General features: G+C 35.2%; 1 protein-coding gene across 1 annotated transcript; it reads right to left on the bottom strand.

Annotated features, from left to right (window-relative positions):
- Positions 1 to 7,344: 7,344 nt before the first annotated feature.
- On the bottom strand, positions 7,345 to 56,997 carry LOC134853191 (tubulin polyglutamylase ttll-11-like; the record flags this gene model as incomplete). Its single annotated transcript, XM_063869150.1, is given in 7 exon segments — positions 7,345 to 7,473; positions 8,030 to 8,222; positions 14,889 to 15,088; positions 15,674 to 15,801; positions 16,256 to 16,442; positions 56,398 to 56,518; positions 56,808 to 56,997. Coding segments are annotated over 7 exon segments (1,146 nt in total), but the record flags the coding sequence as incomplete, so codon positions are not given.
- Positions 56,998 to 67,732: the final 10,735 nt, after the last annotated feature.

The raw sequence follows: 67,732 nt of genomic DNA, 5'->3' as shown, positions 1-67,732 counted from the left end.
CTGTGGTTTGGGGGATGAGGATGCGAACTAGTAGTGGTAGTGTATTAGTATGTCAGTATTGTACCTAATATGTGGAAGCACTGTGGTTTGGGGGACGAGGATGCGAACTCGTAGTGGTAGTGGATTAGTCAGTCAGTATTGTACCTAATATGTGGAAGCACTGTGGTTTGGGGGACGAGGATGCGAAATCGTAGTGGTAGTGGATTAGTCAGTCAGTATTGTACCTAATATGTAGAAGCACTGTGGTTTGGGAGATGAGGACGCGAACTCGTAGTGGTAGTGGATTAGTCAGTCAGTATTGTACCTAATATGTGGAAGCACTCTGGTTTGGGGGACGAGGATGCGAACTCGTAGTGGTATTGTATTAGTCAGTCAGTATTGTACCTAATATGGGGAAACACTGTGGTTTGGGGGACGAGGATGCGAACTCGTAGTGGTAGTGGATTAGTCAGTCAGTATCGTACCTAATACGTGGAAGCACTGTGGTTTGGGGGACGAGGATGCGAAATCGTAGTGGTAGTGGATTAGTCAGTCAGTATTGTACCTAATATGTAGAAACACTGTGGTTTGGGAGATGAGGACGCGAACTCGTAGTGGTAGTGGATTAGTCAGTCAGTATTGTACCTAATATGTGGAAGCACTCTGGTTTGGGGGACGAGGATGCGAACTCGTAGTTGTAGTGGATTAGTCATTCAGTATTGTACCTAATATGTGGAAGCACTGTGGTTCGGGGGACGAGGATGCGAACTCGTAGTGGTAGTGGAATAGTCAGTCAGTATTGTACCTAATATGTGGAAGCACTGTGGTTCGGGGGACGAGGATGCGAACTCGTAGTGGTAGTGGATTAGTCAGTCAGTATTGTACCTAATATATGAAAGCACTGTGGTTTGGGGGACGAGGATGCGAATTCGTAGTGGTAGTGGATTAGTCAGTCAGTATTGTACCTAATATGTGGAAGCACTGTGGTTCGGGGGACGAGGATGCGAACTCGTAGCGGTAGTGGATTAGTCAGTCAGTATTGTACCTAATATGTGGAAGCACTGTGGTTTGGGGGACGAGGATGCCAACTCGTAGTGGTAGTGGTTTAGTCAGTCAGTATTGTACCTAATATGTGGAGGCACTGTGGTTTGGGGGATGAGGACACGAACTCGTAGTGGTAGTGTATTGGTCAGTCAGTATTGTACCTAATATGTGGAAGCACTGTGGTTTGGGGATTGAGGATGCGAACTCGTCTTGGTAGTGGATTACTCAGTCAGTATTGTACCTAATATGTGGAAGCACTGTGGTTTGGGAAACGAGGATGCCAACTCGTAGTTGTAGTGGATTAGTCAGTCAGTATTGTTCCTAATATGTGGAAGCACTGTTGTTTGGGGGACGAGGATGCGAACTCGTAGTGGCACTGGATTAGTCAGTCAGTATTGTACCTAATATGTGGAAGCACTGTGGTTTGGGGGACGAGGATGCCAACTCGTAGTGGTAGTGGATTATTCAGTCAGTATTGTACCTAATATGTGGAAGCACTGTGGTTTGGGGGACGAGGATGCGAACTCGTAGTGGTAGTGGATTAGTCAGTCAGTATTGTACCTAATATATGGAAGAATTGTGATTTGGGGGACGAGGATGCGAATTCGTAGTGGTAGTGGATTAGTCAGTCAGTATTGTACCTAATATGTGGAAGCACTGTGGTTTTGGGACGAGGATGCGAGCTCGTAGTGGTAGTGGATTAGTCAGTCAGTATTGCACCTAATATATGGAAGCACTGTGATTTGGGGGACGAGGATGCGAATTCGTAGTGGTAGTGGATTAGTCATTCAGTATTGTACCTAATATGTGGAAGCACTGTGGTTTGGGGGACGAGGATGCGAACTCGTAGTGGTAGTGGATTAGTCAGTCAGTATTGTACTTAATATGTAGAAGCACTGTGGTTTGGGGGACGAGGATGCCAACTCGTAGTGGTAGTGGATTAGTCAATCAGTATTGTACACAATATGTGGAAGCACTGTTGTTTGGGGGACGAGGATGCGAACTCGTAGTGGTAGTGGATTAGTCAGTCAGTATTGTACCTAATATATGGAAGCATTGTGATTTGGGGGACGATGATGCGATTTCGTAGTGGTAGTGGATTAATCAGTCAGTATTGTACCTAATATGTGGAAGCACTGTGGTTTGGGGGACGAGGATGCGAACTAGTAGTGGTAGTGTATTAGTCAGTCAGTATTGTACCTAATATGTGGAAGCACTGTGGTTTGGGGGACGAGGATGCGAAATCGTAGTGGTAGTGTATTAGTCAGTCAGTATTGTACCTAATATGTGGAAGCACTGTGGTTTGGGGGACGAGGATGCGAACTCGTAGTGGTAGTGGATTAGTCAGTCAGTATTGTACCTAATATATGGAAGCACTTTGATTTGGGGGACGAGGATGCGAATTCGTAGTGGTAGTGGATTAGTCAGTCAGTATTGTACCTAATATGTGGAAGCACTGTGGTTTGGGGTACGAGGATGCGAACTCGTAGTGGTAGTGGATTAGTCAGTCAGTATTGTACCTAATATGTAGAAGCACTGTGGTTGGGGGACGAGGATGCCAACTCGTAGTGGTAGTGGATTAGTCAGTCAGTATTGTACCTAATATGTGGAAGCACTGTGGTTTGGGGGACAAGGATGCGAACTCGTAGTGGTAGTGGATTAGTCAGTCAGTATTGTACCTAATATGTGGAAGCACTGTGGTTTGGGGTACGAGGATGCGAACTCGTAGTGGTAGTGGATTAGTCAGTCAGTATTGTACCTAATATGTAGAAGCACTGTGGTTGGGGGACGAGGATGCCAACTCGTAGTGGTAGTGGATTAGTCAGTCAGTATTGTACCTAATATGTAGAAGCACTGTGTTTTGGGGGACGAGGATGCGAACTCGTAGTGGTAGTGTATTAGTCAGTCAGAATTGTACCTAATATGTAGAAGCACTGTGGTTGGGGGACGAGGATGCCAACTCGTAGTGGTAGTGGATTAGTCAGTCAGTATTGTACCTAATATGTGGAAGCACTGTGGTTTGGGGGACGAGGATGCGAACTAGTAGTGGTAGTGTATTAGTCAGTCAGTATTGTACCTAATATGTGGAAGCACTGTGGTTTGGGGGACGAGGATGCGAACTCGTAGTGGTAGTGTATTAGTCAGTCAGTATTGTACCTAATATGTGGAAGCACTGTGGTTTGGGGGACGAGGATGCGAACTCGTAGTGGTAGTGGATTAGTCAGTCAGTATTGTACCTAATATATGGAAGCACTGTGATTTGGGGGACGAGGATGCGAATTCGTAGTGGTAGTGTATTAGTCAGTCAGTACTGTACCTAATATGTGGAAGCACTGTGGTTTGGGGGACGAGGATGCGAACTAGTAGTGGTAGTGTATTAGTCAGTCAGTATTGTACCTAATATGTGGAAGCACTGTGGTTTGGGGGACGAGGATGCGAACTCGTAGTGGTAGTGTATTAGTCAGTCAGTATTGTACCTAATATGTGGAAGCACTGTGGTTTGGGGGACGAGGATGCGAACTCGTAGTGGTAGTGGATTAGTCAGTCAGTATTGTACCTATTATATGGAAGCACTGTGATTTGGGGGACGAGGATGCGAATTCGTAGTGGTAGTGTATTAGTCAGTCAGTACTGTACCTAATATGTGGAAGCACTGTGGTTTGGGGGACGAGGATGCGAACTCGTAGTGGTAGTGGATTAGTCAGTCAGTATTGTACCTAATATATGGAAGCACTGTGATTTGGGGGACGAGGATGCGAATTCGTAGTGGTAGTGGATTAGTCAGTCAGTATTGTACCTAATATGTGGAAGCACTGTGGTTGGGGGACGAGGATGCCAACTCGTAGTGGTAGTGGATTAGTCAGTCAGTATTGTACCTAATATGTGGAAGCACTGTGGTTTGGGGGACGAGTATGCGAACTAGTAGTGGTAGTGTATTAGTCGGTCAGTATTGTACTTAATATGTGGAAGCACTGTGGTTTGGGGGACGAGGATGCGAACTCGTAGTGGTAGTGTATTAGTCAGTCAGTATTGTACCTAATATGTGGAAGCACTGTGGTTTGGGGGACGAGGATGCGAACTCGTAGTGGTAGTGGATTAGTCAGTCAGTATTGTACCTAATATATGGAAGCACTGTGATTTGGGGGACGAGGATGCGTACTCGTAGTGGTAGTGTATTAGTCAGTCAGTATTGTACCTAATTTGTGGAAGCACTGTGGTTTGGGGGACGAGGATGCGAACTCGTAGTGGTAGTGGATTAGTCAGTCAGTATTGTACCTAATATATGGAAGCACTGTGATTTGGGGGACGAGGATGCGAATTCGTAGTGGTATTGGATTAGTCAGTCAGTATTGTACCTAATATGTGGAAGCACTGTGGTTTGGGGTACGAGGATGCGAACTCGTAGTGGTAGTGGATTAGTCAGTCAGTATTGTACCTAATATGTAGAAGCACTGTGATTTGGGGGACGAGGATGGGAATTCGTAGTGGTAGTGGATTAATCAGTCAGTATTGTACCTAATATGTGGAAGCACTGTGGTTTGGGATACGAGGATGTGAACTCGTAGTGTTATTGGATTAGTCAGTCAGTATTGTACCTAATATGTGGAAGCACTGTGGTTTGGGGTACGAGGATGCGAACTCGTAGTGGTAGTGGATTAGTCAGTCAGTATTGTACCTAATATTTAGAAGCACTGTGGTTTGGGGGACGAGGTGCCAACTCGTAGTGGTAGTGGATTAGTCAGTCAGTATTGTACCTAATATGTGGAAGCACTGTGGTTTGGGGGAGAAGGATGCGAACTCGTAGTGGTAGTGGATTAGTCAGTCAGTATTGTACCTAATATATGAAAGCACTGTGATTTGGGGGACGAGGATGCGAATTCGTAGTGGTAGTGGATTAATCAGTCAGTATTGTACCTAATATGTGGAAGCACTGTGGTTTGGCGGGACGAGGATGCGAACTCGTAGTGGTAGTGGATTAGTCAGTCAGTATTGTACCTAATATGTGGAAGCACTGTGGTTTGGGGGACGAGGATGCGAACTCATAGTGTTATTGGATTAGTCAGTGAATATTGTACCTAATATATGGAAGCACTGTGATTTGGGGGACGAGGATGCGAATTCGTAGTGGTAGTGTATTAATCAGTCAGTTTTGTACCTAATATGTGGAAACACTGTGGTTTGGGATACGAGGATGTGAACTCGTAGTGTTATTGGATTAGTCAGTCAGTATTGTACCTATTATATGGAAGCACTGTGATTTGGGGGACGAGGATGCGAATTCGTAGTGGTAGTGGATTAGTCAGTCAGTATTGTACCTAATATGTGGAAGCACTGTGGTTTGGGGTACGAGGATGCGAACTCGTAGTGGTAGTGGATTAGTCAGTCAGTATTGTACCTAATATTTAGAAGCACTGTGGTTTGGGGGACGAGGATGCCAACTCGTAGTGGTAGTGGATTAGTCAGTCAGTATTGTACCTAATATGTGGAAGCACTGTGGTTTGGGGGAGGAGGATGCGAACTCGTAGTGGTAGTGGATTAGTCAGTCAGTATTGTACCTAATATATGAAAGCACTGTGATTTGGGGGACGAGAACGCGAATTCGTAGTGGTAGTGGATTAGTCAGTCAGTATTGTTTCTAATATATGAAAGCACTGTGATTTGGGGGACGAGAATGCGAATTCGTAGTGGTAGTGGATTAGTCAGTCAGTATTGTACCTAATATGTGGAAGCACTGTGGTTTGGCGGGACGAGGATGCGAACTCGTAGTGGTAGAGTATTAGTCAGTCTGTATTGTACCTAATATGTGGAAGCACTGTGGTTTGGGGGACGAGGATGCGAACTCGTAGTGTTATTGGATTAGTCAGTCAATATTGTACCTAATATATGGAAGCACTGTGATTTGGGGGACGAGGATGCGAATTCGTAGTGGTAGTGGATTAATCAGTCAGTATTGTACCTAATATGTGGAAGCACTGTGGTTTGGGGGACGAGGATGCGAACTAGTAGTGGTAGTGTATTAGTCAGTCAGTATTGTACCTAATATGTGGAAGCACTGTGGTTTGGGGGACGAGGATGCGAACTCGTAGTGGTAGTGTATTAGTCAGTCAGTATTGTACCTAATATGTGGAAGCACGGTGGTTTGGGGGACGATGATGCGAACTCGTAGTGGTAGTGGATTAGTCAGTCAGTATTGTACCTAATATATGGAAGCACTGTGATTTGGGGGACGAGGATGCGAATTCGTAGTGGTAGTGGATTAGTCAGTCAGTATTGTAACTAATATGTGGAAGCACTGTGGTTTGGGGTACGAGGATGCGAACTCGTAGTGGTAGTGGATTAGTCAGTCAGTATTGTACCTAATATGTAGAAGCACTGTGGTTTGGGGGACGAGGATGCCAACTCGTAGTGGTAGTGGATTAGTCAGTCAGTATTGTACCTAATAAGTGGAAGCACTGTGGTTTGGGGGACGAGGATGCGAACTCGTAGTGGTAGTGGATTAGTCAGTCAGTATTGTACCTAATATATGGAAGCACTGTGATTTGGGGGACGAGGATGCGAATTCGTGGTGGCAGTGGATTAATCAGTCAGTATTGTACCTAATAAGTGGAAGCACTGTGGTTTGGGGGACGAGGATGCGAACTCGTAGTGGTAGTGGATTAGTCAGTCAGTATTGTACCTAATATATGGAAGCACTGTGATTTGGGGGACGAGGATGCGAATTCGTGGTGGCAGTGGATTAATCAGTCAGTATTGTACCTAATATGTGGAAGCACTGTGGTTTGGGGGACGAGGATGCGAACTAGTAGTGGTAGTGTATTAGTCAGTCAGTATTGTACCTAATAAGTGGAAGCACTGTGGTTTGGGGGACGAGTATGCGAACTCGTAGTGGTAGTGGATTAGTCAGTCAGTATTGTACCTAATATATGGAAGCACTGTGATTTGGGGGACGAGGATGCGAATTCGTAGTGGTAGTGGATTAGTCAGTCAGTATTGTACCTAATAAGTGGAAGCACTGTGGTTTGGGGTACGAGGATGCGAATTCGTAGTGGTAGTGTATTAGTCAGTCAGTATTGTACCTAATAAGTGGAAGCACTGTGGTTTGGGGGACGAGTATGCGAACTCGTAGTGGTAGTGGATTAGTCAGTCAGTATTGTACCTAATATATGGAAGCACTGTGATTTGGGGGACGAGGATGCGAATTCGTAGTGGTAGTGGATTAGTCAGTCAGTATTGTACCTAATAAGTGGAAGCACTGTGGTTTGGGGTACGAGGATGCGAATTCGTAGTGGTAGTGGATTAGTCAGTCAGTATTGTACCTAATATGTGGAAGCACTGTGGTTTGGGGGACGAGGATGCGAACTCGTAGTGGTAGTGTATTAGTAAGTCGGGCATCATAGCCAGCACTATCTTCACGCTGATCTCCTCAATCTTCCTTCTTGCTCTCTTCGCCTGAAAAACCGATTCAAACGGTTAAATTTCAAACAAAGTGAAATGATTTTGATTCTAGTACAGGGTCCTTTTTTGTAAAACATATGCATACTACGGCACGTCCAAATCAATAAAGATGAAGTATCTCGCTTATTTTTTCAGCGACGTTAAGAATAAGAATATAACATCGAGTTCAAATCAAAATAAAACAGGTTTGCAATCTCTGCTTGGAGTCCCACTAGTATCCAAAAATCAGTAAAATCAATTCTGAGTTTGTTGGAAGCGATTTGCCAAAAAGTGGGTTTAATTGACCGTTTTTGACTGAAATCCAGTTTCCTAAGCAATTTATGTTCTAAGCTATTTGAGTCGGGCGTGTATTCGCTGGGCATTGTCGCTTTTATTGACTTTTGAAGTTAAAGTTTTATGTTTCGGATGAGTTAAAGTTTTATGTTTGACTTTGTTTTAACACAATTCAAATCAGTACCACTCAGCTTGAGTTTCAGAACGATTTTTGAGATTATGGAGATTTTTCGATTTATTGCATCTATAGTTCGACCCCCCCAACACTTTTACATGCCTGGAATGCGCCAGTGCCATACATCTCTTCCAGCTGACTCAACACACTACTCATGACTCTCTTGCTTCCACTGGTGGGGGAGGGGGTCTCTACATAGTGGGGACTGTTCTTGTTCAGACTGTAGTTGGTCAGGTGCATGAATGTCTTCCTCATGTTCTCCTTAGTGGGCACTGTGTACTCCATTGTGCAGAATCTAGGCAAACAAAAAAGATTTGGAAAAATTAATTATTTTCTACATAGCTAAAAATTTGCTAAAAAATGGATGGAAAAGGAAAATTGAAAATAAAGATAGATTTTTTTAATAAACATTTTTCACTTATCGAATATTGGAGACAAAAACAAATCAAGTTGAAACTATTCGAACTTCAAGATTCTTTTACGATATGGCCCGCGTTGACGTCCATAAAAGTAAAATGCTTATCATACAATTTCATATTAGGGGACTATGGAAAAATACTTATCATACAACTTTCATTCAAAATTTAAAAACTGTATTAAACATTTGTAGAGAAATACTTCTGTTCTATTTCCATCTTTTGAATCTTTCAGCTCAATAAAAACAAAACATGATTTTTTTGGTCAAAAAATTGCTTATCATAATTTTTTCATATATGAAAATTTTATGATAAGCATTTTGATATAGAAAAAATAAAATCTTCAAAATTAATTTAACGATGTTTCTGGATGAATTTACATGAGTTTTGAAAAAATTTTATTGAAAGAATGCATTTTGACTCGCAAAAACATGATTTAAATTTTGGTCAAAAAATGCTTATCATATAATTTTCATAAAGGAAAATTGTATGATATGCTTTTTTCATAAGCAAAAACAAAAATTTGAGGTAAAAAGTTTTTAATCCCTTTTTTGGTTGCAGTTTTGCTTTTGTGCTCAAATATAATTTTAGCAAAAAAAAATTTGCCTGCAAAACTTGATTTTTCGTGTTTATAACGCAGTCCAGGATGAGTTTTTACCCAAAGAACCCAAAAATCACGAAAAAAGGTTTTTTTTTGTGGAAACGATTATTATTTTTTTATTTCATTTGCTAAGATAAAAATTAATTTGTAAAAAACAGGCCTTTCTTTCTCAACCACCAAAATATTCAAGTCAAAGATTATCTAGCCATATACAAAAAGTTACATTTTTGGTATATAATTTCATGTGAAAAGGTAAAAATTAAATAAGGTTGCAAAAATCACCATATGCAGTTTATCTGCGTGGTAACTGCCAGTTACACTCTAGGTTTTCTTATGACAAAAAATCCAGGGTTAGTGTTTCGGATGAAACTCAAAATTTCAAAACAAAAATTTTTTGCATTTTTTTTTATGGAAAAATTGCTTATCATACAATTTCATAGCATGGAAAAAATGCCTATCATAAAAATTCATTGTATGGAAAAATGCTTATCTTGCTATTTTCATAGTATTTTTATTTTGGTCTATGAAATAGTATGATAAGCAATTTTTTCATAATAAGAAATAGTATGACAAGCATTTTTTGTGAACCCGAGGGTTTCGTTCATAAAATTTTTCTTTCTCTGAAGGAGAAACACGGCCTAAGCAATGTCTTCACTTCCTTCATTAAGTTAAAAACTCAATTTTTAATACTTAAACTCATTCTTTTTTTCTGCGTCTTTTCGTGTTTTGCTTTGGCAGATCGATATTGGCATTCTAAATGAAATTCAATTGAACTCAAAGGGGGCATACATACATGATTGCCTTCATATGTGCATACATTTGTTTACATTCATTCTGTACTTACAACTTTATATGTCAATTTAAAACGTTTTTCTGATCAAAAAAGCCAAAAAAAACACAACCTATAGCGAAACTCAATTTTTCAACAAGCAGTTATTAAAAGAAGAAATTACACAAAACTTCCCCACTTTTCACTGCATGTTTGAGACAATTTCAAAAAGGCAATTGCCGTAACGTATACCAGTTTGAAAAGGGCAATTTGTTGGTGTTTACTACGTTCATTAACACACATCATATTTTCAACCATTAGCAAAAAAGAAACAGCAATCGTTTATAGCTTACTTATTACTTTTAATGGAAGTTAGTAATAAGGATTAACTTTGCACCGGATTTGTGGTTCAATTGTATGTTAAGCTACTATCAATTTTGCTCTTGTACATGAAGTGCACCACTACCAGGGATGATCTCATAGAAAAAAATGCTTATCATACAATTCCATACAAAAAAAAGCTTATCATACAATTCCATGCATGGGTTCTATGGAAAAAATGTTTGTCGCAGGATTTCCATTTATGAAAATTGTATAATAAGAACTTTTTTCATAGAATTTTTTTTTTCAGGAAAACCTTCAAAAAGAGTTTTTTTTGTAAGATCTACGCAAACATTTCTACGCAAACAAACATGTTCCGAAAAAAATTTGTTTGCATGAAATTTCTACGCAAACAAACATGTTCCGAAAAAAAATTTGTTTGCATGCAAAATTTAATTTTTTGTGTGCATAACGTAGTCCTGGATACGATAATATTGGCTTTTTTTTTCACTTCAATTTTTTTTCAAAAACGCTGAAAAATCCTATTTCTTTTGTATGGCGTGTTAATGTATGCCCTGATTAATGTCTGATAATTTGAAAATTCAAAAAGTTAAAGTAATCATCATTGAAAAATTTGCCAAAAATTAAAAGTTTGTTACTTTTGTTATATCATTTGTTAAAGACAGCTCGATGACAAATCAGATCGTTTTCTATGCATTGTAAAAGCAAGACCGTTCAACCTTTGTTGCTTTGAGTAACCAAGGTTTTTGTCACTTAGGTTCGATTGCAAACAGAACCCAAAATCTTTCAAAAAATTAAATTAGAAACAAAAAACAACTTTTTGGTTCAAGGCAAAAACACCTATCATACAATTCCATTCAATGGAAAAAATGGCTATCATACAATTCCATTTAATGGAAAAAATGGCTATCATACAATTCTTTTGTATGGAAAAAATGGTTATCGTGTGATTTTCATGCGAGTTTTTTATTCTATGGAATTGAATGGAATCGTATGATAAGCATGTTTTACATAGTATTGAATTGTATGATAAGGATTTTTGTCAACCCGGGTATACCACTTTTTTCTTGTGTCTTGTATTCAAATCTGATTAGTTTTTATAATTTCTGTTTACAAAATTGATTTTTTTTTATTCGCTAGCCATAGAATTTAAAATTGTATGAACAGCAGTTAAGCTTACACTCATAAAGGCCATTGGATGAGAAAAAACTTACTGGGTTTAAATAAGTACCAAAATGGTTGTCAACAATAAGAAATTTTCACGCTAATAAGTACAAGTTTAGTGTTAGTTAACAACCTTTATAATAGGGTTGAACTCGAACAGCGAAACTTCTTTGGTTGCGCAAAGTCTCAAAATACCAATAATCAGTCGGAATGGACGCATCAAAATTCCCCGACTTCAGCTCGGGTAGAGTACAACCCCGACTTCGGCTCGAGTAGAGCAGAACCAAAAATTAGGCTGATTTTTTATCGATTTTAATTTTGCTGGCTGAATTAGCCATTTTTAGCTAAAATGATAAAGGAAAGACAAGAATCAACTTTTGTTTGGCGCTAATTTCTATCAGTTTTTTTCCAATGAAATTAGCCGTCGAGTTAAAATGAAATTTTCCAGTTGTCTTCTTTGTTTTTGATCCTTTTTTCAATTGCAAAATCGATTTTAACTTTTTTTAGCAGAAAAGTTTCACGCTTCAAATTAAATGCGATTGGTCATTCAAAATATCGATTCAACATTACTGAGTCACCGCGAATTGAGCGCTGATAATAAGTATACTTTTCATCGCAGGATCATTAAAGAGTCACGCTGGTTTATCGCTGAAAAGTTAAACTAAAGAAAAACAATGACTTAGTGATGATAAACGATGTAAGTTCAGCCCGGTCATTGTTGACCAAAATACTGTTTCATCGAAATGAACCCTTGACATTTTGTATAAACTTTATCACTAGAATGATTTAACAGTTGAAAATGAGGAGTTTAGCATAATTTAGATTGGTAGCGCTTAGCATATTTCGTTAGAGTGGTCCCAAGTTGTATTGAATGAAACTTTTATGGCAAACATTTTGTATACGAAAACCGATTATAATCGATGATTATCAAAAGGGAACCTTGCTTAAGGGCAAAATTTTGATCACATTTTCTTTATGGTCTCGCAGCGAGTTATGTTGATAGACCAATTGAAACAAAAAAATAAACTTTGACAGCGTTTTGCATGCATAGGGAGCAGACAAGACGATCTTCATTATTGAATTGCGTCTTATAAGATTTTTTCTATAAACACAATTGCTCTTCAAGAAAATTGATGTGTCTTAGTTTTTTAAAATTAAATTCAAGTCTAGCCGATTGTGGTCAGTTGAACACGGTTCAGACAAGCAAGAGAGTAGAATGCTTTTATGTGGTGTTCAATCGTCAGTCAAATCCAAAAATTGGAACCGTTTGTTCAGGTGGTATTCATGCACACTTACACTCAATACTTATTTAACGTCAGAAATTAGTAACAATATGACGCTCAAAATAGAAACATCGTGTCTTTTTCTGTTTGGTAGTTTTTATGAGGACATAGCTAATTGCTTAAGGTTTTAAAATAGTCATAGTTTTAAGACAAGCTCGGAATTTGAACTCAACCTTCACACATCATAAAAAATTGTACCGCTGCAACCACCACGAAGTAATGGGCGAAAAGTTTCAGTTATTCTACTTTTGAAAAAAATAAAACAAATTATCAATGCTTTTTTCTTCATGTATATATGAGTGTGTATTTTTTTAAGTTTAAGCAATTCCAGCCATGAAACATTGAAATATTTCAAGCTATTTGATAGCGCGAATCAGTGTTCTAAGAATTTGAGCTTTTCTAAGCAAGAAAATTAAGTTTTCCTATGGAGCATAATCAAAATTTGACACTTTGAAATAGTTTCTTGTTGTTTTCAGAGCGAATCATTTGGCGAAAATTTACAAAGTTTCTTAGTAAGCTACTCAAGCGATTAAGCAACAAAAAAAAGTATTTTATAAGAGCGAATTGGTTTAACTATCCAAGCTATTCAAAATTTTTGAAACAGTTTAATATTTTTTTAAGAACGAATATGTTCGTAAAAAAAAACAAATTTTTCTTTGGCAAGCTTTTAAAATGTCAAAGGAAAGTCGCAAAACTAAAGTTCAAAAGTTTAGGAAGCTATTCAAGCTATGAAACTTTAAAAGATTTCACGTTATTTCATAGCGCAAATTAGTTTGGTAAAAATATGTTTTCCTGAGCATAGTGGTTGCTGTTTTAAAGTAATACGGCTCAGACTGAATTGAATCTGCAACCGAAAAAAAATTGGATAAAAAGTGGGCAGGTACTGTCTAGCCTTAAAGTTGAATCGAGTTCACTTTTCTTAAACGTTCTTATCTTAGCATTCTTAAACTTTGTGCTCGACAGAAAAGTTAAAACTCACACACACACACACACACATATATATATATATATATATATATATATATATATATATATATATATATATATAAATTAATAATTACATACGAATAAAACTATAAATATTCATATGTTTGTGGTGTTCATGGTATTGAATACTGCCGCTATATGTCCATTTATCCATAGTAGAGTGTATATGGTCTTCAGAAGCCGCCAATAAATATGGTTAAACATTTTGAAAAAAGACTGATTAGTCAACCTAAAAAAGGTTTTTTAAGGCCAAGGTGGGTAACCGAACCACGATGGTTAACCGAACCGATAGTTAACCGTAAATTAATCCTTGTAGCAAAATATTTGAAGTGAAACACTAAAAACGCTCAACTTATAGATGCATCTAATTGATTTCCTGTTAGCTCCAAATTAAATTAACTGAAAATTCTCATGTGAAAACGAACGTGAAGATACGATCGTGGGAATTTCTGCCAAAGTTATATATGGCACAAACCCCTTTTCAATTTTTCTATACGAATACATGATTGAAGATTTTTGGATCAAACTTGGTTCAATTTGAGAAAACTGGATTAACAGATAAAATGTTTATTCCGCTGAGAAATCTAGAAAATAGATTCCACTTTGGAATCCAAAAATACTTCTTTTGTAGAAAATTTCACGTTCCTATTTTCACGTTTGGTTTCACAACAAAAATCTTTATATGATTTAAGTTAGAGCTAACATCAAACCAAGTAGATGCGTCTAGAAGTTGAGTTTTTTAATGTTTCACTTAAAATTGATTTTTTTTCTGTTAAAAAAACAAAAAAGATTTTGTTACAAGATTTACATTATATTGTTTTCATTTTTAGGTTGGCTAATTATCCTATTATTAAAATGTATGCCAATATACAGTTGCGGCTTACGAAGACCATATATAGGGTTTTTTAGCGGGAGCATTCGGCACCATGATCACCAAGAGTGTCCTGCATTGCTAATAGTTTACGATAGAAATTTTGTTTGACGGATACGAAGTTTTATCCAAGGACACCAATCTCAACCAAAACTTTAACGGCAACCGCGCGCCTTAAAACGCAATTTTTGGTCAAAACCTTCTAAAAATTGCCCATAAACTTTGTTTCCAAGCGGCACTAAATAATGTTTGCGTAGTGTTTTGGTACAGATCAGAAAATCATTCTGACGAATTTGAAAAAAAAAAATTGTTGACAGAATTTTCGTTTCAAAAAAATCCGTTGGCCATATGTGTCCTTTTCGCAATATAATGCTAATTAAAACTATTTGTTTTTCTTTTTTTTTACCATGAAAGTCCATTTTAAGTTTGTTTCACTGCAGTATCAAATCAATGCGTGTCCAGCTTTCAAAATTAACAACTTACCAGTTGTACGCTCAGAAAACCATTCGCGTTTTTGTATTGTCTCACCTGGCCATACCCTCACTTGCAAACAGAATCTCAAGTGGCTGCAGTTTCCTAATCAACACATACGTCCTCAGGTCAAACTTCAGTCCATCAATGAGCACTGGATCCTCAATGTACTTCTGCACCACATACTTCTTGTTACTCCCCCCTCCCTCCTCTGCTTCTAGTTTCAGAGGGTGGTCTGCTATTCGGATGCCAGTGCCCTGAAACACGTCACTGTTCGAAAGTTTACAGAATTTTTCCAAGTTCCATAGATGGATATTATTATAGTGGGTGAATTGTGTAAGTATAAAAATATGTTTTGATCAAAAGACAAAATGCCGATTTTCAACAACTTTTATATAAAACTTGCGTATATAACCTTGTGGATGACCTTGAACCGCACACCAAAATTCAGAAGAAGCGAGGAATTCCGGCAAAATCAAACATGTCAAGTTGATTAAATTTTGTTCAGAGTTCCGATAAAAATGGTATATGTAAAAATGGTATAAGGAGTTTCTATCTAGTGTTAGAAATTACAATTGGTCTCACAAAAATTCCATTTTATCATAATATAATGTATGCAATTCTTACAAATAGTAATATAATATAATCATGATTTTCACGCATAAGTGAACGAATCAGTTCGCCTTGGGATTTTTGCCGTCAATTTTAATTTTGACATCAAATTATCCATAATAACATATAGCACAACTTTGAAGATAGTAATCTGAAATGTGGGTAGGGTTTGAAAAAGAATCAATGTGTTGTATGTAAATGAAACCCCCCCCCCCCACCGCCATCCCTACCTGTGAGCCCCCATCTGGTTTTAGAATGTACCACTGTCTCTTGCCCTCCCTCCTGGCTTCCTCGTGGTGTTGCAGCAGGATCTTGGTCTCTTGGGGGAGGAGCCAACACTCGGGGTAGAAGTCGTACTCTGAATGAAATCAGTATACTCCTACTTGCTTCACGCGCAAACTTGAACTTACACTTCTATACTTGTAAAATGTATTACTAAATTTAAGTTCAGCCAACCGAAAATGGAGATTTCTTAAAAAAGTACCAAAGGGGGGTCCCTTTAGGTAGTCGGTGGATCGATCTCCTGAGGAAAAAAGCATCCAGCCCGCCACTCCCCCCTTAATTCGCTACTGATCCTGTCCCGTCACTTTTTCAAAACGATTCTTCAAATTAATTAGTGTCGAAATGGATCTTGGAAGATTTTCTGCAAACATACTAAAAAATCCTCAAAAATGAACATTAGTAATATGCGATTTTGCTCTCTTGAAAATTCTGATAAAATTCCAGATAAGCTACGTTTTTTTACAATGGGGGCGTAGAAAAATTGATCAAATTAACAAAAAACAAAAAAACAGTTCAAGAGATGGTTTTACCAGCAGGAAACAATGCCTGCATCCTCCGCATCAGAATGGTGAAGTCCTGTTTTCTGGCCAACTCCACCATGCCCGGCAGTTTGTTCACACTCGTCTCCCTCACACTGGACAGTTGCATGGGGAACACGTCTGTGATGTTGCATGCACTCCAGTAGATGTGGGGAATCTTCTTTCCCCTGCCATTCGCCTGGAAAAACATATTTGCATTAGATTTTCTGAAATTTTTCACTGATTGGATTTTCACTGATGTGAAAACAATTTACAAGTTTTTTAAAAAAAAATTTCGAAATTTTTCTGTAACTTTATGAAACTAACCGAAATTTTTTTTTTCATTTTGTTGGCAAACAATTTTACTACGCATGCAACAGCGCTAAAAACTTTTCATTTCTTTTTTTTTTCATTTGGCGTCCACATTAAGCTTGAATTGAAAGTTGAGAAAAATTCTCGTATCAGTTCGAAGCTTCTCATCGGACGCCATACCAAGTTTTAAAGGCTGTTTTTAGCGTCTAGTGATGCAATAACTCAAAAAGTCTTGCCTCATTCAAACTTCGAACGAAAATGAGGGGTTCAAAAAACTCACACGCGTTAAAAGCACAAATTATTTCGCACGTTAGCCTAATTGTCAGTTTTCAAACACCAACAGATTTTTGAAAAAAAGTCACAGGTATTTTTTTTTTAAAAATTCAGCTCAATTTTTTTAATAGACTTCATATAATATAGTTTCGCTCAATGTTAAAATATCGTTCAAAAAACCTATAACATCACAATTTTTGATGTTATAGTTTGCTATCGGCTAGGCCACATGACTTGATACTGATGGAAAGTTTTCGCAATCTAATGCAAAGAAACACTAGGTCGCACCAGATGAGTTAGGACCGAAGTGTATAACTCATAGAGTAATTTCGGATAGGGTACACCGTCTGCTCGTCACGCTATCTTATTTTCGGCCGGATAGATTCGTGCAACTTCTTAGTCTAATACCAATCCTAATCTTACTCTTATACTATCTAGTCTCAGGTTGTTTAACTAGTCTCTGCTAGGCTCAATAGATCTAGGGTATACTGGTTTATTGCGGCTGCTGAAGTCTTCTTGGAGAGTCAACTAATTTCTAAGTTAAATTCAAATCTCTCTGGTGCTGAAATTACAAGTAATTTCAGCACTTACAAATAAGTGGATTGTTAGTCAGATGGATCATGATTGGTTAATATTAAATACTTTACATTGGTAAAATATCTAATTTATCCAATCATAAAATGTAGTTTAGATCAGGTTCCACCCATCCGGGTTTTACAGAGTTTTTTAGAATAGTCTTTCTGTAATTCAAAGGATGGATGATGGACGTTGGTATTTGGCGAACATCATATTTCTTCTGGGTTCTCTTGTTAGAGAAGTTCCAGGTTCAATCGTTGTGTCTTCTCATGACAACGACTGGGTTTTCGCAACAAACTCAAATCTGATTTCAGAATGGTTGGCTATGTCAGGTTTTTCTGTTTCATTGATGAGAACTTCTTTGTGTTTGATCTTGTCTGGGAATGGCGTGGAGATTGTGCGTGGAGGGGATGCCTGGTTACTCGGATCTGTACGTATACTTGAACATCGAGGTGGTCATTGGTCTAGTTCAATGAAGTCCTTTTCTGCGAAGTCAAGTCGTACTCTAAATCCTTTGAGTTGTGTTTGTGAGCGGCATATCGATTGTGGTTGGCCATTCTTTTTCGAGTGTAGTGGGGTCGTTTTGTCTTTGTATGTTCGTCGTTGGTCTTGTATGCTGATCTATATATTGCATAATATAATTTACATTTTATAAAACTTTTATTAGTTTAATGTTTTTTAATTATGATTTTGGTTAGTTGTTTTCACAAAAGCTTTTTGTTTTAGTTCAGTTATTTTGAAGAGTTACTCACCCTTGAGTAGCTCTTATTAAAAATAGGAGTGTGTGTCACAAAGCGTGGATGTAGCGCGGTGGGTTAGGCCGGCTATAGAGCATGCTCAGGACGTCCTCTTCTGGTGGGTTAGGCCAGGAGTGGGAGTATGATTGCATGCGGTTTTTGTGAGAGGTCCTGTTATGTGACAACGTTTTATATTGGGTTTGTTGTGATTTTTCTTATGTTTTGTTGGTTGTGTCCTTTTTTCAAAAATCAAATTGTTTGTGGTATGGGTTTGTCTTTCGACTTTTTTGTGTTTTATTATTTCTTTCTTAGACTTTATAATAGTCTTCAAAAGAATAAATTATCCAGTTTTAAACTGGGTTAATCCGGTTTGGGTACCGTTGGTTTCCTTTTCTTAGTCATGCTGTTATTCTATGATTTGTGGTGTTTAGTAAGCTGCGTTGGTTAGTGTTGCTTAGTATATAATTCTTTTCCAACCGGGTTAAAGGAAAGTTTGAAATTTGTTATCGTGTGTTAGAGTTGTTGAGTGTGAAAGCTTGAAACTGAAATTCATTATTTAAACAATTCTTCGTGGGCGAGCTGTGCGAGTTTGGATAGAATTCTTGTGCGAGTGAATGAAAATATCAAAAAGTTAGTACTGCATTTGCGTTTTATTAATTTACTACATAGAAATTCAAATTTTACTGCTATTTGTTGGGAAAATTAAGTTACAAATTTTCATCATAATTAGATTTACTGCTTGTGGGGAAAAAAATTTATAAATTAAATTACTGCATTGGTATTATATTTATTTAATTGTTGGTGCAAAAAATTAATAGAGTCTTAAACAGTTTTGGAGGAGTTTTCTATTTTTTATTTTTCTTTTGTGAATTTTTCAGATGATCGTTGGATGAAGGCTAAAATTCTAAAGAAGACATGGATAAAGAATGGTTAGTTTCTAATTTTTATTTTAATTAGTTAATAATATGTATAATTCATACTTACCTGTTAGTCGTCGGGGAAGAAACCGTGAGGGAAGATGTCGTGGATGAGATCTGAAGTTGTTAGTAATTTAGCTAAGATGCGGATGATATTTTTAGTTTGAAGCAGTGGCCAAAGCAATTGAAGTGCTTTAATGGTGGTTAGTTCTTCAGTGCCAACTGCAAACTCATAAGGTGTGTTTTGGATTAGATTATATAATTTGTGATTGAATTTAGTGTTGTGGATGAATTCTAAAATGGGGATTTTTATAGGTTGAACAAATTCGTGTGGGATAAGGAAGGGTCCGGATTCTTCTGCGTTGAAGGTCTTGGTGATGGGACAAAAAATATACATTTGGGTTATGGGATCATAATTTCGAAGAATACCATGAAGGTTAGTATTTTTAATGCAATATGTGAAGTTAAGAAAGAATGGTGAGGTGTATTTGGAGTTGATGAATTGAAAACGGTGGTGTGGTTGTCTGGAGGGAGTGTGTAGGTCGAAGTGATTTTGGATAAAACGATAATATGTATATGTGTGAGTTTGTTTAGTGCGCAACATAATATCGTGTGAGCAGTGCAAATCTCTTTCATGTGGTGCAAGGAAATGAAAGGTTAGTGAAAATATTTGGAAGCGTTCTTTAAAACTTTCGTAGGCTTGTGTGTCTGTTAGTGCTTCTGAAATGATGTGGTCAAATTTGCGATCAAAGATATTAAGTGTAAATACATATGGTGTTTTAATGAAAAATTTTTCTGTGATTTGTGGGTTAGCGAAGCGGTCATCGTCTAAGAATTGATCTTGGTTAGTTCTGATGATGTTATGATCGTAATATTCTAGCGTATATTCGTTAGCTCGGGGTGCAGTGTATGTTTTTACTGATTTTTTATATCCGATGTAAGTAAATTGTCTAGATGTTAGTGGTGTAGTGAGTCGATATAGCATGTCCTTATTTCGTTCTATATCGATGTGAGTGTTAGATAAAGGTAAGCAAAGGGGATTAGTAAAATGATAATATGAGGTCCAAGGAAGGGTAGGCATTAAAACGTGTTCGTCTACAAAGCTACGTGTTTCGTTAGTGTCGTGAGGGGTGTTTAAGGTGTATTGTGGAAATGAGGGTAAAGTGATAGCTAAAAATTCTTTTGTGTTAGTGTGATTTGGATGATTTATATATTCACGGGCTGTTCCTGGTTTTGCTGGGAAAGGATGGTTGGGGAACTTTCTTTTAAAAGTGCGGTAAGCTCTATTAGTGCTGAGTGAAGATTCAGTAGATGTGGATGATGGTGGTAATGATTCGGTATAAATTGAAGAGGGTGTAGGGGTAGGAGGGTTGGATGAATCTATTGTGGATGAAATTTGGTTTATGGTGGGGGTGTCAAGGTGGTAGGGTTGTTGTTGTAATGTAATAAAATTATCTAGTTCTGGGGAGATTTGGGGTGTATCTGGAGAATTGGATGATCGGTCTGAATGAAGTGAAGAATAGGTTGGAGTGACTTGGGAAGCATAAGAGGGTGTAGAATTGGTGGGGACAGGGTTATTTGGTAGTATTGGTTGAAAAGGGGGTTGGGAAAAAATTGAGGGGTTGGTGTGAAAATTATTGGATGGAGATGGTTCAGAGTCGGCAAATTCATCGGGGGTTTCAATATTCGGGTTATTGAGTTGTGATGTGGAGTATAAAACTGAGATGTGTGAATTAGTGTCGGAATTCATGCCTGATGTTACATTACTGGTTGGAAAATCGGGTGGCGGGAAAGCAAAAAGTGGTATTATTGTAATTGGAGTAGTGAGGTTGGTTGGATGGGAATTTGAACGGTGTAGGGATCCAAGTTGTCGGCTCATCGTGGGCTAAAAAAATTATTATTTTGAGACTGAAAAGCGGTGGTATGGGGTTGTTCTATAATTTGTTCATAAGTATTTTCATCTTGTGAGTGGTGTGTCATTATATGTTGGATGGGACTTTGTGATATGGTTGGTCTAAAATTTGGATTATGTGTTATTGCTAAATTTCGAAAATTACGTGGGACTAGGGATAGTGGATGGTTATGTGGTAGGGGTGGTAACTGTGGTGCTGTAGGCGTTGTGTCTACATTGTTATGTTCTTCGTCGTATGTGTTCTGTCTTGTTGCTATTTTTGTGTTGTATTCTTTTATTTGTGCGTCTAAAAGAATTTTGTTTATTGATGTAGAAAAAATTCCAAAAAATCCTGCAAATAGTATGCGTGCTACACTTGCTTGTATATTGACTTGTGTGTGTATAGCACATGTGTTATAGATTCCTTTTAAGAGTGAAAAAAGAAATCCAATAAAGTTAAACATTGCGTATAAAATAGTCAGTTTTTCTAAGATGTAGTAGGGCCATCCTAGAAAATCAAGAATTTCATTCTTGAGTGTAACAAAGCTAAAAATATTGATAGGTGATATATCTTGGGGACGGTATTTTTCACCGTTTAGATATATATAATCTTTAATGTCTTTAAAATATCCGCTATAGTCTTGCGTATAAATGTCTGCAAATCCTGCGGTTTCGGCAAGTTTGCGTAAGTTTTGGTCAATTGATTGTCTTTGTATTTTGTCCATTTGTGTTAATAATTCTTGGAATTGTTGTGTTCTAATGTGATGTTGAATATCTGATTTTGAGTATATTCCTAATGATTGTAAGTCTATATTTGGGTTTCGAGCGATAGCGCGAATGCTTTCTGGTGAAAACTTTTTGAGTGATTGCATTAATGTGGGATATGGGGTGAGAAGATAATATTTATCTTCATCAGGGTTTAGTTGTACTACATTGTGGCTATTTTCTGATCCACATGGGACTGCGGTATCCCAGAAATAGGTTCTTCTTGAAAGTGTGTCAACGAAATGTACTTTATTCTTATAAAAAGATAGGTATTCTTTTATAGCATCGTTTGTCTTCAAAAACGTATAGTGGTGATACTTTTTTGGTACAAGTATAAAACCATAAAATGTTTCCTCCGTAGTCTAAAAAATTTGATCTATTTCCTGATAGTAAATATCCTGCGTAGGGTATTTTTAATACTGCTAGTGCAAGTGATTGTAATATTTGTGTTCTTTCTAATTCGCATAGTTGGTGTAGTGTTTCTAATTCGGAGTGTGACATTTCTTGAAAAATTCGGCTAATCGTGTAGTCTAATTTCATATCTAAGTGAATATCATAGTGGATATTACCGAAATATGTACTATTCATTAGTGATAGTTCTTGTAAACGTGTGCTTTGATCGTCTTGGGGCTTTAGATGTCCACCAGGTTGACCTGTATTTTTTTGAAAATGAACTGGTATGTATGATGTTCCTTCATTTGGAGGATGACTTGTGGCGTATGGGTCGACTTTTGTTTTTCCAGTGGTCATGTCGAATCCTTTTTCGTATTCAACTAGTATTTCGGAGTATTTTGTTTTGTGAAGTGGGTTTCTGTATTTACATGCAAGTTCTGTTTCTTGGTATATTTAAAAACGTGTTAATTTATTTTCTATATTGGGAATGTTTCTAAAATTAGAACTTATTCTTCGTAATGGATTTACTTGTTCATATGGTATTGATTGTATAAAATATTTTTCGTGAAATTTTATCATACGAGCGTGTATTTTTGCTACTTGAAATGTTGTACATGTGTCTTCGGGGAACCAAACAATTGTTGCTTGTGTTCGTGTTGTCGGGTCGCAATAACCTTGATCATTTTTACAAGGTAATCTAATTCTTTGATAGATCATTGTGTTGTCTGATAAATCTCGTGTGAATTGAATTTTTTCGAGTTGTATTTTCCAATCGAAAAACATTATTTCTTGGTATCCTTTATTTTTTGTGTCTGCTTTGCAGTTTGATGGGTTATTTATACCAATGTGTGGTATCCAGTGTTTATCGTGCATGTCATAGGTTAATCGTCCGTGTGCGCCGTTATATGGGTACTTTTCATCTAATTTTATATGTCCTTGATATCTTTCAAGTTCTGCTTGATGTACAGAATCTGAAAAAACTTGGAAATATACTAACTTTCTATCTGTGTTTTTATTTTTTGTGATATTTAGTCGGAGTAACTCGTTTTTACAATCTTCGGGATTGAGATGTAAAAGTCGTTCGATATTACTCTGGTAGAATGATTCATGGTCAAGTCGGTTTTTATTTCCGTTTGAGACTTGTGAACAATGTACTTTCTTTTCGGAAAATGTTGCTGTGAATTTATATCCGATAACTGTTGTTGCTCGGGCTTTTGAGTAAAGTGTTGCGATTACATTTGTAGTTTCTATGGCTTGTGGTTCTGTTTCGCATTGTGATACTTGATTTATTGCATATTTGTGTAGTGTTTTTTGTTCGTTTTCTTCACAATCGTAATGTGTTACTAATAAATCTTGTGGTCCTGTGCGGGGGGAAGGGTTTATGTTTTGATTTGAGAATACTAGAAAAAGGAGTTGGAGAAAAATTAATAAGTTTAGAATATACATGTGTATGATAATCCTGAATATGGGTTATAAAATGTGATGTAACCAATTGTCTTTTTGGTGTATCTGTCGTATTTATATATTACTTCAGTTGTTATAAATGGTGGTGGTAGTGATTGAGCTGTTATATTTGGTGGGTTTAATGGATAGGGATGTTGAGTAATGTTGTTTAATTTAACTGTGATTTCAAACTTTAATTGTAAACTATTTTGTTGGAGTATTTGTATATTGTGTTCACGAATATCGTCGTGGATGTCTTGTCGATATTGTAGTCTATTGAGTGCCCAGTTGTGGAATCGATTACTTTCTAAGTGTTGTCCAAATAGTGGTGGAGGTACTGTAAATGTATTCCAATCTAGTCTTAAAGGAAAAGTTGTTGATGATTGTTCTCGATATCTTGCGTCGAGATTATTTGGAAAATTTAAGTTAAAAGGTGTCGGTGAAATTTGGCTAATTGATGGTGTTGATGGTAGTGATAGTGTTTCCGGTAGTGATGAGGATGTTGTATCTGAAGAAATATCTATTGGGTCATTGGTTATATTTGATTCACCTTGTGTGAATGAATGTGTTGTCCAATATGGTAGTCGTGATGTTTGGTTTGGGGGATTGAAGGGATTTTCACGTATTTGTTCAGATGTTGGTGTTGAACCTAAGTAATTTGAGGGTAGGCTTGAGGTGCTACGTTGTGAAAGAAGTGTAGGGGTTTCTGGTAAGATACCAGTGGGGTTTTCTGGAGTGTTTTGTGATGGGGATTGAGGTATTTCAAAATGAACTCGGGGAGTTTGAAAATTTCTATTTCTTCGAGGATGTATAATTTGTCTATTTATTTCGATTGTGTTTTGGTTTTGACTAGGATATCGTATTCTACTTAGTTCTGGTGGTAGTGTTGGGTATAGATTATATGTTGGGTCACTTAAAGGTGCTTGCCGTTGAACGGGTTTTAGTGGTTCAGATAAGCGTGCGTGTCGTTCTTCAAAAGTATATGGGTTATCTTGAAAGGAAATTCGTGTAGATGTTTGAGGATTTTGGGTAGTTGAAGGTGTTGTTGGGTTATCTTGGGATGATGTCGGTGAAGACTGACTTTGTGACTGTTGGGTAGCAATTTTTGATAGCTTTTTTGGTCTATTCTTTTAGTGAAAAAGTTTATGTTTATTATAGTATTCTTCTAAAAAAAGAATTAGGAGAATTGTTGCTAGGGCGAATGTGATGATTGCTTTTTTTATACATTTGCATATTGTCAAGATGAGGGATGATAGAAATGTTATAAAAATTACAAATAGTTAAAAAATATCTGTTCTACTAAAAATCGTTCGTATCATTTAGATAAGTTTTGTGAATCGTACCTGTGGATATAGTCAATAGCTTTTGAAAGCTGGAGGTATAGTTCAAATAGGGAATAGAAAATTAAAAAAATATTGCAAAAAATGATTAAGATTATTACAAAAGATTCAAAGATATCAAAAAGAAATATTAGAAAAGTTTTAAGTATCGTAAAAAATTGTTTGAGGTTTGTGATAATTATAGTGACTGATTGAGAGAAAAGCATTTACGAAATGACTTCTTGATCGAATATTTTTTGTTGTCTGGGGCAATTTTCAAGTGTGGTCGGATTATTTATTGGTTTTTTGACAAGTGGGTTGAGTTTTGTGAAAAACTGTTGGGGGCAATTTTTATGGTGATCGGGAGGTCTTCTTTGTCTTTATTTTCATTTGTCAAATGATCTGGGGTATTTTTGAGATTTTTATACTTTAGGCTAATTAAAATGGTCGTTCTTTTACTTTAGGCTAACTTAACATATTTGTTTGGGGGGTATTTGAGGTCTGAGTTGGGGAAATATTGTTGATCTTTGGTTTATTAGATAAGGGAGGGTTATGATATTATGGTGATATTTATTTTAGTTTCAAGTTTGAATGGTTTGCTTGTTTTTGACCTGGAGGTCGGAAAGTTATAGTTATAGATATGCCTGGAGTTTAATATCGTTCGTCTAGTTGATCTGTGTTAGAGTTAGAGAAAGTGACGGATTGGATGAATCCTATTGGCTAATTATGAACTAGAATCGCTGCGTGTTTGTCAGCATGTTATTTTGAAAAATGAAAATTCAAAGGTCTATGACTGTGAAATACAAAATTAAGGTTGTTTTTGAAATTCGACTTTCTTTAATATTTTAGATTGTGGGATGAATAATTTATAATTTTTACGTGGTTGATTTCTAAGTCGTGAAGACTCTCTATGTTCTGATTTGTCGATTTGTTCTTGGGGTATTATTTGTTCTGTCCTTTTTCTATTTTTTCTTTCTTTTTGAGATGTATTTTGATCTAGATTTTTTGTATTGTTTTTTGTGGTGGTTGATTTTGTTATTTGGTTTTTGAGGTGAAAATCTTTTTGTTCCTTTGTTGTATTTTCCGTATGTGGGTCATTTTGAATAACTTTTAAACCTGTAAAAGAATATAATTGAGTTAGTTCGAGGAGTGCGTATTCTTTTGGATAATAAGGTAATAGGTTATTTCGGTGTTGAACGATTTCTTTTTTGTCTGAGTCGGTGATTTTATATGTGACATCAGTGGGTTTTGCAATTATTTGGTATGGTCCTTTACGAAGGGGTTGTAATTTTTTAGAAATTCCTTTTTGATTATTAAAATTGGGTATTAAAACAAATGTTCCAATTTTTAAATCGGAGGCTGGTGTAAAGCGTGAATTTATTTGTTCATTAATGTTTTGCCTTTGTAACAACTTTTTTGTTACTTTTTGGTAAATTTCATTGTGTTTTTTATCTCTGTTTAAAATCCATTCGGTGTGTGTACCGGAGGCTAATTTAAGAATTTGTGGGTGATGAAAATGATCTTCATCGTGTGTATGTAAAGGTAGGTTATAACAAATTGAGTCTTTACTTGGTTGACAATAACCTTGTGCGTTTTTATGAGAGTTTGCTGTAAACATTATTGGTTTGCGTGGCTTTTGGTTAAAAACCATTTCATATGGTGACATTCCTAGAGTTGTCGTGATTTGTGAATTATATGCTAAGGGAAATAGTTTTACATCTGCTGACCATTCAGTATATCTTGTATCATTTCCATTGATGATACATCTAAGATATTCTTGTAGTGAACGGTTCATACCTTCGACTAAGCCGTTTGTCCAAGGTGCGTGAGATGTACGTGGTTTGTGTTTGATGTTATATAAATGACATAGTGTGATGATTTCATTATTTATGAATTCTGTACCGTTATCTGTAACTAAAATTTCTGGTAGTCCGAGTTTGGCTATCCAGTGTTCATAGAGTGTTGTGTAAGCGTAATAAGCGTTACAATGTGGTACTGGGCTAAGTGCTACATAATGTGTAAACGCGTCAACAATTACCATAATGTAGGAGTTTCCTTCGGATGAGGGTGAAATTGGTCCTTTTGTATCAAATGAAATACGGTGGTTAAAGTACAAACTTTGTCCTTTAAAATCTTGTTTTTGTGCTATTTGTTTTTGATTTGGATAAGGTTTATTTAGTTGACATACTATACAATCATTGCATAGTACTTTTATCCAAATTGGTGCATTTGGGAAATAAAAGTTTTGTATGAAATTTGGATATGTTTTCTCTGATCCAGAGTGTACTTTAATATTTTGTGTATGTGAAATATTAAAAGCTATGAGAATCATACTTAGAGGGAGACAGGGAACTGTAGATTCATTTAATTTGTATTCTAGAAGGTCTGTGTTTTCGTTACTTGTTGTATTATTGAATTTTCGAAAATATCGGAGGAGTGTTTTATTTCCTAAAATAGTTGTATCTGCCTTGACGGGTTTAGTTTTATATTTGTGCCATGATTTTAGTTGTCTAATTACTGGGTCAAGATTTTGGTATTGTTTCAATGTTGAAATTGTAATTGTTTCTGTTGGGGGGAGAAAAATGTTTTCTATTTCTAATTTAGATAAAGGAATTGTATCAAGTGGGTCATGGAGGTCAAATACTTGATTTATTGTGTATTTTGAATCGTTTGTTTGTGGTCCTGATAAATTTATTTTATCAGTTAGGTTTTCTTTTTCAATTAGTGGAAAAAGGTCTTTTTTATGCGAGTGTTGTTTTACTCTTTTTTGTTGGGTGTTATTTTTTATCCATTGTGAATATGGGATTGGTTTAAAAGTTGATGTTCCAAGTAGGTCAACTTCATAGTGTTTATTTTGACAATCTAAATAAAGTGGGAAGTGTTGTAGATTGTTTATCTGTGATTGTTCAACGTCAGTTTTTACTGCATATTTGCATTCTAGTCGGGGTGATGTTTCGTTTTTTGCAAGGTAGAATTTTATATTTTTGGGTATTTCAACTGTGGTTTTACGTGTAAGTAATTCCGGTGGCGTATTTCGACTTAATGTGTCTGGTAATGCAAGATTCTTTCCTGCTGTCCAAACTATATGTAAGTTTGGAAATTTCATTAAAATTAATTGAAATCTGTAAACTCGGTGATTTGGGTTGGATTTTTGAGTAAAGAGAAAAATGATTGGTTTGTGATCTGTGAATAGAACTGTTGGATGTTTTGATCCAAGTATCAGAAATTCATATTCTGTAAGTGTATAGATTATGGCTGTACATTCTCTCATTAGGGTTGAGAGTTTTAGCTCTGCTTGAGTGAATAATCGAGCATTTGCTGATATAAGGTTCATTTTGTTTGTACCATTATGTGATTGTAATAACGCTGCGCCGATGCCAAAGTTCGAAGCATCGCACATTGCATAAAATGGTTGATTTGAATCTGGAATTGTGTTTGAAATTTGTTCAGTTAAGAGTTTCTTTATTTCTTCAAATCGTGCTTGATGTTCTGTATTCCATTCAAAATTATTTTGTTGTCTAAGTATATTATAGAATGGTCTTAGATATAATTGCATTTTATAAACATATTTGCTTAAAAAGTTTAACAGTCCAAGGAATTCTTGGATTTTCTTTTTTTTTGTCGGTGGTTGGAGTTTCTGAATAGCGTCAATGCGTGATTTTAATGGAGTGATTGTTTTTCTTTCTATATTATGTCCTAAGAATTTAACTCTTGTCAAAAAGAAGTGTGATTTATCGGAGGCGGCCTTCAGATTTTCGTTCTGAAGTATTTGGTGATATTGTTCTAAAACATTGAACATTTCTTCTTTAGTCTGTGATTGCATAAAAACATCGTCTAAATAGGTGATTGCGTTTTTCTTGAGTATTAGTGGTCAAAAAATTTTGCTCATAAAACCTGAAAATGCTGCTGGTCCTATGGATATTCCATAGAATAAGCGGTTGAATTCATACTGTTGGTTTCCAATAACAAATTGTGTTAAGCGTCGCGATTGTTCATCTAATGGCATTTGATTGTATGCACTATTCATATCTGCGGTTGTAAAGTATTTTCCGTTTATTTTTGTTAAAATAACTTGTATTGGTTCAATAGGCCAATTACACTTTGATTCATCTATGAGTGAGTTGAGGTATCTAGCGTCGAGAACGATTTTTAATGATTCTCCTTTGGCTAGAATGATAACAGGGTTGATAAATGTGTTACCTTTTGGTTGTTCTTCTTTATTTACTGGTGATATAATGTTGTATTGTTCTAAAATATCAAGTAATCTGTTCACTTTATCGTGTAAATGAATTGGTACTTTACTTGCTCTTTGTTTTTTGAAAACTGCGTCAGGTTTTAATGGGAGATGTAGTGATGAACTGATTTTGCCAACATCAAATTTAGATGCTGCATAGACTGATGAATATTTTATTAGCTGTTTGGCTAATTTATCAAATTCGTCTTGTGTTATTTGTGAATGTTGAAAGTTAAACATTGTTAAAAACTTCTGTTGAGTCTCTGTGTAGTTACTTATGTTGAATGTAGGTTTGAAATATGGAGTTTTTGTGAAATAATCCGTGTTTCTTTTTTCGTTACTTATTATATTATTTATGGATAATTCTTCATTAAGAATTGTGGATTGACAAATATCTAATAATTGGAGTATATTATTTACGCGATATGCTTTTTCGTGTATTGGTGATATTGTAGCAATGGTTTCGCAATAGCCTAAAAGTCCTAAAGGTAATGTTACTTGATAGGGTGTATTGTTGTATACATGTAGAGATATAATATCTGAATTCGAGTTTTTCAAATATTTTATGGATGAAATTGTGATTTTGAAAAACTTATGGATAGGTTTGAATTCAAAATCTGACATATAGAGTTGTTGTTTGTTTTGTTTTTTATCATATTGGTCAACTTGTTTTTTTGAAAAATTGTATATGTTTCCTGATAGTGGTTTCAAGTGTTTTCTTTGTTGGTTATATATTGGATAGAATTTTGAAAAGAATGGTGGTTGTTTATTTAATCTTTGAAAAAATGTGAGGGATGTGTCTTTTGTTTTTGTATATTTATCTTTGATTAGTATTTTACTGTTTAATATGTTGATTGTTGGTATATATTTAGAGATAAATGGTATTCCAATGATATTGTGTTTAATATCAGTGATATGGAATATTTGTTTAAATGGTTTAGTTAAAATTTTATTTTGCTCTATTGTTCTTGTGGGGAGAAAAAACAATTGAATTTTTCCATAGTTTACCAATGTTGATCCTTGTGCTGTTGCTAGTTTACTGGAGGTTTCAAGAGGTGTTAATTTTGGGTGTAAGGTTTTTATTTCATTCCATGTGGGAATGTTTATCATATTTGATTCTGCTCCTGAATCAATTAAAAAATCAATTTCAAGATCTGGTGGTTGAAATTCTTTGTTTCTTGGACTTTCTAAGAGAAATGGTATTGTCCAAATTTTTTCTTTGGGTTGTTCTTTTTGTATATTTTGATAGATGTGATTTGTAATCAAGCATTTTGTTTTGTCATTCTCATTGGGTTGATTTGTAGTGTTAATTCCATTAGTTTTTTGCGTCGTCGGTGTGGAATGGATGGGTTCAATATAATAATTGTGAAGGAGTTCTGATTGATTTTCATATATGTGTGATGAAAATGGTTGTTCATATATAATAGGTTCATAGTCATTTTCGACTGCTATCATATTGATGGAGATAGTGTTTTCTGTTTCACTTTCTGAGTCTGATGATCCACAGTTTATTTGATTGAGTTGTAACGTATCATTTACTGTGTCATCAATACCTGGAGGGTCTGATGTTGTTTCTGGATTTGATTGTACTTGATTTATATTTCTTTGATATTTAGGTGTACTATTTCTATGGCGATTATTAGAATTATTATAATGGTTATTATTCCTGTGTGGTGATTGGGAATAATTTCTATAACGATTATTATAGCTTGAATGTCGATTTTGTGAATTATTTCGTGATCTGTTTTGATAATTATTGTTTGGTTTGTTATAGTTTGATCTATTATATGAGTTATTCCTTGATCGATTGTTCGGATAATTCTGGTTTCGGTTGTTTGAATAACTTCTATTCCGATTATTGGAGTAGTTTCTATTTCTATTGTATGATGAGTTTCGTGATTGATTGTTTGGATAGTAATTATTTCTTGATTGGGAATTAGATCTAGAAACAAATTGTGTTGTATTTGAATTTGATCTGGAGTAGTTATTTCGACTATTTGGTCTGTTGTAATGATTTTGTGACGAATTTTGTGTATTTCTTCGTTCTGGTGATCTTCCTCTATAACTTGAGTTATATGGTGATTGATTTCTCGTGTAATTGGTATTGTTCGGAAGTGGTTTTCCTGAACTGTTGTTGCTGTATACATTTTTGTTTGGTAGATTTTGATCTTTCTTCATGTATTGATAGAATGATTTATTCGGTTCTTTATTTTTTTGAGGTTTGTTTTGATTGTCCTGTTGTTTTTGTCTACATTCGGAAATACTATGTCCGTATCGTCGGCAATAATTACATCATTTTTTGAAAGATGGTTTGCCTTTAAAGTTTGGGTGTTTTTCGTAAACATTGAGTATTTCAGTGATTTTTTCAACGAGGTCTGTATCTGATTCCTGTATATTGTTGATACTTGTGGTATTTGTTTCAATTCGGTTAACATATTGTAATTTCAGATTTTCTGTTTCTTCGAGTTTCATTGTGATTTCTGCTTGTTATAGTTTGTCTACTAGTTTTCGAAAATCTAAATCGGGTTCTCGAATTGAAGAAGGATGGGATGCTCTCTTTTTTATTGCTATTTTTCTTAATTGCGGTGTTAAGGTCATCATTAGGATTTCTGTCATCTTTGTGTTTTTATAGTCATGTGTATTTAATGAATATGCTTTTCGAACTAGTGTTTCGATGCGTACTGCTAATTGCTTGATAGTTTCATTTGGTAATCTGCGAATTTCATTACATAAAATTCTCTGTTGTTGTTTGTTTCTTTCGGAGTCGAATATTTTTGAAAATTCTTGTGTAAACCTTTTCCAATTTGATTTTATTTCTAGAGGCAATACTGAAAACCATTTTTGGGCTGCGCCGTCTAAAGTTGTTTGTATCAACGCTGTGCGTCGATGTATCCAGTTTTGATGTAGTGGCGTATTAATTGGTTCAGGTCCTATATTTAAAATCAAATTTGCTGTTACTGCATTTAAATAGTCTTCTACAGAATATTCAGGGTCTGTTCCTGTGAATACCATTAAAGGTTTATTTGATATTATTGATGATCCACCCATAAGGTATGGATTCATTGTCATTTGTAATGATTCTGCTGCATTTGGCATTTGAGAAAAATTTGAAAGTTGATTTCTTGTTATTTCGTGTTGTTGAAGATAATATGGGAGTGGTATTTCATTTTGCATTTGTGTCGGTTGATACGAGTGTGTGATCATTGGGTTTTGTTGCTGAATTGGTTGAAAATATTGTGTATTAATTGGGTTTTGTTGCTGAATTGGTTGTTTATTTTGCGTATCTATCGGTTGTGGAGAAAAAATTTTATGATTTGTTTGTGGTTTCTGTACTCCTTGTCCACGATATTCTTGATTATATGGTGCAAATATATCTGGTTGTAAAAAATCATCATCTGAGGATAAGTAATCCATTTGATAAGATGTTTGTTTTTTATTTTTATTTTGTTGAAAAATAGGTACTTTTCACTACGATCCTGTGAAGGATGTAAATTTGTTTGAAAATTTACTGAATTAGTTTGTGCCATTGGGTTATCCCAGTTTCGAGATCTTGTATAATTATTAAAATTTTTTCGTGGAGGATAATTTGTTTTTATGTGTGTAATTATAATTATGTTCTGCAAAATTGTTTCTAGTGAACGTTTTACGTGTTTTTGACGGTATTGTCATGGGTCTGTATGTTTGATAATCCATGTGTGAATATTTTGGGGCAACCGAAGGTTTAACGGTTGATTGTAAGTTTACCTGTGTTTGTGAAGGGTTTGTATTTCTTGGTGTTGTTAAATTTGGACGTATCGGTGAAATGCTTTGTTGTGTAGTTGTTGTGTGTACGATTTCTTCATTTATGAAGTGTGATGGTGTCTGGATATCTTGTTGAGTGAGATTTCTAGTTCCATTGAGGTTTTCATTGTGTATGACTGTGGAGTTTAAACTATTATTTTGCATATCGGGTAAAAATGTATTATAGTTTAATGGTGTTGCATCAATGGTTAATGGTATTACTCTTACATAATCTCTTACATAAGATATCGTAGTTATTCCTTGACTTGAGATTGATTGTGGGAAGTTTATGAATGCGGGATGAGACCATTCGGGGTCCCAAACATAGTCTGATTGTTCTGTGATGGCAGTATCATCGTTTGAGTTTTGGGGTCTAAAATTTTTTCTTGCTTGTGAAATTAAATCAATATTATGTGTGAAATAATCTATTATGAACCATGCCAAAATTTTTTGTAAGTCGTGTTTTGTATGTTGTGAAACTTCATCTTTCGTGAAATTTTCTTTAATTATATTTAGAAAACTAGAGAGTAGTGTGATTTCATGTCGTACTCTTATATGTTTAGATGTTTCTGTCGGTGAGACATTTGGGATTGGGATTTCGTTTTCTAATATCGAGATATAACTATACATTATTGCAAGAACTTCATTGGTGAATATGGAGTTTGCTCTTTGTGAGTTATGATATTGTATGCTTTTTATATATTCTGAGAATACTTTTGAAAATTCTAAATCAAGGTCGTCTGTTTGAATTACATATTTGCTGTGATTCTGGTTTGGTGAGCTGAATTCTATGGAGTAGATTCCGTATTGTTGTGTTAAGTTGCATATATCTTTCAAATAGTGATCGATAATTTGTCTTTTGATTTTTACATCTGGGAACTCTGTTTTACATGGACTGATTCCGGGTTCAAACAAATTTAAGAGTAAATTTTTGCAAAATATATGCTGTCCTCTATCAGTGGTTGCATCTACGATAAAGGGGAAGATATCATCATCATCTGGACTTTCTTCACCTGGGGTGTGTGTTGAGCTCATTTTTTCGTGTGATGACTGTTAATATGTAATTATCGATGTGTCTAATTGGTTGATTCCAATTGTATAAGTGTACTGGTTTGTGTTTATATTGCTTTTTTATTCTTCTTTTTCCTCTTTTTGATGAATTTGAAGTTGTTTCTGAGTCGGAAAAATATAATTGATCGTGAATGGGGCAATTTTTTATCTATAGATTCTTTTAATTTATAAAGTTCGTCTAAACTGCTGGTTTCTGATTCTGAAAATGCGTTTCGGTTTTTGGAAAATCTTTTTCGTGTTATTTGTCTTTGTTTGGTTATTATTTTTCTTTTTAATGTTTGTCGTTTTGTTCTGATATATCCAACTGTTTGTGTATGAGGTGTGATTACTAGATCGTATTTTTTGTTATCTATTTCACAATTGTGTAAAACGATTGTTTGTTTATTTCCTAGGTTTTTAAATGACATAAGGTTTAGGATGACGGATGCAAAAGGTTGTTTAATGATTTCTATTTTCTTAGACTGTTAGTCCTTACGATTTTTTGGTTAGCCTAACCTGGGTCTATTTGTTCAGGGTTGGGGAGAAAAGTATATCGATTCCGAAGAATGATTTTATACTTTCTCGTGGCTAGTATAAGCTAAGATGTTAACTTACTTAATCTTACTTAAGGGTAGTGATTGTGTTCAGGGTTGGAGAATAGTAAATCGATCCACAAGGTTCAGGTATAATTAGAACGCGAGTAGTTCGTTAGATACTATTTTAAACTTACTAAGTCTAAGATTTATCCTGGGTCTGGTAAGAGGGGGGATCAAGTGAAGGATGAATAACCGAAGTTCTTCACTGTTTATCCTAATTTGAATGATTAGTTTTGTTCAAAAATTTCTGTTAGTCCTGGGTTTTTAGAAAGGGTTGGATAGTGAATCGACGTTTGAGGTCGTTAGACACTAGCTAAGTGGGTGGGGGAGAACAAAATTGTTCTTTTTGATCCAAGGATAGGCCTTGATGATCAAGTTTTAAATTTAATTAAATAGAAAATGATTTAAGATCCAAGGATGAGCCTTGATGATCTGGTTTTAAATTTAAGTGAATTTAAGTTTAAAATGATTTAAAATTGTGTAGAGAAAAGATTTAGTGTTTTTATGATATTAGTGAGCTTATGAATGCTGTTATGTTTAGGTGATGAAGCTGGAACAACAGGATGATTTATGATTACTAACCATTTATTGTCATGCTACTAATTTTTATTTTGATTTTTCAATAAATATTTTTAAACATGTTTTGTATATTACTGCAGAATTTAGGAAAACGATCTGAGATCTTTTTATCAATCGTTATTGTTTATTAATAATTTTGTTTAGCGCCTGAAATGATTTTGAAGATTGACTTCAAGATTTTATGTTTGCAAATGAAAATCTAAATTCATTGCTAGTAGTATTCTAAATACAAAAGTTTGTGTTGGCTTTTGCCGTACTATCATATAACTATTTGGTAAGTTTCTATTTTGTCGTATGTCGTCTCTGGTTCGAGGTCTTCTTCCAATTCCGGGTAGTTCTCTTATCGTTCGGAATATTGGCTTTGATCTATTGAGTCGTAGAGACATTTCGATTAAATTATTGTCGTGTAACATTTTAAAAATGTTTTGTCTAATTTCTAATCTATTTTTGGTTAATTCTAAGCTATTAAGGTCTTGTTCGAGACTTATGGTCGCACCAGATGAGTTAGGACCGAAGTGTATAACTCATAGAGTAATTTCGGATAGGGTACACCGTCTGCTCGTCACGCTATCTTATTTTCGGCCGGATAGATTCGTGCAACTTCTTAGTCTAATACCAATCCTAATCTTACTCTTATACTATCTAGTCTCAGGTTGTTTAACTAGTCTCTGCTAGGCTCAATAGATCTAGGGTATACTGGTTTATTGCGGCTGCTGAAGTCTTCTTGGAGAGTCAACTAATTTCTAAGTTAAATTCAAATCTCTCTGGTGCTGAAATTACAAGTAATTTCAGCACTTACAAATAAGTGGATTGTTAGTCAGATGGATCATGATTGGTTAATATTAAATACTTTACATTGGTAAAATATCTAATTTATCCAATCATAAAATGTAGTTTAGATCAGGTTCCAACTTGTTAAAATAAGTGTTAATTTGCCTTGTTTTGCTGCGGAAGTTGTGTGAACTGAGCAGTGAACTGCGGCTGAGCAGTGAACTGATTTCTGGTTATTTTTTTTCAGAATTCGTTTATTTCTAAACTAAAACATAAATAGATCATTTTTGCACAGAAAATACAAAAAAAAATTCGCATTGTAATTTATATAATATTTCTATCTAGAAAAACAGCCTTTGCTGGGTACGAGTTGCAAACCAGCAATTTTTTGAATGAAAATATCACTGATAACTAAATTGTTAAAAAACACAAGCATCTGAATCTTTTTCAGAAGTTTTGTCGTTACACCAATCGTTTGATGATTTTTAGTGAACACCTCTATTTAAAATGAAGAATTGGTTCACACTTTTAAAATAAGATTTATGATGTGGTATCCAGTTACAGATAAAATGTTTCATTTTAACACAAAAAATCTACTTATCACGTTTACTGCATTTGCTGCGTTTTTCTCAAAGCTGAATGAGTTTTCAGAAAATAAAGCTCATAATTCTGCAATAAAAATAAGCTTATCTTATGAAACATTTATAACCTTGATTTCCTTCTTCAAAACATGAAAGGTTTTTAAAAAGGAACTCAAGGTTATAAATGTTTCATAAGATAAGCTTTCTTTGTATATCATATAGGGTATCTGAAATCAGATGAACGTAAAAAGAAAACCACCTTAATCAATTACCCGCTCCAACATTCCATTAGAGTGATCAGATCCAAAAAACTAATATGTTGTAGTTATTTACAACTTGTTAGCAATATCGGTGCTCTTGATCAATTTAATCGGTCAAAAAGTATAGCATTTAGTGTTTTTTATAAACATGTTTTACGCGTGGACATTTTTGAAAAGCTGAATTTCGACTTCGAAACGAGCAGTTTGGAACCTGATCTAAACTACATTTTATGATTGGATAATTTAGATATTTTACCAATGTAAAGTATTTAATATTAACCAATCATGATCCATCTAACTAACAACCCACTTATTTGTAAGTGCTGAAGTTACTTGTAATTTCAGCACCAGAGAGATTTGAATTTAACTTAGAAATTAGTTGGACTCTCCCGAGCACTTCAGCAACCGCAATAAACCAGTATACCCTAGATCTATTGAGCCTAGCAGAGACTAGTTAAACAACCTGAGACTAGATAGTATAAGAGTAAGATTAGGATCGGTATTAGACTAAGAAGTTGCACGAATCTATCCGGCCGAAAATAAGATAGCGTGACGAGCAGACGGTGTACCCTATCCGAAATTACTCTATGAGTTAACCAACTCGGACCTAACTCATCTGGTGCGACCATAAGTCTCGAACAAGACCTTAATAGCTTAGAATTAACCAAAATAGATTAGAAATTAGACAAAAACATTTACAAAATGTTATACGACAATAATTTAATCGAAATGTCTCTACGACTCAATAGATCAGAGCCAATATTCCGAACCATAACAGAACTACCCGGAATTGGAAGAAGACCTCGAACCAGAGACGACATACGACAAAGTAGAAACTTACCATATAGCTATATGATAGTTCGGCAAAAGCCAGAACAAACTTTTGTATTTAGAATACTACTAGCAATGAATTTAGATTTTCATTTGCAAACATAAAATCTTGAAGTCAATCTTCAAAATCATTTCAGGCGCTAAACAAAATTATTAATAAACAATAACGATTGATAAAAAGATCTAAGATCGTTTTCCTAAAACTCTGCAGTAATATACAAAACATGTTTGAAAAATATTTATTGAAAAATAAAAATAAAAATTAGTAGCATGACAATAAATGGTTAGTAATCATAAATCATCCTGTTGTTCCAGCTCCATCACCTAAAACATAACAGCAATCATAAACCCACTAATATCATCAAAACACTAAATCTTTCCTTTACACACATTTAAAATTTTATTAAAACTTAAATTCACTTAATTTTAAAACCAGATCATCAAGGCTTATCCTTGGATCTTAAATCATTTTCTACTTAATTAAATTTCAAATTTGATCATCAAGGCTTATCCTTGGATCAAACAGAACAACTTTGTTCTCCCCCACCCACTTAATTAGTGTCTAACGACCTCAAACGTCGATTCACTACCCAACCCTTTCTAAAGACCTAAGACTAATAGAAATTTTTAAACAAAACTAATCATTCAAATTAGGATAAACAGTGAAGAACTTCGGTTATTCATCCTTCACTTGACCCCCCCTCTTAACAGACCCAGGATAAATCTTAGACTTAGTAAGTTTAAAATAGTATCTAACGAACTACTCGCGTTCTAATTATACCTGAACCTTGTGGATCGATTTACTATTCTCCAACCCTTGAACACAATCACTACCCCTAAGTAAGATTAAGTAAGTTAACACCTTAACTTATACTAGCCACGAGAAAGTAAAAAATCATTCTTCGGAATCGATATACTTTTCTCTCCAACCCTGAACAAATAGACCCAGGTTAAGCTAACCAAAAAATCGTAAGAACTAACAGTTTAAGAAAACAGAAACCATTTAACAACCTTTTGCATCCGTCATCCTAAACCTTATGTCATTTAAAAACCTAGGAAATAAACAAACAATCGTTTTACACAATTGTGAAATAGATAACAAAAAATACGACCTTGTAATCACACCTCATACACAAACAGTTGGATACATTCGAACAAAACGACAAACACTAAAAAGAAAAATAATAACGAAACAAAGACAAATAACACGAAAAAGATTTTCAAAAAATCGAAACGCATTTTCAGAATCAGAAACCAACAGTTTAGACGAACTTTACAAACTAAAAGAATCAATAGATAAAAATTGCCCACTTCACGATCAATTATATTTTTCTGACTCAGAAACAACTTCAAATTCATCAAAAAGAGGAAAAAGAAGAATAAAAAAGCAGTATAAACACAAACCAGTACATTTATACAATTGGAATCAACCAATTCGACACATTAAAAATTACATATTAACAGTCATCAAACGAAAAAATGAGCTCAACGCACACCCCAGGTGAAGAAAGTCCAGATGATGATGAAATCTTTCCTTTTATATTGATGCAACCACTGATAGAGGACAGCATATATTTTGCAAAAATTTACTATTAAATTTATTTGAACCCGGAATCAGTCCATGTAAAACAGAGTTCCCAGATGTAAAAATCAAAAGACAAATCATAGACCACTACTTAAAAGATATATGCAACATAACACAACAGTATGGAATCTACTCCATAGAATTCACCTCACCAAACCATAATAATAGAAAATATACAATTCAAACAGACGATCTTGATTTAGAATTTTCAAAAGTTTTTTCAGAATATATAAAAAGCATCCAATATCATAACTCACAAAGAGCAAACTCCATATTCACCAATGAAGTTTTCGCAATAATATATAGTTATATTTCGATATTAGAAAATGAAATCTCAATAACAAATGTCTCACCGACAGAAACATCCAAACATTTAAGAGTACGACATGAAATCACACTACTCTCTAGTTATTTAAACATCATTAAAGAAAATTTCACGAAAGACGACGTTTCACAACATACAAAACACGATCTACAAAAAATTTTGGCATGGTTCATAATAGATTATTTCACACACAATATTGATTTAATTGCACAAGCAAGAAAAAATTTTAGACCCCAAAACTCGAACGATGATACCGCTATCACAGAACAATCAGATTATGTTTGGGACCCCGAATGGTCTCATCCCGCATTTATAAGCTTCCCACAATCAATCTCAAGTCAAGCAATAAGTACGATATCTTACATAAGAGATTATGTAAAAGTAATACCATTAACTATTGATGCAACACCATTAAACTATAATACATTTTTGCCCGATACACAAAATAATAGTTTAAACTCTACAGTTATACACAATGAAAACCTCAATGGAACTAGGAATCTTACTCAACAAGATATCCAGACACCATCACACTTCATAAATGAAGAAATTGTACACACAACAACTACACAACAAAGTATTTCACCAATACGCCCAAATTTAACAACACCAAGAAATACAAATCCTTCACAAACACAGGTAACCTTACAATCAACCGTTAAACCTTCGGTTGCCCCTAAATATTCACATATGGATTACCAAACATACAGACCCATGACAATACCATCAAAAACACGCAAAACATTCACTAGAAACAACTTTGCAGACCATAATTATAATTATACACATCCATCAAAAACATATAATCAACCACAAAGAAATTTTAACCAATATACAAGATCTCGAAATTGGGATAACCCAATGACCCAACCTAATTCAATAAATTTCCAAACAAATCCTCCACAGGATCACAGTGAAAATTACCCATTTTTTCAACAAAATAAAAATAAAAAACAGACATCTTATCAAATGGATTATTTATCCTCAGATGATGATTTCTTACAACCAGATATATTTGCACCAAATACTCAAGAATATCGTAGACAAGGAATACAGAGAACACGTACAAATCTTAAAAATTTTTCTCCACAACCAATAGATGCACAACATCAACAACCAATTCAACAACAAAATCTAATAAATACACAATCTTTTCAACCAATTCAACAACAAAATCCAATGACTGCACACTCGTATCAACCATCACAAATGCAAAATGAAATACCACTCCCATATTATCTCCAACAACATGAAATAACAAGAAACCAACTTTCAAATTTTTCTCAAATGCCAAATGCAGCAGAATCATTACAAATGACAATGAATCCATACCTTATGGGTGGATCATCAATAACATCAAACAAACCTTTAATGGTTTTCACAGGAACAGACCCTGAATACTCTGTAGAAGATTATTTAAATGCAGTAACAGCAAACCTGATTTTAAATATTGGACCTGAACCAATTAATACGCCACTACATCAAAATTGGATACATCGACGCACAGCGTTAATACAAACAACCTTAGATGGCGCAGCCCAAAAATGGTTTTCAGTACTACCTCTAGAAATAAAATCAAACTGGAAAAGGTTTACACAAGAATTTTCAAAAATGTTTGACTCCGAAAGAAACAAACAACAACAAAGAGTTTTATGTAATGAAATTCGCAGATTACCAAACGAAACCATCAAGCAAATAGCAGTACGAATCGAAACACTAGTTCGAAAAGCATATTCATTAAATACACACGATTATAAAAACACAAAAATGACAGAAATCTTAATGATGACCTTAACACCACAATTAAGGAAAATAGCAATAAAAAAGAGAGCATCCCATCCTTCTTCAATTCGAGAACCCGATTTAGATTTTCGAAAACTAGTAGACAAATTAGAACAAGCAGAAATCACGATGAAACTAGAAGAAACGGAAAATCTGAAATTACAATACGTTAACAGAATTGAAACGACTCCCACTAATATTAATAATATACAGGAATCAGAGACAGACCTCGTTGAAAAAATCACTGAAATACTCAATATTTACGAAAAGAACCCAAACTTTAAAGGCAAACCATCTTTCAAAAAATGGTGTAATTATTGCCGACGATACGGACATAGTATTTCCGAATGTAGACAAAAACAGCAAGACAATCAAAATAAACCTCAAAAATATAAAGAACCAAATAAATCATTCTATCAATACATGAAAAAAGATCAAAATCTACCAAACAAAACAGTCTGCAGCAACAACAGTTCAGGAAAACCACTCCCGAACAATACAAATTATACAAGAAATCAATCACCATATAACTCAAGTTATAGAGGAAGATCACCAGAACGAAGAAACACGAATAATTCATCACAAAATCACTACAATAGACCAAATAGTCGAAATAACTACTCCAGATCAAATTCAAATACACAACGATTTGTTTCTAGATCTAATTCCCAATCAAGAAATAACTACTATCCAAACAACCAATCACGAAATTCATCATACAATAGGAATAGAAACTACTCCTATAATCAAAATAGAAGTTATTCAAACAACCGAAACCAGAATTACCCGAACAATCAATCAAGGAATAACTCATATAATAGATCGAACTATAACAGACCAAATAATAATTACCAAAACAGATCGCGAAATAATTCACAAAATCGACACTCAAGTTATAATAATCGTTATAGAAATTATTCCCAATCACCACACCGGAATAATAATAACTATAATAATTCTAATAATCGCCACAGAAGTAGTACACCTAAACATCAAAGACAAATCAATCAAGTACAGTCTAATCCAGAAACAACATCAGACCCTCCAGGTATTGATGACACAGTAACTGATACGTTACAACTCAATCAAATAAACTGTACATCATCAGATTCAGAAAGTGATACTGAAAACACTCTTTCTATCAATATGATAAAAGTCGAAAATGACTATGAATCTGTCATATATGAACAACCTTTTTCATCACACATATATGAAAATCAATCAGAATTTCTTCAAAATTATTACACTACACCCATAAATTCCACACCAACGACACAAGAAACAAATGAGATTAACACTACAAATCAAATCAATAAAAATACCAAAACAAAATGCTTGAATACAAACCACATTTATCAAAATATACAAAAAGAACAACCCAAAGAAAAAATTTGGACAATACCATTTCTCTTAGAAAGCCCAAGAAATAAAGAATTTCAACCACCAGACCTTGAAATAGATTTTTTAATTGATTCAGGAGCAGAATCAAACATAATAAACATCCCCACATGGAATGAAATAAAAACCTTACACCCAAAGCTAACACCTCTTGAAACCTCCAGCAAACTCGCAACAGCACAAGGATCAACATTGATAAACTACGGAAAAATCCAATTATTTCTCCTCCCCACCAGAACAATGGAACAAAGCAAAATTTTAAATAAGCCATTTAAACAAATATTCCATATCACTGACATTAAATATAATATCATTGGAATACCATTTATTTCGAAGTATATACCAACAATTAACATCCTAAACAGTAAATTATTAATCAAAGATAAATATACAAAAACAAAAGAAACATCCTTAACATTTTTTCAAAGATTAAATAAACAACCACCATTCTTTTCAAAATTCTACCCGATATTTAACCAACAAAGGAAACACCTAAAACCACTATCAGGAAATATCTATAATTTTTCAATCAAACAAGTTCACCAATATGATAAAGAACAAAACAAACAAAAATTTTATATGTCAGAATTTGAATTCAAACCTATTCACAAATTTTTCAAAATCACAATCTCATCCATAAAATATTTGAAAAATTCGAATTCAGATATCATTTCCTTACATGTCTATAACAACACACCTTACCAAGTAACATTACCTTTAGGACTTTTAGGATATTGTGAAACCAACGCTACAATATCACCAATACACGAAAAAGCCTATCGCGTAAATAATATACTCCAATTATTAGATATTTGTCAATCTACAATTCTTAATGAAGAATTATCTATAAATAATATAATAAGTAACGAAAACAAAAATACGGATTATTTCACAAAAACTCCATATTTCAAACCTACATTCAACATAAGTAACTACACTGAAGACCAACAGAAATTTTTAACAATGTTTAATTTCCAACATTCACAAATAACACAAGACGAATTCGAAAAGTTAGCCAAACAGCTAATTGAATATTCATCAGTCTATGCAACATCAAAATTCGATGTTGGAAAAATCAGTTCATCACTACATCTCCCGTTAAAACCAGACGCAGTTTTCAAAAAACAAAGAGCAAGTAAAGTACCATTTCACTTACACGATAAAGTAAACAGATTACTCGATATTTTAGAACAATACAACATTATATCACCAGTAAACAAAGAAGAACAACCAAAAGGCAACACATTTATCAACCCCGTTATCATTCTAGCTAAAGCAGAATCATTAAAAATCGTTCTCGATGCTAGATACCTCAATTCACTTATAGATGAATCAAAATGTAATTGGCCCATTGAACCAATACAAGTTATTTTAACAAAAATAAACGGCAAATACTTTACAACCGCCGATATGAATAGTGCATACAATCAAATGCCACTAGATGAACAATCACGACGTTTAACACAATTTGTTATCGGAAACCAACAATATGAATTCAACCGCTTATTCTATGGAATATCCATAGGACCAGCAGCATTTTCAGCTTTTATGAGCAAAATTTTTAGACCACTAATACTCAAGAAAAACGCAATCACCTATTTAGACGATGTTTTTATGCAATCACAAACAAAAGACGAAATGTTCAATGTTTTAGAAAAATATCACCAAATACTTCAGAACGAAAATCTGAAGGCCGCCCCCGATAAATCACACTTCTTTTTGACAAGAGTTAAATTCTTAGGACATAATATAGAAAGAAAAACAATCACTCCATTGAAATCACGCATTGACGCTATTCAAAAACTTCATCCACCAACAAATAAAAAGAAAATCCAAGAATTTCTTGGAATGTTAAACTTTTTAAGTAAATATGTTTATAAAATGCAATTATATCTACGACCATTTTATAACATCCTTAGACAACAAAATAATTTTGAATGGAACAAAGAACATCAAACACGATTTGAAGAAATAAAGAAACTTTTAACTGAACAAATTTCAAACACAATTCCAGATTCAAATCAACCATTTTATGCAATGTGCGATGCTTCGAACTTTGGCATCGGTGCAGCACTATTACAATCACATAATGGTACAAATAAAATGAACCTCATATCAGCAAATTCTCGATTATTCACTCAAGCAGAGCTACGACTCTCAACTCTAATGAGAGAATGTACAGCCATAATATATACACTGACAGAATATGAATTTCTGATACTTGGATCAAAACATCCAACAGTTCTATTCACAGACCATAAACCAATCATCTTTCTCTTTACACAAAAATCTAACCCAAACCACCGAGTTTACAGATTTCAACTAATTCTAATGAAATTTCCAAACTTACATATAGTTTGGACTGCAGGAAAAAATCTTGCATTACCAGACACCTTAAGTCGAAATACACCACCTGAATTACTTACACGAAAAACAACAGTTGAAATACCCAAAAACATAAAATTCTACCTTGCAGAAAACGAAACATCACCCCGATTGGAATGCAAATATGCAGTAAAAACTGATATTGAACAATCACAAATAAATAATTTACAACATTTCCCACTTTATTTAGATTGTCAAAATAATCATTATGAAGTTGATCTACTTGGAACATCAACTTTCAAACCAATCCCATATTCTCAATGGATAAAAAATAACACCCAACAAAAACGAACAAAACAACACCCGCCTAAAAAAGACCATTTTCCACTAATTGAAAAAGAAGATTTAACTGATAAAATAAATTTATCAGGACCACAAACAAATGATTCAAAGTACACAATAAATCAAGTTTTTGACCTTCACGACCCACTTGATACAATACCCTTATCTAAGTTCGAAATTGAAAACATTTTTCTCCCTCCAACAGAAACGATTACAATTTCAACACTGAAACAATATCAAAATCTTGACCCGATAATTAGACAACTAAAATCATGGCACAAATATAAAACTAAACCTGTCAAGGCAGATTCAACCATTCTAGGAAACAAAACACTCCTCCGATACTTTCGCAAATTTAACAACACAACAATTAACGAAAATACAGACCTTTTAGAGTATAACCTGAATGAATCTACAGTTCCATGTCTCCCTTTAAGTATGATTCTTATAGCTTTTAATATTTCACATACACAAAATATTAAAGGACACTCTGGATCAGAAAAAACATATTCAAATTTTATACAAAATTTTTACTTCCCAAATGCACCAATTTGGATAAAAGTACTATGCAATGACTGTATAGTATGTCAACTAAATAAACCTTACCCAAATCAAAAACAAATAGCACAAAAACAAGATTTTAAAGGACAAAGCTTGTACTTTAACCATCGTATCTCATTTGATACCAAAGGACCAATTTCACCCTCATCCGAAGGAAACTCCTACATTATGGTAATTGTTGACGCATTTACACATTATGTAGCACTTAACCCAGTACCACATTGTAACGCTTATTACGCTTACACAACACTCTATGAACACTGGATAGCAAAATTCGGACTACCAGAAATTTTAGTTACAGACAACGGTACAGAATTCATAAATAATGAAATTATCACACTATGTCATTTATATAACATTAAACACAAACCACGTACATCTCATGCACCTTGGACAAACGGCTTAGTCGAAGGTATGAACCGTTCATTACAAGAATATCTCAGATGTATCATCAACGGAAATGATACAAAATATACCGAATGGTCAGCAGATGTAAAATTATTTCCCTTAGCATATAATTCACAAATTACGACAACTTTAGGAATGTCACCATACGAAATGGTTTTTAACCAAAAGCCACGCAAACCAATAATGTTTACAGCAAATTCTCATAAAAACGCACAAGGTTATTGTCAATCAAATAAAGACTCAATTTGTTATAACCTACCTTTACATACACACGATGAAGATCATTTTCATCACCCACAAATTCTTAAACTAGCCTCCGGTACACACACCGAATGGATTCTAAATAGAGATAAAAAACACAATGAAATTTATCAAAAAATAACAAAAAAGTTATTACAAAGACAAAACATTAATGAACAAATCAATTCACGTTTTACACCAGCCTCCGATTTAAAAATTGGAACATTTGTTTTAATACCTAATTTTAATACTCAAAAAGGAATTTCTAAAAAATTACAACCCCTTCGAAAAGGACCATACCAAATAATTGCAAGACCCACTGATGTCACATATAAAATTACCGACTCAAACAAAAAAGAAATCGTTCAACATCGAAACAACCTATTACCTTATTACCCAAAAGAATACGCACTCCGCGAATTAACTCAATTATATTCTTTCACAGGATTAAAAATCATTCAAAATGAACCACATCTGAAAAACACAGAACAAAATGATAACCCCACCGAAAATCAAAACACAAAACCAATCGCCACCAAAAACAATACACAAAACCATAAAGAATCCCCAAAACAAAGAAAAAATAGAAAAATGACCGAACAAATAATACCCCAAGAACAAATCGACAAATCAGAAAATAGAAAAACAACAAGACTCCGAAATCAACCACGTAAAAACTATAAAATATTCATCCCCCAATCTAAAATTTTAAAGAAAGTGGAATTTCAAAAGTAATTTTAACATTATACTTCACTATCTTGAAACCTTCGAAACATTTTTCATTTACATTTTTCAAAATAACATGCTGACAAGTACGTAATAATTCTAGTTCAAAATAGACCAATAGGATTCATCCAATCCGTCACTTTCTCTAACTCAAACTAAGACCAATTAGACGAATCATATAGAACTCCAGGCACATCTATAACTATAACTTTACGACCTCCAGGTCAAAAATAAGCAAACCACTCCAACTTGACAACTAAAGTAAATATCACCATAATACCGTACCCCTCCCTTATCTAATAACCCAAAGATCAACAATATTTCCCCAACTCAGACCACGAATACCCCCAAAGCAAATTTGTTAACTTAGCCTAAAGTAACAAAATGAACATTTTAATTAGCCTAAAGTATAAAAATCTCACCATACCCCGGATCATTTGACAAACAAAAATAAAGAAAAAGACGACCTCCCAATCACCATGAAAAATGCCCCCAACAATTTTTTACAAAACTCAACCCACTTGTCAAAAAACTAATAAATAATCCGACCACACTAGAAAATCGCCTCAAACAGCAAAAAATATTCGACCAAGAGATCATTTCTTAAATGCTCTTCTCTCAATCAGTTACTCAAATACTCATAAATCTTAAACATTTTTTTACAATATTTGAAACCTTTATAATATTTCTTTTTGATATACTTGAATCTTTTCTAATAATCCTAATCATTTTTTGTAACATTTTTTTAATTTTCTACACTCTACTCGAACTATTCCTCCAACTTTCCAAAACCCTTGATTATATCCACAGGTACGATTCATATAACTTGTCTAAATGATACGAACAATTTTCAGTAGAACTGATATTTTTTTATTGTTTGTAATTTTTATAGCATTCTTATCATCCCTCATTTTGACCATCTGTAAATGCATAAAGAAAGCAATCCTCACATTTGCCCTGGCAACAATCCTTCTAATTCTTTTTTTGGAAGAATATTATAATAAACACAAAATTTCTCACTAAAGTAATAATTCAAAAAACTATCAAAAATTGCTACCCAACAGTCACAAAGTCAGTCTTCACCGACATCATCCCAAGATAACCAAACACCACCTTCAATTACTCAAAATCCTCAAACATCTACACGAATTTCTTTTCAAGACAATCCATACACTTTTGAAGAACGACATGCTCGTTTATCAGAACCACTAGAACCAGTTCAACGACAAGCACCTCTAAGCGAACCAACATATAACCTATACCCAACACTACCACAAGAACTAAGTAGATTAAGAAATCCTAGTCACAACCAAAATACAGTCGAAATAAATAGACAAATTATACATCCTCGACGAAACAGAAATTTTCAAACTCCCCGAGTTCATTTTGATATACCTCAATCCCCATCACTAAACACTCCAGAAAACCCCATTGGTATATTACCAGAAACCCCTACGCTTCTTTCACAACGTAGCACCTCAAGCCTACCATCAGATTACTTAGGTTCAACACCAACATCTGAGCAAATACGTGAAAATCCTTTCAACCCCACAAACCAAACATCACGATTTCCATATTGGACTACACATTCATTTACACAAGGTGAACCAAATTTAGTCAATGACCCCATAGATATTTCTACGGATACAACAACATCCTCATCATTACCAGAAACATTATCACTACCATCAACACCATCAATAAGCCAGATTTCACCACCACCTTTTAACTTAAATTTTCCAAATAATCTCGACGCCAGATATCGAGAACAATCATCAACAAATATCCCTTTAAGACTAGATTGGAATACATTTACAGCACCTCCATCATTATTTGGACAACATCAAGAAAGTAACCGCCTCCATAACTGGGCACTTAATAGATTACAATATCGCCAAGATATTCACAACGATATCCGTGATCACAATATTCAAATACTCCAACAAAACAGTTTACAATTAAAGTTTGAAATCACAGTTAAGTTAAATAATATTACCCAACATCCCTACCCATTAAATCCACCTAACATAACAGCTCAATCACTACCACCACCGTTTATAACTACTGAAGTAATATACAAATACGACAGATATACCAAAAACACAATTGGCTACATTACATTCTATAATCCATACTCAGGATTATCATACACATGTATATTCTAAAATTATTAATTTTTCCCCAACTCCTTTTTCTAGTAATCTCAAATCAAAACATAAACCCTTCTCCTCGTACAGGACCACAAGATTTATTAGTAACACATTACGATTGTGAAGAAAATGAACAAAAAACACTACACAAATATGCAATAAATCAAGTATCACAATGTGAAACAGAACCACAAGCTATAGAAACCACAGATGTAATAGCAACACTCTATTCAAAAGCCCGAGCAACAACAGTTACAGGTTATAAATTCACAGCAACATTTTCCGAAAAGAAAGTACATTGTTCACAAGTCTCGAACGGAAACAAAAACCGACTTGACCATGAATCATTCTATCAGAGTAATATAGAACGTCTTTTACATCTCAATCCCGACGATTGTAAAAATGAATTACTTAGACTAAACATCACACAAAATAAAAACTCCGCAAGAAAGTTAGTTAATTTTCAAGTTTTTTCAGACTCTGTACATCAATCACAACTTGAAAGACACCAAGGACATATAAAACTAGACGAAAAATACCCATATAACGGCGCACACGGACGATTAACCTATGACCTACACGATAAACATTGGATACCACACATTGGTATAAATAACCCATCAAACTGCAAAGCAGACACAAAAAATAAAGGATACCAAGAAATAATGTTTTTCGATTGGAAAATACAACTCGAAAAAATACAACTAACACGAGATTTATCAGATAACACAATGATCTATCAAGGAATCCGATTACCTTGTAAAAATGATCAAGGTTATTGCGACCCTACAACGAGAACACAAGCAACCATTGTTTGGTTCCCCGAAGATACATGTACAACATTTCAAGTAGCAAAAATACACGCTCGTATGATAAAATTTCACGAAAAATATTTTATACAATCAATTCCATATGAACAAGTCCATCCATCACGAAAACTAAGTTCTAATTTTAGAAACATAGACAATATAGAAAATAAATTGACACGTTTTCAAATATATCAAGAAACAGAACTTGCATGTAAATACAGGAATCCACTTCACAGAACACAATACTCTGAAATATTAGTTGAATACGAAAAAGGATTCGACATGACCACTGGAAAAGTAAAAATCGACCCATATGCCACAGGTCATCCTCTAAACGAAGGAACATCCTATATACCAGTTAATTTTGAAAAAAGCAACGGACAACCTGGTGGACATCTAAAACCCCATGACACCAGAAGCACACGCTTACAAGAATTATCACTAATGAATACTACATATTTCGGTAATATCCACTATGATATTCATTTAGATATGAAACTAGATTATACAATTAGCCGAATTTTTCAAGAAATGTCACTCTCCGAATTAGAAACACTACACCAACTATGCGAATTAGAACGAACACAAATATTACAATCACTTGCACTAGCAGTATTAAAAATACCCTATGCAGGATACTTATTATCTGGAAATAGATCAAATTTTTTAGACTATGAAGGAAACATCTTATGGTTTTATACTTGTACTAAAAAAGTATCACCACTATACGTTTTTGAAGATAAACGATGTTATAAAAGAATCCCTATCTTTTATAAGAATAAAGTACATTTCGTGGATACACTTTCACGAAGAACCTATTTCTGGGATACCGCAGTCCCATGTGGATCAGAAAACAGCCACAATGTAGTACAACTAAACCCTGATGAAAATAAATATTATCTTCTCACCCCATATCCCACATTAATGCAATCACTCAAAAAATTTTCACCAGAAAGCATTCGCGCTATTGCTCGAAACCCAAATATAGACTTACAATCAATAGGAATCTATTCAAAATCAGATATTCAACATCACATTAGAACACAACAATTCCAAGAATTATTAACACAAATGGACACTATACAAAGACAATCAATAGACCAAAATTTACGCAAACTTGCAGAAACCGCAGGATTTGCCGATATCTACACGCAAGACTATAGCGGATATTTTAAAGACATTAAAGATTATATATATCTAAACGGTGAAAAATACCGTCCCCAAGATATATCACCAATTAACATTTTTAGCTTTGTTACACTCAAAAATGAGATCCTCGATTTTCTAGGATGGCTCTACTACATCTTAGAAAAATTGACTATTTTATACGCAATGTTTAACTTTATTGGATTTCTTTTCTCACTTTTAAAAGGAATCTACAACACATGTGCTATACACACACAAGTAAACAGACAAGCAAGCGTAGCACGCATACTCTTTGCAGGATTTTTTGGAATCTTTTCTACATCTATAAACAAAATTCTTTTAGACGCACAAATAAAAGAATATAACACAAAAATAGCAACACGACAAAATACATACGACGAAGAACATAACAATGTAGACATAACGCCAACGGCACCACAATTACCACCCCTACCAAATAACCATCCACTATCCCTAGTCCCACGAAATTTTCGAAATCTAGCCATCACACATAATCCAAATTTTCGACTCACCACATCACAAAGTCCCATCCAACATATAATGACACACCAGTCACAAGATCAAAATACTTATGAACAAATTATTGAACAACCCCATACCACCGCTTTTCAGTCTCAAAATAATCATTTTTTTAGCCCACGATGAGCCGCCAACTTGGATCACTACATCGATCAAATTCCCACCCAACCAATCTTACCTCTCCAATCCCCATAATACCACTTTTTGCTTTTCCGCCACCCGATTATCCATCTAGTAATGTAACATCAGGCATGAATTCCGACACTAATTCACACATCTCAGTTTTATATTCCATCTCACAACTCAATAACCCGAATATTGAAACCCCCGATGAATTTGCCGACTCAGAACCATCCCCATCCAATAATTTTCATAACTCTTCTAATTTTTCTCAACCCCCTTTTCAACCCATATTATCCAATAACCCTGACCCAATCACCCCCACACCCTCTTATGCTTCCCAAGTTACCCCAACCTACTCCTCATACCATTCTGACCAATCATCTCATTCTCCAGACACCCCCCGAATCTCCCCAGAGCTAGATAATTTTATCACCCTCCAACAACAACCCTACCACCTTAATACCCCAACCATAAACCAAATCTCCTCCACAATAAATTCATCCAACCCCCCTACCCCTACACCCTCTTCAAATTATACTGAATCATTAGCACCATCATCCACATCAACTGAATCTTCACTCAACACTAATAGAGCTTACCGCACTTTTAAAAGAAAGTTCCCCAACCATCCTTTCCCAACAAAACCAGGAACAGCCCGTGAATACATCAACCACCCCAAGCATACTAACACAAAAGAATTTTTAGCCATCACCTTACCCTCATTTCCACAATACACCTTAAACACCCCCCACGACACTAACGAAACACGCAACTTTGTAGATGAATACGTTTTGATGCCCACTCTCTCTTGGACCTCATATTATCATTTCACTAACCCTCTTTGCTTACCTTTATCTAACACTCACATCGATATAGAACGAAATAAGGACATGCTATATCAACTCACTACACCACTAACCGCTAGACAATTTACTTACGTTGGATATAAAAAATCACTAAAAACACACACTGCACCTAGAGCTAACGAATATACACTCGAATACTATGATCACAACATCATCAGAGCTAACCAAGATCAATTCTTAGACGAGGATCGCTTCGCTAATCCACAAATTACCGAGAAATTTTTCATCAAGACACCATATATATTTACACTAAACATCTTCGACCGAAAGTTTGATCACATTATTTCAGAAGCACTAACAGACACACAAGCATACGAAAGTTTTAAAGAACGCTTCCAAATGTTTTCACTAACCTTTCATTTCCTTGCACCACACGAAAGAGATTTACACTGCTCACACGATATTATGTTGCGCACTAAACAAACCCACACATATAGTTATTATCGCTTCATCCAAAATCACTTTGACCTACACACACCCTCTAGACAACCACACCATCGCTTTCAATTCCTTAATTCCAAATACACTTCACCATTTTTCCTAAATTTCACATATTGCATTAAAGATACTAACCTTCATGGTACTCTTCGCAATTATGATCCCATAACCCAAATGTACATCTTCTGTCCCATCACCAAGACCTTCAACGCCGAAGAATCCCGACCCTTCCTTATCCCGCACGAGTTTGTACAACCTATAGAAATCCCAATTTTAGAATTCATCCACAACACTAAATTCAATCACAAATTATATAATCTAATCCAAAACACACCTTATGAGTTTGCAGTTGGCACTGAAGAACTAACCACTATCAAGGCACTTCAATTGCTTTGGCCACTGCTTCAAACTAAAAATATCATCCGCATCTTAGCTAAACTACTAACAACTTCCGATCTCATCCACGACATCTTCCCCCATGGTTTTTTCCCCGACGACTAACAGGTAAGTATGAATTAAATGAATATTACTAACTAATTAAAATATTAAAAAACTCACCATACTTTATCCATGTTTTCTTTAGATTTTTAGCCTTCATCCGACAATCACCTACAAAAACCACAAAAGACAAATAAAAATCGCAAATTTCATCAAACAGATTTCAGAAATTCTATTAATCTCTTACACTTATAAATTTATAAATTTAATACCATTGCAGTAAATTCATTTCTAAAATTTTTCCCACAAGCAGTAAATCTAATTATGATGAAAATTTGTAACTTAAAATTCCCCCATAACTAGCAGTAAATTTCCAAATTCTATGCAGTAAATTAATAAAATGCAAATGCAGTACTAACCTTTTGATATTTTCATTCATTCGCACAGAAATTCTATCCACACTCGCACAGCTCGCCCACGAAGAATTGTTTAAAATAATGAATTTCAGTTTCAAGTTTTCACACTCAACAACTCTAACATATAATAACATGTTTCAAACCTTCCTTTAACCCGGTTGGAAAGGAATCATATACTAAACAAAACTAACCAACGCAGCTTACTAAATACCACAAATCATAGAATAACAGCATGACTAAGAAAAGGAAACCAACGGTACCCAAACCGGATTAACCCAGTTTAAAACTGGATAATTTATTCTTTTGAAGACTATTATAAAGTCTAAAAAAGAAATAATAAAACACAAAAAAGTCGAAAGACAAACCCATACCACGAACAATTTGCTTTTTGGAAAAAGGACATAACCAACAAGACATAAGAAAGACCACAACAAACCCAACATAAAACGTTGTCACATAACAGGACCCCTCATAAAAACCGCATGAAATCATACTCCCACTCCTGGCCTAACCCACCAGGAAGGACGTCCTGAGCATGCTCTATAGCCGGCCTAACCCACCGTGCTACATCCACGCTTTGTGACCACACCTCTATTTTTAATAAGAGCTACTCAAGTGTGAGTAACTCTTCAAAATAACCGAACTAAAACAAAAAGCTTTTGTGAAAACAACTAACTAAAATCATAATTAAAAAATATTAAACTAATAAATGTTTTATAAAATGTAAATTACATTATGCAATACATAGATCAGAATACAACACCAAGGACGAACATCTAAAGATCCCACTACACTCGAGAGAGAATGACCAACCACAATCGATATGCCACTCACAATCACAACTCAAAGGATTTAGAGTACGACTTGACTTCGCAGAAAAGGACTTCATTGAACTAGACCAATGACCACCTCGATGTTCAAGTATACGTACAGATCCGAGTAACCAGGCATCCCCTCCACGCACAATCTCCACGCCATTCCCAAACTAGATCAGACACAAAAAAAGTTCTCCACGCAGAACAGAAAAACCTGACATAGCAAACCATTCTGAAATCAGATTTGAGTTTGTTGCAAAGACTCAGTCGTTGTCACTAGAAGACACAACGTCTTATGTCTCTAACTCCAGCTTCCTGGAACTTCTTTAACAAAAAGGAAACAGAAGAAATAAGATGTTCGCCAAACACCAACGTCCATCATCCATCCTTCGAATTGCAGAAGAACTATTCTAAAAAACTCTGTAAAACCCGGATGGGTGGAACCTGATCTAAACTACATTTTATGATTGGATAATTTAGATATTTTACCAATGTAAAGTATTTAATATTAACCAATCATGATCCATCTAACTAACAACCCACTTATTTGTAAGTGCTGAAGTTACTTGTAATTTCAGCACCAGAGAGATTTGAATTTAACTTAGAAATTAGTTGGACTCTCCCGAGCACTTCAGCAGCCGCAATAAACCAGTATACCCTAGATCTATTGAGCCTAGCAGAGACTAGTTAAACAACCTGAGACTAGATAGTATAAGAGTAAGATTAGGATCGGTATTAGACTAAGAAGTTGCACGAATCTATCCGGCCGAAAATAAGATAGCGTGACGAGCAGACGGTGTACCCTATCCGAAATTACTCTATGAGTTAACCAACTCGGACCTAACTCAAGTTGAAGGTTAATTAACTTCGTTCAGATTCGTTGATCGAAAAGATGTTGCCAACAATTTGTCAATTAACTACATGCATACAGGGGCGCAAATATATACTTTTTTTTAAGGTGAAGATGGCGCGCCGAAAAAACGCGATTTTTTGGTTAAAATTTTTCAAAAAGTGCCTAAAAACGACTTTTTCGATCTGTTTTTTTGTTCAAAATTTTGCCTGCAGCGCAAAAAATTTGGCCGAAACAGGGACTGTTTACTGCTATGGGACAGCTTGAAATATTAAATTGGTTGACTTAAAAAAAGATCGACAAAAATTTCGAAATTTTTTTGAAAATCTGCCTCCCCTCGAGAAAATCCTAGATCCGCCCCTGCATGTATAACTTAACTTGTGTTATGTTCGCGCTAAACTCTTATGACTCCAGTTTTAGGGCTTTATCCGTCAGTTCTTATGAAATTCTGATGTATTTTAGGTTATCCGGCACGAACAACGCCGAATAGTCCTCTTTCAAATTTTGCAGCCCCCCCCCACCCCGCCTCCATTTGCTGATGTTCTTCTTCGGTGGGTACTTACGAAACTGCGGTGTATCTCGTGCCAACCAAGCTGGTCCAGACAGGACTTGACGACAGCCGAGTTGGTCCTGGCACTCGTAGTGTCCACACACACCAGCGGTCGACTGCCCACCCGCTGGAGCCTAGCGGAACAACAGGGATCAGTGGCGTGTGAAATTCGAATCTTCGATTTTTAGTCTAGATTAGTTTTTAATTTCAACCACAGAGTATTAAAGATTTTTGACGACGGACAGGCTTTTATTTTTTGTATACCTGTTCTTTTTTGCACAGAAGATGAAGTATATCACTAATGAGTTTAGTCGAAAGATTTATATATTTGTATTTGTAGTTTATTGCTTCAACCTGATTGGTTCAAATTGATTGTATAAAAAAAATCAGTACTCCTCAGAAATCTTCTGTTTTAATTCTTACTTGGCGTCGAAGTCAGGAGAACGCGTTTCCTCGTCCAATTCTTCCTTGTATTGTTTCAGCAGACTGAAAGCCTCTCCCCCAAATGACCCCCTGCTGTCTCTGTATTTGTTGTCTCTTCCCCCTCTCCGTTTCTTCTGACCAGACAAAGTGTTATCGTCGCTCCAATCCACCGATCCAGAATTTCCCATGATATAAATAAACTAATTGATTTGCCAGTTGTAAATAAAAATATTTCCTAAGATGAAAAATTTGGTCAATAAAAATGGATTTCAATAATGAATTTTGAAGAAAAAGATTGGAATGAAAAGAAAATTGGCAGAGTTTTGTGTACGAGATCAAGGTTCACGTAGCTCATTACTCAATTTCTCCTGTAGTTAAAAACTAATTTTGAATAACTATTCATTATTATTCAAAAAAATTTTATGCAGCTTATGCAGCCTATCATCCCAGGTAAATAACATTTAGTTATTTGATTAGAAAAATACAACTACATTTTTTCTAGAAACGGTTAATTTTTCCAATAAAGAGGTTTAGCATGCCTTGCACTAAATCCAAACTAGCAATGTTTTTAATGTTTACTAAAACGTGAGTTTCATTCTTGCAGCAGACTAAATATGGTTTTACGCTGTGTTTTTGGTGTGAGCTCAAATTAGCTGATAAATCAGTTTTATCTTTGTCATCAAAAACAAAACTAAATGAAGCTAGATGTATCAAACTGTGTTATAAGTTTTCACTCATCTTTTTTTGGTGTGTACTTTTTGATAACTTATGTTTAACCATGCTGCTCTTGCGTCATATGAACAAAACGATGAGTTCGATGTAAAATTATTTGAGAGATATTAACAAAAAAAAACGTTCATCTTTTTTAAAATCGACTTACTATTTACTAACCTGGTGATAAATTTACGTTTTTAGCGCAACAAATAGTCTCCGATGTTAAAAGTCTCTGATTTTAAAAAGACATTCCAACCTCAGGTGTGCGGAAGAAGTTTTGACTAGAATGGTTGCATAGACGGACAGAGCTCAGCCCAAAATCAAGGTGCGAAAATAGACCTTGATTCAAAAACAAGTTACTTTTTCATTTTTTGAGCGGTTACACTGCGCGGTTTACAAAAGACGAATATGCAGCACTGCCTACGTAGACGATAGACACAAAAAAAACAAAGAAAGAAAGAAAGAAAGAAAGAAAAATTTTTTTTATTTTATTTCTCCAAAAATGAATTTGTAACATCAATCAATTTAAAAACATACACAAATTGGAGAGCATAGATAACAGACAAGCGTTTCTAATGAGAATCTATCCATGTCTGGTTTGTAAACAATAAATAAATTATCAATAGAAGAGGAAAAAAATCTAAATTAACTTTTCCTAATTTAGGAAAAAAACTTTGTACGCAACTTGAGTATATTATTCATATTTTCAAAAAAAATTATCGCTTTTTTTCTGTGTTTTTATCGAAAAAACTAAAATTATAAAAAAAAAACGCGATTTCTTGATAACTACGAAGAGTTGGAACGTCATAATTTGTGCCCCAATTTGCAGCTCTGAACCACGGCCTGGTACAAGTTAACCCTGGATTTTGATAATTAGGAGAGTGAAAAAAAATCATGCAACTAAGTTGTAGTTTCGAAAAAAATTAACCAAAAATTGATTTTTTTCCTACAATGTTCAAAAAATTAATTTTTTGGTGAAAGGAAAGCACTTGTTTTGGACGCAATGACTGAAAATCAACTGGCAAAATCCTATTTTTTTGAAGATTGTTGAGGAGTTTTGTTCCCCGATAAGTTAGAGAGTGTTTTTCCAACTGGATAATTTTTTTTTAGTTTAAAAATCTTTTTTTTTCAGTTAGTTTTTCTAAGAGAATTACTGAAAGAGAACAGCTCATTAGGAAAAACTTCTGAATGAAGATTTGATAGCGATCTCAGTAAAGTTTCAACAATCTGTATATGAACAGTTTGTGTACTGTCAACGTTTTTTGTTTTGAAAGTATATCAGAAACGTTTTCGTAACTTTATCGAAAAAAAAAAATCAATCGAATTATCCTTTTCTATAAAAAAAAGCGCTCTTGCAACCATTCACTATGATTTTTTGATGGATATCAGACCTTACCTTTGATTCATAATAATTAAACATATCAGAGCTAGGCACGTAATGCCTTATCTTAGCAATTATTCAACACGTAGCTAGTTTCTCAAAAAATCAATGTGAAAAGAGAATATTTACTCGTTATCAATGTTTAATCCTAATTATTTCTAATTTACTTCGCAGCTCCAATATGTCTTCGTAGCTAGTTTCTCAAAAATCAAAGTGAAAAGAGAATCTTTACTTGTTATCAAGTTTTAATCCTAATTATTTCCAATATACTTCGCATTCCTAAATTAGCACTTTCAGACAAAATAGTGTCATTAGAAGCGCTTTTCCTCGTAAAAATATTTTGTTTAGTTTTTTCATTTTAAGTTAAAATCTATTTGCAGCTGTGATATTGCTATGCTACGAGTAGGTAAGAGCAAAAGAAAATAATTGACACCATTTAATTCTGTCTTGTTGAATTGCTTAGTTTGTTAGAGATCACGTTCATGTGTCTTCTACGATCGCAACCGTCCAAATGACTGTTACGTTTGGCCTGCATGGATGGCCTTGAATAATACTAACAATACATAACAGAATGTTAATAACACTTTATCCAAGGTTACTGTGCAACAGTACTACACGGTACCACATTCCCCTGAGGACAACAAAATTTTATATAAAACCTTATAAAATTTTATAAATAGTATATAAATCTCAGTTTACTAAATTGTTTTCATTTTAGCTTAGTTTTCCTTGCTTGTTTTATTCATCACTTCCGCTTTGTTTTTTGCAGCGTTCCACGATCCCGACTCATCCAACGATGTAGCTCCGAATTTCCTTTTGAACAAATGTCTCTCTAGTAAGTCAAACGTGTTGTTCTCCAATGTTGTTTCTTTGTTATTGATGTTCAACTTTGTAGGCCTCAAGTGCTGCCAAATTTAGCTCTGTTACATCGTCGTCACAACTAATCAACTTTACTGAGTGTGATACCGGGCTGCCGTATCTCTTTGGACCCTGGTTCTTTGTTTGTCGACTGCTTCGTATGACTGTCGTTGTATCCTCTTCTTTGTCCGACTCGTCCGCAAATACTTCCGGGCCATTGACAACTGATTCCGCTGGTTGAGTCAATAGTTTTTCTGCTTCGTTTTGTACCCCTCGGGTCAAAACCTGGTTTGTGATTTCTTCCCATTCTTTTGTTGTCATATTGTTATTCTGGAATGTGTCCAGAATTTCCTTTTCACTAGTTTGCCGTGTGATCCTTTTACTCACTGGAGCTTCTTGCGGTGCAGACGACTCTATGTATACAGCTTCATTACTCGTATCCCGCTTCTTAGATTCTTTTGCTGTTTCACAGTTTTTGTTGTACGTGGCTCTTGCGTCTTGGTTTTTCCGGATCTTGCACTTTGGACCAGTGGTCCTGCCCTATTTGGCTTAACCTTTTTTCCTCCTAGATTTAGGCCCCCGTCCGTCTTTGGTTCTTTTGACGTAACTACGTTTGGCGAGTTTTGAAACTTGTCCATTAGTCGATTGTCTTCTATCTCCTGATCGGTTGGCCCCTGGTCTTTCGCATCATGTTATTCAGCCGACTCACTGTCTACGTCTTCATGATGTGATGCTGTCTTCTGTTGTTTTCTCCTAAGCTCTTCCCCCGTTGGGCTCCTCTTCTTCTCAGAGCTCTGAGCTTTGGGCTGTGTATGCAGTTTTGATCTCGCTATGTTGCTCTTTCGATATACTGCACCAGCAGCAGTTTTGATTGTTGACGGTGTCTCTGCCACTATTTTGTCTTTCAGCGGTATTGTTAGGGCCTTCCCACTCGTTCTTTGCTCATGTTTTCGGAGGAAGCTTCCTGACCAGCTATCATCCGCTGTAGTCTGCTTGTCTTCGATAAATCCTTTTTGCCATGAGTATAGGAGTTCCTTTCTCAGTTCGGGATTTATCGTGCTCGTTTCATCTACAATTCGTCGTAGTTCGCTATCTGAGATATCCCGTCTGGTGACATTCCATCTCGCATTGGCCTCTAGTAGCTGCTTTAGTTCTTTCGCCCTAGCTCTTTCTTTGGCCGCCGCAGTGTTGCGTAGAAACAGTGGGCTGACGTCCCGGCTATTCTGTCCTTTTCGGATAATTTTTACATTTTCCCTGGATTGATCGATGCATTTCTTCAACTGCGATGCTGTTAACGCCGATCTCTCCAAATGTTCTTTATCTAAGCGATCAGATTCCTTCAGAAATTTATCCCTTACAATTTTAAACTCAGTTTTAGGTAATCGACCAAAGTGCGCTTCAAACGGGGACAACTTTATTGTTTTCTGTTTATTCCATCTTAGGTCCCTAATTATTGTGCTCAAGCACAATTTAATAGATTGTACTTTTTCTTCGAGTAGCATTACTCCCAATCTTTGTTTAATGGTTTGTATCGTTCGTTCGACTACTCCACATCCTCGATGATCACCGACTGGACAGAATTTTTGAAGAATATTATTTTCAGTGCAAAATTTTTTCATTGATTTTCCTTTAAACCCTGAAAACTAATCCGTTTTAATCGATTCTGGTATTCCATGTGTGTCAGTGTAGATACGTAGAAATTTTATTGTTGATTTTCCCCCCGTAGATTTCGTAACTTTGACTGACGGAAATTTTGAGTATCTATCAATAGCAACTAACAAATATATCTTCTTTCCCTTATGCTCTTCAAGTGGACCCGCATAGTCTAATTGTAACTCTTGACCAGGCTGTGTCAACTGTGGAAGTGGTTTGGCCGAATTTTTTGGGATTATGTATTTAGCATTCTTACCATAACGAGTGCAACTTCTACACTCTTCGGCCATATTGACTATGTCTTTGTGCATGTGTGGCCACCATAAGTAATTGGAAGACTCCAACATCGCTTTTTGGCCAGGATAACCTTGATGAAGTCGCCGAAGCACCGCTTGTCTCAGCTTTTCAGGTACGGCTAAACGATTGTCCACCAGTAGGCAGTCATCAACTACCGACATCTGGTGCCACAGAGGATTGGTGTATGGACCCATTAGCTCGAATCCGTGTCTATCGTTCCGTTCCACCACTCGCCTGAGCCGATCCATCCAAGTATCCTCTGATACTAGTTCCGCCAGTAGACTTTTGTCGAATAATTTTTCGAGTGACAGTGGGCCATTTGTTTCCTTTAACTGCTCCGACAGTTGGTAATTGCTTTTCCGCGACTTATGTCCACTTCTCGTCTTCTGTTGCGATGTGACCATACAAGTCTCAGTTCCTGAACTGTAGTCCGGTTCATCAATGCTGTCCATCATTAAATCCACCTCAACGATTTGTCCAATTTCAGTTTCGTCTCCTGATTGTGTTTGTTTCGATGGTTTCGGGCTTTGCATCACCGAATTGGCTTCTAATTCCATCATTGGTCGGGGTTTCTCATTCTTTTCCGATCCTATTAGTTCCCAAAAGGAAACTAACATAGGTTGGGCTGTTGTAGCAGTTGATGTTGACTGACCACTATTTCCCGTGTCTGTTCTGATTTGTCTGTTCAGCGTGTTCCAATTCGCTTTTGGTATTTGTTCAAAGTCCGAATTCTCTGATTCTGATTTGTTTGGGGTCCTTTGTATCATTCTGGTTCTTTGGAACGTCGTTTCTGTTATTTCCTCCTTTAGTGTGTCTGTGTTATTCCGATCCTGAATTCTGACCATTTTTTTTTCTTTTCCTCTTTTAGCTGTTTCGCCTGAATGCATATTTTCTGATTCGTGATTTGATAACTTTCCGATTTCTTTAACTGATTCGACCGACTGTAATTGCTGACGATTTTGAGATAAACTGATTTTTGTGTTTTCAAACTTTTCTCGTTGAAACGAACGTGAATCTTCATTTCTTTCGTTCCGGTCGTGCTTTGTCCGTTTTGGACTGTTTTGGTTGCCATAGCAACGGGTAGATGACGTGTTCTGATTTGATACGTTTTCGTTCCGGTCGAGCCTATCGTGATCACTCAGTCGACTGTTTAAACAGTCGAGAGCTTTATGAAAACTTTCAATCGATGTGACTACAAATTTTTCATCCAATACTGACTCCGGCCATGGTTCACCTTTCGGGTTTCTAGATAGGTAATCTACTATACCCATATCTCTCCCTGGTAAATGAATAACCTTAAATTGATAGGGTAGTAATCTGTCTACTCATCTAGTCAACCTAGATTGGTAGGTTTTGTTTGACTTATGTTCATCCAAGGCAGAAACCAGTGCTTTATGATCTGTGGCTATCACGAATTCTTTTGCTAACAAATAATGTTTAAATCGGTCAACAGACCATACTACTGCTAGCAGTTCTAGTTGATTTGTGGAGTATTTTTTTTCTTGTGTGTTTAAATATCTGGAAGCGAATGCAATCGGTATCCACTCCCCCTCCCAGTTTTGTTGTTCCAACGATGCCCCCAGTCCACTATGGCTGGCGTCACATTTTACCCTAACAAGTAACTTAGGGTCGTAATAATGAATTTTTGTTATATTCGCAACCGCTGCTTTTATCGATTCGAATATCTCCGAATGTTCTTCTTTCCATTCGAATTTTTTTTCTTGAATTTTCACACTTTTGAGTTTTTTTCATTTTCTTCTCGCAGCTGAGGTCTCAACTTTTCAGTTAAAGTAGCTGCGTTTGGAATGAATTTGGCCGGATGATTTATGCTCCCAGAAATGATCTGAGTTTTTTCAGTGAAGTTGGCGGACTAAGCTTCAAAATCGCTTCCGTTTTTGTTATCTTTGGAGAAATACCTTCCAACGATAACTTATGTCCCAAACAATTCACCTCCTGTTGAAAGAATTCACATTTCGACAGTTTTAGCGCCAAATTTTCTTTTTCTAGCTTTTCCAGCACATTCATGATCAATTTTTCATGTTCTTGTTCACTTCCTTTAGACACAATGAGTATGTCGTCAAGAAAACAGAATGTATTTTCCGCATGGTTCAATGTTCTGTCCATAGCTTTTTGAAACTCAGCTGGCATATCTGCCAGACCGTAAAATCCGGTCAAAAATCTGTTTGTTCCAGTAGCTTGCCCACCTATGATGTTAAAAATGCATTGTTTAGATGTCTCTGCAGTCAGTTTAAGTTGACTGTAGGCATACTTCAAATCTAATACTGAGAAATACAGTGTACCGCTTTCATTTGCTGTGATTATTTGGCTGACCCCATCCAATAATTCATCCACATTCGGCATTTGGTATTTATTTTTGAACAACTGTCTTTTTATGGGTTTGGCATCTAAAGCCAATTTTATGGAGTCATCTTTTTTTTACTGTTATTACAATAGGTGCTATAAAACAATCACTAGTACATTTGTCTAGACGTTTTATATGCCCCTCTTTTAACAGTTTTTCCATTTCCTCATACACTTTCCCTTGTATGTGTATTGGGATGCGTCTCCCTTTTTCTTGTAATAGACAAAGTGGGTATTTGAACTTTGTGCTGACAACGTGATTTTTTGAACACCCTTGACGAACAAAAAGATTTTTAAATTTACTATAGAATTTGTTTTTCCAACCTTCTAACTGTTCGCACAGTAACACGTCAAACCTCGTCTTTTCTTTCGGTGCCAACTTCTGTGTTGTGTGTATCCCGACTTTGCTCTGTAAATCCAGCCTCAAAATACATCGCGTGCGTCGTTCTGTGATTAAGAACGATGCTCCCACCACCTCCCACCCTGCTGAACGGATGGTCGTGGTGATTGCACCCAAAATATTGATCGGCTGTTTGTTATAGTCTACAAATTTTGTAGTCAAGTTGAGATTTTCCCGTGGAATGAACCTCGTATTTTTTGAAGACTCCAGAATTTGCTTTGCAGTAGCCCAGTTCAAAAATGATACAGGACTGCCCGTATCAAAAGTCATGTTTATGATTTGATGATCTATTCTCACCAAAGCTTTTAATGACCTTATTTGTTTCGATCGGGTATTTAAATGTCCTTGCTACTTTTCTTGATATCTCGGTTTCTATTTGATTGCTGTTTTATATACTCATCTATTTCTTCCATCGAAGACAATTCTGATTCAATAGCCATAATTTCGAATTCCTCACACGAGTCAAATGACTGAATTAAATTGCACTCTTCATCTGAGCTGGATGATTTTTCCGCAATCTCATTTACTTGCTGTGATTTACACATTTTTGCAAAGTGATTTGGTTTAGAACAATTTTTACATGTTTTGCCCATGGCCGGACATTTCTTCAAATGTCCTTCCCCAAATGGTCGACCACATCGAGTACACGTTTTCGTGTCTGTAAAATTTTTCCCTTCTTTTCTGTCTGATGATTTCTTCTTGTACATGTTGTTCGGTTGTCTCCTTCCGTAAGCATTTTTATTTCCAATACTCATAATTGGTTCTTGCTTTATCTTCATTGTTCCATTTACTTGAGCTGTACTTGCAGTCGTTGCATTAGTTTTCTGAAATGCCTGAGTTGTCTGTTTACTTTGTTCAAATTTCAACGCCCTTTTCAATACTTCCTCTGGTGAAAATGTTTCAAACGTTAGTGTATCTTGTAATACCACATTTTTCATTTTCGATACGAATAGGTCACGCACTAGTTCGTCCTCCAGTGTCCCTAATTCTGCTCTGGCTGCTTGAGCAGTTAATGCGGCATGAAATGCCTCGAGTGATTCCCCTGTTTCCTGTGAACGATTAAACAGCTTGTAGCGTTCATACGTAACACTCTGTGATTTATCAAATGAAGTCTTAGCCAACGCTACCATCTGCCAGAATTCTAACTTTGAAACTTCTACATGCGGGTTCTTTTGAACAAATTTCTTCTTTCCTTCTGTCCCCAACGCCAGAAATAATCTAGAGGCTACTCTTTTCTGTACCTCGTTGTAATATACTTTGTGTCCAACCTTTGGTCCTCTGGTTTTTCTTTCTTCATTTTTCAGAAGAATCTTATCCCGGGCTAGTTGGTCTCGAGCTTCCCTTTCTGTAATCGCCTGAGCGTTTTCATGTTCTCGTGGAGTCTCTGGTCTTGGTAACGGTTCCAATAGAACTTCTTTCGGTTCTTCTAACAATAGTTCCGGATTCACGCTCTCCTTTACTGTAACTGCCAAAAGAAATTGGTCTAGCCATATCTTGAAATTCCAAGGAGGGTCGGAATTCGCGGTCGTCCAAAATACAGGGATCCCCATATCTGTTCTATTGTCCTGGGACAGCAATCCTGCTGGCTGCGCCATGTGATATTGCTATGCTACGAGTAGGTGAGAGCAAAAGAGAATAATTGAAAACATTTAATTCTGTCTTGTTGAATTGCTTAGTTTGTTAGAGATCACGTTCATGTGTCTTCTACGATCGCAACCGTCCAAATGACTGTTACGTTTGGCCTGCATGGATGGCCTTGAATAATACTAACAATACATAACAGAATATTAATAACACTTTATCCAAGGTTACTGTGGCAACAGTACTACACGGTATCACAGCAGCAAGCCACTGGATCGGACCTTACTTCTCAAATCGGACCATACACCATATATTTCCACGCATATTGCTCGCGATTCGTCAAAAAACTTTGAATCCATTGCTGTCAGATAGCAACTAGTCCGTAATATCTTAACTTCTTTAATAACACTTCATGATTGAGGGTTTCGATCGCTTTTTTAAGATCAAGAAAAACGGATGGTACTATTTTTTGATTTGAAAGACGCATTTTTGCTCTTGTTTCGGCAATATCATCAATAGTGCTATGTTTTTTCTATATCTAAATTACATAGCTTTGATCATGTAAATTGGATTTGAATTTGTGAACATAGATTCAGAAAATTATAAGCATTTCAGTCTAAATTTTTTTGTCATGATGAGTAGGAGCTCCGATTGTGAACTCTGTTCGCAACTTGATACTAAAAATCTGTGCATATGCGTTAAGAGCTAGTGGTATTTTTTATTATATCACCCGTACCGTGCGTTAGACAGTGCAGCCATTCAACTCCAAGACATAACGTTTGTGGAAAAATGCTGGTCAAACAAAATTTTCTGGAGAAAATGTTTTATAAACTTTTTCTATTGCCAAACTTAGGAATAGAATTTTATTCCATTTTTATAACCTAACTAAATAGGTTTCCATTTCAAATATTGCGAGCATTACATTTTTAATTTACTCTCAAAACACAACAATTTTTGAGACTTTCTTCGGTCGAATCTTGATAACTGTGTCTTCCGTTTGTTGTTTTTTACTACCGTTACATATAATATCTCAGTCGTTTCCCCGTCGTTTTGAATCAGTAGTTCAATGTCATAGAAAAAACTTTCAGAAAGCTACTTTTTGGAAGATTAATCGTTATTTTTTAGACTACAATCCGATCAGTTATACGCTAATTTTCGACAAACACTCAATGGAAAAATTAATTTTTTATGAGTTTTTGAGTAGTTTTGAGGATATTTTTAGGTATAATACTGCTCCAAAATACTTCATTGGTTTGGTTTTTAAAACTTTAGTCAGCTTCAAAACTGTTTCAATAATCAAGACAATGATTGTCTTAACTGTCTTTTTTTGGACCTGAGAACAAAAGAATTATTAGATATGTTTTGAAATGAAATTTACGTGATCTTTCTATGATGACTGATGTAAAAAGCGGTAAAAATTTTCCGGAATCAACAAATCAGAAATCAGAAGTGATCATTTCATGGCTGAGTTTTTGGATGATTTTGTTGTTTGTTCCTAGCTTCTTGAAATCGAACCAAAACAAACAACAGATTGATCAGATGGCCTTTTGCTTTTCCTAATTTAGAATCTTTGAAGAAATCAAAAAGAAGGTTAGTCAAGTAAATCAAAGAACGTAACAAAGAAATGGATTTTTATCTTCACGTCCTTCGCATTGTAACCTCCTACCATAGTAACAAAAA

Source organism: Symsagittifera roscoffensis, chromosome 8, assembly GCF_963678635.1.
Source record: "Symsagittifera roscoffensis chromosome 8, txSymRosc1.1, whole genome shotgun sequence".
In the NCBI taxonomy this organism is placed as follows: domain Eukaryota; kingdom Metazoa; phylum Xenacoelomorpha; order Acoela; family Convolutidae; genus Symsagittifera; species Symsagittifera roscoffensis.
Note: the sequence above shows the minus strand (reverse complement) of the source record. Positions and strands in the feature narration are given on the sequence as shown.